At 39.9% G+C, this 62,612-nt stretch overlaps 1 protein-coding gene across 1 annotated transcript; it reads left to right on the top strand.

The window, feature by feature from the left end:
* Window positions 1-3,679: 3,679 nt before the first annotated feature.
* EFNB2 (ephrin B2) lies at window positions 3,680-54,773 on the top strand. Its single transcript, XM_054574381.1, has 5 exons — window positions 3,680-4,330; window positions 26,487-26,770; window positions 48,787-48,879; window positions 49,610-49,723; window positions 51,151-54,773. Exons 1-5 carry the CDS (start codon window positions 4,209-4,211, stop codon window positions 51,537-51,539), a joined length of 1,002 nt encoding a protein of 333 aa, XP_054430356.1. The 5' UTR covers window positions 3,680-4,208; the 3' UTR covers window positions 51,540-54,773.
* The last annotated feature ends 7,839 nt before the right edge of the window (window positions 54,774-62,612 follow it).

The following is a 62,612-nucleotide window of genomic DNA, read 5'->3' as shown; positions in this document are numbered from 1 at the left end:
GGAGTATATAATTGCAGCTGGTTCTAAATGCTGTTGAATATCTTACTGTAAAGTGGGTTAAAGGGGGAGCAGAAATTATTTTAAAGACCCATTTTAGGAGATCCATTATCTAATGGCTGCTGTTTGATACATTTGTTAGAGTAGCATTTAACTTTATTTAGGCAATACAGTATGTCTATATCATCAGTCCAGAAAGTGGAAATGCTGTTTAGAGAATGTAAAGTATTACAGTCCGGTGATAGAGTCAAAACTGCACAGCCTGCTATTGCATGTGTGTCTCCACCACACTACCTAATCCCATTTGGAATGATGACTGGAGTTTGGTTGGTCTTCTAAACCTGTTGATTTGCAAATAAATGAAGGTTTATGCCAGGTGCCCAAGATAGTTGGAGCTCTAACTGTACTCTCCAAATGTGCCACTTTTGCATTAATAATGTAAAAGTAATTATTAATTAAGCTAGAGATTGAAATGACTACTGTAGTGGAAAATAATGGTATTTTGGTTTCATAAGAAATACGTTGTGCGATCTATAAGGTATGAGATGTCGCTAAATTTCCCAAAGGGGAAGAGCTTTTTCTTTTGACAAAGAGCCCTGTGTATAACACTTCTACCAAATTCATAAATAAGTAGATTTAGGAAGCTTCAATGTGTTACCTGAATTTTAGAAGCTGATAGATGGGGTAGGAGTGGCAAAGTTTTAAGAAACAGTTTTATTTTCTACTTGTTTGAAAAGTCTTCCCAGTAAATTGAGCAAAATGTGATCTGCAGATTTCTAAAAACGTTTAAGTGACTTGTTTGAAACAAACTGCATGCAATGCCAGGAAACAATACAGTTTTGGTAGAGACTTAGAGCTACATTGAAAGTTCATGGCTTGAACAACATTTAATCATGCACATAAAATTTCAGAATTTTTTTCAGTAATGTTACATTTAGATAAAGCTTTTGTTTTTTGTTTTTACAGAAGTTATGTTAAAGATGTCTTTTGAAGTACATGTTAGAATTGGTAGATTACTGTGCAAGGAACATATAAGATACCTAAGTTCTAAAGATCAGCACATGACCAGGGATTCACAGGGAGAGAAATAAAGGTAGTAAGGTGGATTTGCTCTCGTTTTATAAGCTAGAATTAAACACTTGCCACCTCATTGGACATTTACCCAAACATATTTATCAATCTTTGTAATTGACAATGAAATTCCCAAATTTTTTTAAAATCTGACTTCTAGAAGCTTCTTTCTGAACTCTAGAAATTGTTTAAAATAACTTTCTGTGCTAAAGTAAAATTTCAGTTATATGCTAGTAAATTACATATTTTCCAAGCCAACAATTTAATTGTAAAATGAAGTCGAAATACAAAGAAATATCAAACTGATGTGGTTCGTTCTTTTTGGATTGGCATGCTTAAAAATTCTTTGTCTTCTGTACATGGTAAAAACATTTGTGGGGGGGCTGGCATGATATATGGTTTGACATGTTGCTTTTGAAGTTACTCAACAGTGGAACATCAGCAACCTGAAGTTGCCACTCCTGGTGATTTTCACATAGTCTACAGCTAATTATTCCATTTTTACTGAAAGTAGATTGATACATATTCACACTCTAAAGCTATACACTAGAAATCTTTTGTGTAGGATTTTATTTTTTGGTCAAATACAGATAGGGAGCAATCTTTACTTGTGCATTTACATTTTTCCCAAGGTAAAATGCTGTGGATGTGAAAATTATCTGATTTACTAAAAATGGAAGTCTGCTTATTTTCAGAAACTGCAAATTTCCTTTATTTCCTCTAGTTTACTAGAAGAGAGGATGTAGGAGCTAAGAGGTCACAACTTGAACTTCACTATGTAAGTTTGATAGTGATATACTCCATTCTTTTAAAAGATCTTTAAACTAGATTTATAATAAATTTTAAATGAATTCCTTAAATGTTTTTAGCTTGTTAAAGACTTTTTTAACCCTTGTGATATGAGTAATACTGCCTGTTCCTTCCTGGTTTTCCAGTCCGGGAATCTGCTGATGACTTGGAATCGGTTTTACTGCCTTCGAGGTTGGTTTTTTTTTTTTTTTTTTTTAAGTATTTCTTACAAGTTGGAGGCTTAAAATTTGCAGCTGAGGAATATAAAGTTTTCTCCCATAAAGATCAACTAGGAATAATACAAATGTATTCACAACCTCGCGTATCCTAAATGTTTTTTGATCTTACACTAAATGTACGTTAATTTATGATTCAAAAAATGAATACTTAATACACCATAAAATCTTCAGAATTACAAACAGTGAAAAAAAATAGTATCTAAACGAGGTAATTTCTTTTAAATTTAGCTTAGCAAATAATTTGGCTAAAAAAATAAAATTGTAGGAACACTGCCCGATTCTTTACGTCTGAATCATTAAATCCTGGAGTAGACCAGGTTTGGAGTTTTTTAAAGTATATTGTGGATATACGGCATACTTATTTTTTTTTCCAGACTGAGTTGTACATTTTTTCAGTCTGAATTGTGCCTTATTTCAGCAGTGTTCTGCTCTTGGTCACTGAAGAGTTTCCTTTGGACTTTATCTGGGTGATTAGATTGGGGGAGGGGAATGGGAGACGAGTCCGGGTGGGTAGTCCATGCGCTCTAGCACGCTGAGATGTCGAGCTGGCCGCCAGTGGGCGCCGTGGGTCCGTGGAAGCAGTCGACAAGGTGGCGCTCCTCCAAGTCGTTCTTTGGAGAGCACTTCGTCAAGAACCCAAAAGAAGAAATTCTACTACCTCTCTGTGTGCTATTTGATAGCGTCACCCCTAACTTCCTGGTCACCTTGGGGAAGGATGAGTGTGTCCCAGAGGCTAACTAAGGATAAGGTCCCGCGGTAGTCTTGGGCATGCTGGTGGCACTTGAAAGAAGTTCTGTCTTCGTGCTAAGCAAGGCACGAAGGATGAGAGGCCGGACGTCAGCACGCCCCAGTACTTCTGCCCTCATTCCCGGGAGTCATTTTACATCTCCCGGCCCCGTTGACGTCTGGTAGCGAAATCAGGTCTCAAACGCCTCACTTAGAGACCTGGTTGGGGCAGCGAAGGGGATGTACGGGCTGTGGGTCTGACTATGCCGAGGGGACATATCATTTAAATAAGACGCACCGGAAAACGCACCGCCTTTTACTCAGCAGGGAAAGTTTGGCCCTCAACGTTGTCCTTCTTTCAAAGTTAGGACACTTGCAGAGCAATAAAGTCGCGTTCTGAGAGCAGAGATAGGTGGCACTGTGATGTCCCCTCTCCCGCTCGGCGTTCCTTTTCAGCTTCTCCGTCCCGCCACGCAGGGGCCTAGCGTCGCACACACAGGCCCCTCTGCTCCGCAGGCTCCCCTCCCGCCGCCGCCGGAGGGCCAAGGGCGGGGCTCACCTGTCAGCCGGCGCCCCGCCTCGCGGTGCCCAATGTCGGACGGCGGCAAATGACCGACGGGCCAGCTGCCCAACCAACGTGCAGTTGCTGTGAGGCGGACCAATAGGCTGAGCCGTACGGGGCGGGGCCCCACGTTTATAGTGCTCTGACAGCGCGCTGGTCGCGCTGACTCTCCTCGGCAGGGACAGCGGCGCCGGCGGGATTGAGTAGCCGCTCGCAGAGCGGGTCCTGGTGCCCTACCCGCACACAAAGGCTCGCGCGCGTCCGGCGCCCGTGGCTGGGACCGATAGCCCCCCTGCCTGCTCTGCAGGCTAGGAGCCGCGAGGAGTGAGGAGGCTCCCGCGCTCCCTGAGACATCCCACACCTCTCCGAGCTCCGGGACATGGAACCGCGTCGACTCGGCGCTCGTGCGCTCGGGCCGCTGCCCGCCCTCCTGGATCTATAGTGCGAGGCGGCCCCGCTCGGGACGCAGCGCCGGCCGCCGGCGCCTAGTCGTCTCTCCGTTTCTGTGTCTCGGTCGCGCGCCCTCCCTGCATCCCCGCGCCCGGCACCCTGGAGCCGCACGGGAGCCAACGGTTCGAGCTGGGTCCGGCGCGGCGACCTGGAGCCTCGAGCCCGCCGCGTCGCCGCGCCCCGCGTGTGCGCTCTCGCCTCTCCCCCTGAGGGCTCCGAGGGGAGCGCCCCTGGGTTCGGCGACCACTGGAGCTGCTCGACGCGCCCCAGAGCTGTCTGTGGTCTCCCCCTTTTCTGCCTGGAGGATTGGGGCTTCCGGCCCGCGTTCCGTCCCTCCGCCGCCCCGAGTGCGCGGAGCTGGAAGCGGGTTGGCCATGGCCGCGAGGAGGGACTCCGTGTGGAAGTACTGCTGGGGAGTTTTGATGGTTTTATGCAGAAGTGCGATTTCCAGATCGATAGTTTTAGAGCCCATCTACTGGAATTCCTCGAACTCCAAGTAAGTGGCATCCGCGATCACCCTCACAACCCCGGGGTCTGCCGTGCCGTGCGTTTTGTACGGGAGGAAGGGTCGGGCCGCGGAACCTCAGAGCTCGTTTCTGAAACCTCGGTATTACGCCCCTCTCTCCCTAGAACCCCGTTCCCCATCCACGCCACATTACACTTTGGTAGAGTCCTCGCTCGGCCTTCCAGCCGGAGCGCCAGTCCGAAGGCGCCCCACCCCCCACCGTCCTCCCCTTCGTGAACTCACCGGCGCTGAAAAGCCCCCTGTGGCTCTGGTGCCAGGTCCGCGAAGGTATCTGATGGCCATACCGAACCCTTACTTCTACAGGATGGAGAACAAGGCCACAAATAGAGCTGGCAGGCGCGTAGGGTCTGGCAGGCTCTGGAGAGAGGCGGGGATGCTGCACCCTGGAGGAGCACGGTCCGGGCCCCGCGGGGGAGCGGGGACGGCGGTCTCGGAGAAGTGTGCGCATCCCGGAGAAGGGAGCCAGTGTCCATGGGCCGTCTGTAGCACCCGGAGCACGCGCGTCTCGGCCGCGCGACGCCTGCCCGAGAGTGCTCGGAGAGCTCGCCTGCTCCTCCGGAGAGCTCTAGGGTCGAGCCCTCTGCTCTCCGCCCGACAGACGGGCCTTGGCCTTTTCCTGGGGATCCGTCTGCTCGTCGGTGTCTCCCTTCGTTTCTAAATCGGTGGTCCCGAACTCTGTGCGGTCCCGATAGCTGACTTGATTGTACGGAAGTTTTCTGCAAAAGCTTAAGGCCCTTAGCTAAAGCCTTCAAGCTTGGGGAACCTTGGACAAGAAGGGATCCTTAGATCCGACTTGCTTTTATCAGAAAGTGCAGCCGGGAGAAAGCCAGGCCTTGTGGAGATTAACTTTCACGTGTGAGCTACCAGAGTACATTTAGAATTTAGGAAAGGCGACCCATCCCTAAATAACCCCTAATTAGTCGTCTGTGCACTCAGTATTGCATATCACCTCCTTTTTGGGATGTACTTTGAATCACATGCAAAAAAATATTTTACAGAATAATGAAATTTTAGTCTTGGGAAACTTGGGAAAACTATGTAGACATTGGCTGGACCCTGGAGATCAGAAGCAAAATCAATGGCCTAATTGAGTAAGTTGGCCATGGATTTTAGGAGTAAAGAGACGGGGGATTGGTTTAGAAATCATATCTTTATTTTAAAAAATTGATATCCACTCCTTTGAAAGTGGTCAATTTCACATTCACCAACACGCTAACCAAGAATCCCAGTTACAAGGGTAAGAAGCATCACAGTTGTAGATCGGATCAAACAAATTTATGCATGATACTAGATGGCACTTCACAACACTTCATATTTTAAAAATTACTTAATGCAGCCTCCTTCCAATTGGCCTCATCTAGTATGGACGTCTTTATTTTTTTATTGCAAGATTTAATGTATTTGCTGAACAATTAAAGTGTCAGTAACATCTTTACCCTGATACCGAATCATGAGACACCAGGTGGTGCCGGAAAGCGCCGGGCTCGGACCTGCTCGCAGCAGCCGGTGCCCGGGCGAGGCGGGCGGGGAGCCGGGCTTGGGGAGCCGTGATGAGGCCAGCCAGTGCTCGCTTTGTGCCTACAGAGGTCACTCTTCCATGCGCAATGCTCGCGGTCCCAGCCCTCTTCCCTCTTCACCGAGGCTGCTTGCTCAACTCCACTTTGCACTTTCACTGACGGACTGTCTTTGGGGGTTTATTTTTTCCCCCATCAGGACTTAATGTTTATATTTAAATCTAGTTTAAATAAATCCCCATTAATACCTCCAGCGTTCAGCTCTGTGTGTATTTTTGCATTATTAACCACTAGTTTGCGTGTTTCTGGGAGGAGCATTTGAAATACCTACTTGGAAAAAAAGGTAGAGAAATAATTATTTCAGTGTAAAGTTTAGACATTAATATTTCTTTTCCTAATGCATATAGGGGTGACTACTCTTTACTGACTGTCCTGCTGATTAGCATTATTATGTTTTTCTCAGCTGTGGCCACAGGTTTAGAGACCTGCTGGAGGCCTACATTTTAGAGAAAGAAGCCTGCCTCCTTGCACTGCTGATGTTGCTGTTGGCGTCATTGCTCCAGTCCTTAAGAGTAGAATTTCTTTTATGGTTCTTGTGATAATGGCTTGCCTGGAGGACTGGGTAATTTGTCCTGGAAAAGGTCTACTTGCCAAAGTATGCAGCTGTGAATGCTAGCTTGAAAGATCAGAAAGATTTCTTCCTGGAGGAATGACTAAAAACCCCTCTGTGAAAGGATCACTTTATTTGGGGGAGGTTGATGATATATTTCCAGGGAAAAGTTTGTCAGTCAATGTGATGTGGCAGGAAGGTAATCAAATGCATTGAAGTTTCAGAGCAGTTCGTATGAACTGAGGAACAATTCATTTGTAATGAAGCAACCATCAGTAATTAGATTTGTTTCATTCAGGGGTCAGCTTTTTTAGCAGGTGGTGGACATAGGGAGAATACAGCAGCTGTTTATATAACAGGGTCCAGAAAATCCTTTATAAATTCACTGTCTCCATAACCACTTTAATCACACTGTCTGCTGCTCCCATCTCTGAGAGTTTTTGCAGTAATTGGAAGTTCGGTATACTGAAACATTAATTCTGTTGGATTATTAACATTGCATCCCTAGGCTCTGATAGAGGTGGGTCAGTTGAAGCCAATATAGGTTGTTTAAGGTTTGTTTTTGGTTTTGGTTTTGGTTTTTTAACCTCAGAATAGCAAATCTGGCTTTCATGTATTTCTAATTAACATTTCAGTAGAACAGCTTTTTCCAAGCATGATGTTTTTCCAAAATAAAATAGTTGTCTGTCTTTCAAAAAAAAATACTGATTTCACTGTAGCATGAGCAAGTGTGTATTGGTATGGTCGTCTAGAATGAATTACACTGACTTCGTTGAAAATTTCAGTTGAGCATTCATTTCTTATGTCTGTGGGTGCTACTTCCTGTGCACCACATACTAGTTAGGTAACAAAGCATTTTGCTTTTCCCATGTCATTTTTCCCCACATAATACTGAATTCCTGATATTGATTGACTTTATAGAAAAGAATGGCCGGATAATATCCAGATAACCTATCATACATGGGCTCCACCACAGTCAGGCTCTGAATAAATACAGACCTGTCAGAGATTGATAAAATAAACTACAATGGATAGTGCTGTTTAAACAGTCCATTCAATACCATATATAAGCCAGCCTGCCTTCCATTGTGTCTGAAATTCTTATTTTTGTAGGTAAACAAATGCACATTCAGCACTGATTGAATAGCCCCTTGAACTATGCTCCACAGTTTGCGTTTGGGTTAATCTTGTCGGTTTTAATATAGAGAGAAAAAAGCACAAAGCACCAGGGGTGGAATTGTTAGTGCTTTCACATCCACATTCCTCACGTTTTGTCAGGATGATAAACTGTAGGTAATGGACTGTCGTTGTTCCACAGGACAACTGAGCCAGAGAGAGCACAAAGATGGAGCTAAAGCTATATCTCACAATATGCTCTGTAGCCGTCTTTCAGGCCAGAAGAGAATTTATTTGGGAATCGTCTGTCTAGGGACTGTACTTTTTAACCTCAGCAATTACAGCTTCAAGCCTCAGAAACGGGAGCTGGAGGTTAAGATGATTTGTTAAGCACTTGGTTCTAAATCTTTCACAAGGCATAGCTGTTGACACTTGTCCAACTGATGCAAAGAAATGCAAATGACTTTGACATTCTTAAATGTTTCTGACTCCTAGGCTAAAAAAGTATGAGAACAGGTGATTTAGGCATCATTTCCAGGTCAGTTTAACACACACGCACGCGTGTGCACGTACACACACACACACACACACACACACACACACACTCCAGGTTGACATGGCTTCCTCATATGGAGTCAGCTGAAATAATAATGCGTAGGTTTTGATTAATTATTTTAAAACCTCTTATCTGTAAATTTACTAAGATAAGCCCTTTAATTGGTGGATCACCACAACACCACCATAATTACCTTCAAATCGACATTGCAAAAGGAGCAACTAAATCTTTGCTACTTGGCCTTCCATTGAAATGCTTCAGGTAGCTCCCAGGAGGTTGGGTATGAACATCTACCTTAGAGCAACATTTCCCAGTGTGTTCTCCTAATAGGAAACTATTTGAGATCCCAGCATGATTACAGTGATGCGTCATAGGAATGGGAGTGGAGGGGGGAAGGAAATACTGTAGCTAGACCCTCATCAAGAAAGGAAAAAATTTTAAGAAAGGTATTTCTTTACAATTTTATGAAAACTTTATTTTTAAACTCTTGCATTGCAAATTAGACAAAAAGAAGCGCTTTTCTAAGAAAAATAATGATTAAAATGGTACTCCTGTCTGCTTAATCTCTACCTTCATTTGCTGCTGACATAAAGAGCCTGTTTTTCAGGTCACTTATCATACATCTACATAGATTTGCTTATGAGCTCACTCTTTGTATAGACGGGTAGAGACTTAAATAGGAGTGTTCAACTGTTTAAAATATTTTGATTAAAATATGCAGAACCCATAGAACTATAAGCTTCTAGTTAGGAATTAGCTCTTTCAGGGAAGAGCCCCCACCCCCCGCCTGCCCCCAACACACACACCATTTTTTAGGGGAGGAATTAGAATGAGGCTGGGAAAGAAATACAAGAAAAGCAGAGAAGGAAGGATAGCGAATAGGACAGTGTTCCGAACAGCTTGGAAAAATTCCTGTGGCTTCATTGTCTCTCTAAAGCCAAATAATACAAAGACGTAAGCAATTCAGCCTTTCTCCCATGATGGAAAATGTAAACCATTGACATGGCTCCCCTGTTTAACTTGTTTAATTCTCATTTTAAATTCAGTACTATACTAGCCGTGTGAACTCTGAAGATTTCTTTAGTAATCCATTTTGTAGTTCCGAATCAAAAACAAAGTGAAAGGGTCTGACACAATTTGCTTTTATTTTTAGGCAAATCAACCCTGGTCATAGTTAATAAGGGGATTACAACTCAGACTAGGTCTTTACAGATGTAATGTAAATCAAGGGCAGAGTATAAAGAAACTGATCCCTTTTGATTGAAGTATGGTAAAAAGGCATAGAGAAACTAGCAGCAGTAATCTGATTGTATGGCAATAAAACCACCATTTTCTGTCTTTCAGATAAAAATAATGTGGTAAATCCATGCAGTTCATAAGATGTAAAGGCAGATAAAGGGTGAAGCCATGGCAACATATAGATTAGCTTGATGTTGGAAATGACACGTCTCTGAAAAGGGTGTAGAAACGAAGGCCCTTGCTCCAGGCTGTTGGCTATTATGTGAGAACCACACAGACTTGGAAACTGGGATTAGAAAGTATGAAAGCCCTACTTGTGGCCTGGGATGGTTAAAGCAGGAAAGAAAAGCTGTTCAGTTCTTGCTCATTGGTGGCAGATAATATGGCAAAGGTAGATTTCATTGACTGCCTTTTTTACAGATTGAGATTGGGGCTGATTAAAATTTCACATCACTGCAGTTGTTAAGGCCTGCAAGATTTTTCTTTTTAACTCCTGGCCTAACAGCGACAGCCGTTCTGTAGGATTAACTGCACTTGGCGGTCCCTGCCTTAATCTATTTGGGCTTCAGGCAGGGACATGCTGGGAAGGAACAGAGACCAGAGGGGGATAGGTAGGGCTGGAGTTATCTGAAAAGAAAACAGAGACCTTTTGATTTCAGCCATCTCTCAGACCGTGAGCCATCTCGCACAGAGCGGGATAAGAAAGGGTAAACACTATTGTCCCTCTCCCTCAACCAGATAGCTCTTCTCTGAGTTTTGTCCTTCCCACCCTGAAAAAAATATATAATAAAATAAATAATGGGAGGAATTTAGTTTTTATTCCAATCAGTAGTAATCCAATATCCCCAAACCAATGGGCTCTCTCTAGGTGATATTTTACTTATAAATGTGAGTCTTAACCTTTGAGTTGAAGGGGATAGGTGCCCCTCATATAAACAAAATGCTTACAAAACCATTAGTGCTGCTCAGTTTAAAGTTAAATACAAAAACAACAAAATTGTCATGCTGTTGAATCTTACTGCCCCTTGTAATGAGCAACCTTGTAAATAAGCTGTACTTTTGTTTTCACCTTCCACACTTTCCATTTTAGTCATTAAGCAAAATAAGCCATTGAAGCCATGATTGAGTTACATGCAGAGTAACATCCGCAATTGGGTCAAACCAAAAAGGAAATATTTGCTTTATTGCCTCCTATTTGGCGTTGAAGAAAAGTTCTAGCAGTTCTTTAGGAGAGTGTGAACTCTTAAGACATTGACAATACTGAAGGCTACAAACACCCCAAGTGTCTTTTGTGATGAAGTGGCTGACTCAAGGGGATTCGGTGCTGTTTTCTTAACAGAAACATGGGGACTAACACATTCTGTGAGTGTCTGAAGATCTTTGTTATTCCTAAATATTCTATTTCAGACCCATTTCATTGATTATTCCTAATTCTCAGACAGCTGACTTGACCATTTGTTTTGGGCTATAGATTTATTGCATTATTGCCTGTTTTACTGGTCTTTATAATGTGGCTGTCATAGATTAAAAATATTTTTTAAATGATTGCACATAGACCTGTCATACCTAGGGCTTACTGCTTTACCTTTCTTTCTAACTTAATTCAGTAATCTATATCAAAAGATCCATTGCACTTGTCTAGATTCATCAGACAGAAGGGACACCCCCTAATTTACAAGCTGGTCACATCCAAGCACCTTGCATTCTACATTTGACAATGATTGCTAATAGCCCATTCAGCTAAAGTATTTGCTTGTTAACAGGGAACAGAGCATGATAAATGTCCAGCAAGCTTGCGGCCTCCTTCAGCTTTTCAGTTGCAAACTGGTGCATATTTATGGCAAGCAGATGACAAAAGAAGAAGCTGGATTACCCTGGCCTTTAGCTTTTATTAGGAAAGGGGTTAAAGTGATTAAAGAAATGATGGTGGAGAGTCCTGCCACTTGCTTACTAACACCGTCATCCAACATTTAGGTTTGTTCTACCTGCTGTGAACATATTTCGGAAGTGTTAAAGGTAAGGATGGTTGATTCTAGCTAACTAGTAAAAAGAATAGGTGATCAATTATGAAATGTTTTCCGTGCCCACTGAATGCCAGGTAAACCTATTTCTGTTGCTCCTGCAGCAAATCAGCAGTGGCTCTTTATTTTCCTTTTCATGTATAAATTCAAACATGTAATTCTAGCTCAAAGCATTTTGTGACAGGTGAGTGCACGCTTACTGACTTCAAATAAAAAACATAGTAAGAGAATGCTCCATTAAAGAAAAACAGGTTATTTCTGCCCTTAGTTACTCTAAACAAAATATAGAGAAAATTGGCAGTAGTGAAGTATTAATAGTTTGCAATTTTCTTTCTTTAAGGCATACTTAGAGAAACGCTCTGACTATTCCCAGTAGTGGGCAGACATTCTGAATGCTGGAATGAACCACTGATGCCCTGCCTTGCTTTGAAAACTTTGCAAGTACTGTATATTCTTCATGCTTTCTACATAAAATTGTTCAATAATCCAGTTCATTTTCTCCATTTAAGTTTGACTGCATATAGTTTTGATTACAGTCCTTGTATCATTCGTCCGAAACTTGCCAGTTAAGTACCTATTGCACCCGAGTCATTACTCTTTTTAATGTACAGATTACTCCTGTATCACCCAGAATAATTATGAGTGCTACCCACATTTTTTGAAACCAGTGTGTCAGTGTGTTTGTGTTGGAGGAAAATGTCCTAGGCTTTGATTTGTTTGGTAGGGGTGTGCGTTGGGGGGTTGGGGAGGGGTACAACTCCCTACCTTCCACCTACCATACTGTAGCCCCCCCAGTCTATACTCCCTGCAGGATACCTTACCCCTGTGCATATCAGAATCTCTGACCTAGAGAGCCAGAGTGTCTGACATGTCTGCTTTCAGCTTCTCTTCAGCCTCTCATGTTCCAGCCTAGGAACCTGAGGCCCAGTGTGTCTCCACCAACAGACGTGATGCTTCTGAATCTGGTCTGACAACATTTACCTGAATAGGAACTGCCCAGTAAGTGAGTGGGGCTGGGCCAATTATGTTCAAGTCCAGCTCAGAATGTATCGACCTGCAGACAATATTAAAAAAATGACAGTTTTCATTTAACTACAAGGACTATATTTGGGGTACATTTTGGATAAGAACAAGCAGTCGTCAGTCCCAAATCCCCCTTTGTCTATGGAAAAATGGATCTTTTATTACAATGGATTGTCTATAAAGTTCACAGTTTACCCTAGATGAGTATCCTCTCTTTATGACATAGTAGATCAAACATAATTTCTTCAAATGTTTTCTCTATAATCCCATAGCACCTCAGTTAAATACCTAGAGCATAGGAAGATCATTATACACTGCACCATCATGATTCATATGCAAGTCTTAATCTTCACCACCACTCTCCCTGTCCCTAAAAGGCAGGGAGAACAACTGTTTTATTTCATCATCTACTAGCTAGCATGGACATCCAGTAAATATTAGTTGAATGAACAGACACAACCCAAATGTATGTTTATAGTTGTCTACTTCGTGTTAACAAATCATCTGCCACTGGAGATCTACCTTTAGACCGGCGGCTCTCGAACGTTAAGGCATCAGAATCACCTGGAGGGCTTGTTAAAACAGGACTGTGGCCCTGCACTCAGATTTCCAGATTCCTGAGGTCTGGGTGGGACTTGGAATTTACATTTCTAACTGCTTTCAGTTGATGCAGATGCTGGTCAGAGATCACACCTTGAGTGGATCAGCCTTTTTTGAAAACTACTCAACATTATGTCATCATCCTCTTAAAGGCTGTTTTGGGATCTCTGAAGAAAAGAAATCTGGGCCTGCTTCACTGCTTTGTGCTCCCATTCTTGCCCCTTTGGAAGCCATAAGGGATCATTGATAGTGGATAATTTATTGATTTATTCAACAAGCATTTATGAACTGTGAGGTCTATTACTAGGCTCTGAGAATACAAAGAAAAACAATCTCTGCCCTCAAAAGATTTAAATCCTAAGAGGAGTAGAGGGAATTGTGGTGGATGCAAAAGCAGCTTGTGCTGTAGTGCATGGGAAATGTGGGCACTTGGAACACAGAGGAAGGGAAAGGTGTTCATTTTGGAGGGGTGTCCAGAAAAACTGCCCAGGGGAGGATTCTAGAAAGTCAGCAGGCACTGGTAAGCAAAATCACGGTAGGTGTCTGAAATAAGCCACTCAAAATAATAACATTTCAGCTAAGGGCACTGTTTGTCTTTAAGGTGTACACCTGCAAACATCTAAAGTATTTTATCTGAGCATAGCTTAAAGACAGAACCCACAAATGAAAAAAATCGGCACTGCGGTATAGCAAACCCAGTGATTTTTCAGCTACCTTATTAATATGAGAATTAGCAGTACCTTACTTGAAAAGGCCTGTGTTGATCATGGAAAGGTCAGACAATATGATTAAGCAGACAGCTGGGCAAAGTGCTATTTTAGTTTAGTTGAGAGTACATGCTTTGGAATCTGGCTGTGTGAGCCAATCCCAGTTCAGTTATTTTTGTGGCTGTATAACTTTGGAAGCATTATCTTCGATGCTTCTCAGTTGTCCTGTCTTTAAAATGGGGACAATTATATAATGGTACTGAATAAAAGTAATAAAATTGTGGTCAGGACTTAAAGAGTTTATTTAGCTATGTGTTTGGCACAGTGGGCCAATAAATGGCAGCTACTGTTAATTAAAATTAATTGAATATCTGTTGTGTGCCTAGTTCTGGTTCAGTTTGCCTTTCACATACAAATGCAAAATAAATAAAAGTAAAATGATGATAAAAATTATAACATGGCACTTTCACCTTTTAAAGTCTCTGATGTTACATTGTAGTTGTTTAGTTGCCAGACTTTTGTGCATTCTTTAAGACTTTTCTACTCTGAGGCACCTTTTTATTTCCTTTGTACTATCGAATTAGATACTCTCTTTTGTGCTTTCTACCCCGATCTAGTGACATTTAAAACTCCAAACCTGCTCTTTGAACTTCTCCACATGGATGGAGAATTCACTTTGTGCATTCTACTTAGGCATAGTAAAAGATGGAGTTGTTGAATCATAACACATATTCAACCTGTAGGGATGGGCAATGTAGCCTTTTTTTTGCATTAATATTAAATGACATTTCTTATTTAGAAACCTACTTACGTGGTGGACATGGTATGTTTTATTTAGCAACATTGTATATAGCACTTACTATGTACCAGCTGCTGTTCTAACAGCTTGAAGAATACTGATGCATTCAACCTTCATAGTAGCCATCTGAGAGTGGTATTTTATGATCCCTGTAATACCAATGGGGAAACTGGGGCACGGATTGGTTAAAGATCTTGTCCAAAGCCCTCCAGCTAATAACTGGTACAGTCTGGGTTTGAACTTGTTTACTCTGGTTCCATAATCCCTCCTAATTTCCTGCCTCTTTTACACTGTTGCACGGAATAAGCAGAAATTGTGTGCTAAATTAAGCATGTGTTTGCTCAAAGTAGCACACACTAGGTGAATAAAAAAAGTTTTCGGTGTAATTTTTTCCCTTTCTTACAGTCTTTCCTCTGTTGGGCATGCCATTATAAATGGATCCTTTAAATCTTTGCTATAACAAGGTTGTACCCAATGGGGACTAGAGAGTTATAAAAGTATAGAATACTAATGCACTTACTGGGTATTATTCCTTTGGTTATTAACATTTTTATTTTTTAAATTTAAATATTTGACTGTTTCTTTGCTGGGAGAAAAAGTCAGATTTTCTAAGGGAGTTGCATTTGGTTAGATGCAGAGCGTGTGTCAAGCTAAGGAGATAGTATGACATCTTTTTTAGAGTCTAGTCACAATTAAATGCCATTTTATTTTGGATTTTGGGAGCTGTGCCAGCTTCCAGCTTGTCAGAGCTGAGAAGACTCAAATCAAGTCCAGGCCTATTTCTACAGCAAACTGGGATTCTGGCTTTTTGCCTGTAGATTCATTCAGTATAGCCCATCTGGCTTTTGATGTTCTGCAAGTTTGGAGCAGTTTATTTCAGGAAGCCGGGCAGCAAATATTGGTGGGCCTGGGGTTCTCTTGACTCCAGAGTGAGCCTCTCCGGATGGCATTTCCCTGGATGGCATTTCCCCAGGACTTATCATCTGCTTACACCTGTAGACCAAGCAGCCAGCTGGAGGTCTCAACCAGATCTTTTTTCCTTTTAGAGGACCCCAGGATCCTCTCATCTCCTCCTGTCCAATTTCCTTATTTTAATTCAGTAGCAGCTTGTTTGAATAACTTAAGAGTATTTAACTTATGGGGTATTTTTGTTTTTTGGTCAAGGCAATTCCAGGCTGTTTATGATGACTGAACAGGAAATATATTGTCCACAAAGTGAGAAGGTATTGCCATTCACATTTTTCTAAGATACACAACTTTGGGGTGATCTGTATGGAAATCAGTAACCCAATTGGTTTTATTCTTTTCACACATTACCAGTGCAGACCTTGCTGTTGTGCAGCCTGCTTTGTTTCTCTTCCCTCTCCTTCCCCCTACTCTCTGGGGTGTTGTCAACTATGAAAGGTACAAGAAAATGTTCCCTGTCCTATGCCCATCACAGTCCCAGCCCTGGCCCTGCTCTGGAGCCAGGGAAGGAGGAAGTATCCAGGAAGCAGCCATTTAGGTGGTTGTAAAGCGATTATGCACAGCCCTATAAATTGTGTGGCTAGACTTACTATGCTTGGCTGGCAAGAAGAATCTTGTCTTATATCAAGAGAGAACTGAAAGAATTTTCTCTTCTTAAACTTACTTATTAAAGTATTTATTCTTTCTTTACACAGACACCTATTGACCATTCATTCTATGCAACATACTGGGAGGGCAGGAGCCCGGGGTCCAGGGTAAATGTGATGGGCTCAGTCCTTGAGTCACACTTCAGCTTGGAGAGCAAGCATCGGACCCCTGTGGTGTGCACACCCTTTCTTTCAGAGCTGTTTGCTCCACCAAAGTTTCATTCGCCCGTAAACCATGGATGAAGTGTTTTTACAAATAAGCAAAATTGAAAAAAAATTGTAAATATGCTGAAGGGAGTGAAAGGGATGGGAGGGGTCATAGAAAAAATACACCCAGATTCCAGATGGGTTGTGATATTGCTGTCTGCTAAAATCTCAGTTCCATTTCTTTGCATTGTTAAAATGCCAGCCCATTCATTGCCTGTATAATTCACACGTGCCTTTCATCTCTGTGATTTTCCCACTCTGGTAGATGATCAAATAGATCTCCACACTTATATCTAAAACAACAGAGAAGCCTCTGGAAATGCACTTTAAATTTCTTTCTTTATGAAAGCCATTTTTCTTTCTGGAGCCTCACCTATAAATAATGAGAGTTCCACCTTCCTTTATAGACTCTTGCTAAAAGCACAGTTTGGAACAAGACCGTACAGGTGCAAATAAATTACAGTTGGGAAAGAAGTGTGCACCGTCTCTTGCTTTTGAGGGTTGTGAAATACTTGTTTCCATAATGGAGACAGCGTGGTCAAGCCGGCATGACAGAGGCTGGCCTTCGTGATTCACTCCCTTGTTCACTTTCCCACCGCACATCACGGCATCCTAGACCTGCTGTTCAGGCACCTTGGTTTCGCTTTAGCTAACTACAAAATGCACAGCATGATTTTTTGTTTGGAAAGTTTTGGGGTAGGGGTTAGTTTAGGTTAACTGGTCTCTGTGAACCTGTGAAAAGAAAACAGTGTCTGTGTTTCACACACTTAAAGACTTAGAGATGAAGATATCTTTTTCAACCTCAGCTTGCTATAGGCTGTCCTTTTGTGAAATGCAGGTTTTTATTCCAGTGAAAATCATTGAATAGATAAAAGTTAATTAACTTATTGTGTTATATTTCTGAAAGAAAGTTTAAACTGTGAAAATATTACCTTCGAGTATTTAAAAATAAAAATTACTTTAGCCACTGGTGCTTTGAGCATTATATCACAAATAAAGGACAAGATTAACATAAAAAGGAGTCAGTTTTCATTCAGTTGTGCAGCATTGCAGGTTGTGAAATTTAATATTATTTAGACTTGTATGGTGATTGTCAAATGACAGAGGGAAATGGATTAAATTTAAATAAAAGTATACACATCAGCGCACACACACTGTGAAATGCAAATTGCGGTCACTGGGTCTTCTAGCTCTGTATTGCAGGTTAGAATTTTATAAGTAAAACTTTTCTTTAGACTAGTTTAATACTTTTGTCAAGTGTACGCATAGATGGAGAGGCACAAATACTGTAGCACCTTGCTCTGAAGAGTTGCTAAACTGGTCTGTGTGCCTATACGCTCACAGTGCATTTGAATTCCTGTGCTTCTCATCTTTCCTTTTCTTGAAAAGATTTTGCTTGCCATTGGTGTGAAGTTTGAAATGCACGCCTCTCCTCTTAGTTTTCAGACTTATAACACTTTAATAGTCCAAAATTGTATAGCCTGCTTTTATGCCCCTTTTCTTTTCCTTGAATAAATCAGGTTCATGTTGCAGATAATATTTGTTTCAGCAGAGTGTGAAAAAAGGGGCACCTGTGAAAACAGGCAGTTGTTCTAGCGCACATACACATTCAAATTAAAGCAGAAAATGTCCATTACTGCCTCCAATTATTACTTTATTTCTTGGAGGTTTGAAGCCACTGAGAAGATAGGGGTGTTGGTGTGCTCCCTGAAAGTTTTAAGGTAATTACTTGTTACTCCAAGCAGTGGGATCTGGTAACCTAATTCTGTATAAACCTGACACCCTATAGTTACACTCCATTATCTCTCTGGTTTCAGAATAAGTTGGAACAAAAACTTGTTCTAATGTTAAAGTGCAAAAGGGGGCAGTAAAGTGCTATCCACAAAAAAAGGAAAATTTTTTTCCCAAGTATTTCTCGTGGCCAATATTGCCTAAGTCTTTTTAGGGTCCTGCTTTTATTTATTCATTTTATTTTATTTTTTTTAAAAAAACTCTCCTTTTGGGGACATTTAGAAAATGCCTCATTAAGCGGTAGCAGCATTCTAGCATTGAATGGAAGTGATGCAATACTGGATATTCTGCATGTTTATGAAATGTACCACTCAATTCACACACTTGTGAATTTGTTGCTCGTCCGGAGTATTTATATTCCCAAGTGTATAGAGTATTTCTGAATGGAATCTTGGGCTTTTATGTTAATGCTATTCTAGTTCCATATAGACATCCAAGGCCCAAGTACATGGTGAAGTTATGGGTCAAGGGCTTGGGCTTATCTAGAGCAATGTGCATCTTTTGTCAGGAGATAACAGGAAAGAACGATACAGCAAAGCAGCAGAGTGCTTTCTTTATTCAGAATAGCAGACTCACTCATGTTATAAACTGGCTGCTCTTCTTTCCTGCAGCCTTTGACATTTAATTAAAGTAAAAATCAAAGTATTTTATGGGAAAAGTGCATATTTTCTAAAATGTGGTAAACTCAGTGTGTACTTAATACAGAACTTTGATTTGTGCATAAACCTATTTTATGACGTGATACGGTTTTTGGTGTGCCCACTGCTAAGGTAAATCTGTTCCTAAAAGTTCCTAAAGCTGGCATTGAGCCCCTAAGATGTTCGCCGATGCCCAGGTTTGGGTAGTTCGGTGATTAAGCATAAATTGTACCTATCCCATACTTTTTAGGTATTTGAATGAACTAGTTGTACATTGCATACTAGCTGTTACTACATTCTGGACTTGGAGAATGATTAGTTAAATAGATGACAGTTCAGACTATTAATATTTTTTAGTAAACCTTTCTAAGGAATTGCATCAAAATTTAACTCTACAGCCTTTAAATATTTTGAATGCTTATTTTTAAAATGAGAGTTATGAAAGATTAAGAATATTATATAGCTTATTCTTTGAAACTGTACAAAAATAATGTACCAATCTGATCATAAATCATGTAGTGTTTATTGTAGAAAATTCTGAAAAACACTGAAAGTTAAAAATTAGAGTATACATCATATATTCTAATGATGTAATTTTGAGATGAAAGGAAAAATAAAAGTAATTGTCCATTAAAAAGATAACATCTCTTTGCTTATGAAATCTGATTTTGCTTGGCAGCTTGCTCCAAAGATAGATCATCCTGTGTGGATCTCCTGTCCCCCCTCGTTTGCATACTGGCAGGATTTACATCAGTCCTGTTACATGAGTACCGGGGTTCTATTTTCAGGTAGATAATGCCTTTCATAAATATGCAGAAATTTTAGATACTTAAATAGATTTTTATGTTCATAACAGTAAATAGAAATGGCTCTGGGTCTGAGTTGACACTTTGAGTCAGAAACACTATTGCCATATCTGGCTGAAGGGGCTTTGCCTGCCCCAGAATTTGTTTCGACATAGAAACTGGTCATTCTTGTCAACATGTTTTTATCCTGATCTCTTTCATCTGTATCAGCTTGATATTTATGCATTTGGTTACACCATATTGACTTCCCCTTGATTATATGGTAGTTTGGGATATTCTTCAATCATTTACCTCCTTGTATTGCTTTTTTTAAACAATACAGATCTTTTGTATTTCATGTGTGTTTTCACAGACTATTATCAGCATCCAGGAGCCACTCGGTGATTTAGCTGTTCTAGGTTACCTACGTATTTTAAACAACCTCAGAAATGTGAAAGAAGTCATTGGATGATTGCCCTGAGGTGACTGTGTCATGATCTCAGGCAATTCAGGAGTGGGTAGGAGAGAAAAGAGAAGCAGGGAAAATGGGGGATCCATAGGGGGTTGGGAAGTGTAGTTGTAGTTCCACTACACAGATATCCCTAAACATCTCAGCTCCTGGCTTCCCAGGGATCCTCTTGTTCCATCGGGCCCTGTTTAGAAGTCAGCCGGGCAATCGTCGCCTCTATCTGATTTATCCAGTGAGACTTGATAATGCAGTACTGGGCAATAGAAGAATCCAAACTCAACATCACAACATGTGATGTTCTGCTCCATCAAAGAAAATTGCATGTCATGATCCCTCAGCTCTTAGTGGCTGGTTTATGCTTTAAGTGCATTATGCTAAGCTTTTTAAACAAGCATGTGTTCCTAGTGTGGATTAAAACATTAAAGAATACTGTATCACATAGTGGCTGTATTATAAAAGTAGTTTCTACAATGATGAATATGAAGCTGAAATGTGTAATTTAGATAATTAGAGATCTAATTTAGATTATTAAATATTAATGTCTAATTTAGGTTATTAGATTGATTCAAAGTATTCTCCATGGAAGTATTACAGTCTGGTTTTCAGAGTTTCTTTTAAAAACTTGGATTAAATTCAATAGGTAATCAGAAGAAAACACATATCTTATATCAAATCATTTCATTTCAGGCTAGTTAACTTTGGAACCCTACTTTGGGTTTCCATTTTATTCCACATTATACTGGCTTATATTTGATTCAAAGTCATCAAATATGTTATCTTGCTTGGGAATAATTCATTGGGAAAAACCATAGAAGTCACCTATGTCTGCTCAGTCCGCCCCACTCTTATAGCATTCCAAGGAAACCCTCCAGTAAAAAGTACAAAGCCACAGCACCAATGTCCACAGGCAGTCCTTGAGCCCCCGGCCCTCTTCATGTGGAGGAAAATTCAGCTTCCCCCTCTCAGGAAAACAGCAAAGTGGCTGTTCTGATCTTGAGTAGCCTAGCTCAGAGAAGAAACTGGCCTGGCAGTGTTCTCTCTCCTATGTAGGACATGAAGCACTGTTGGTCATCTTTGTTTTTTGTTTTGAATTAAAACCAGCATACTTTATTAAATGACACTAACTACTTTTTGTTTGGGATGTAGTTTAATAAAAGCAATCTCATCTGTGTGTTATGAGTTGTAACTATGGGCTTTCCTTCTATGTTCCTTTTGGTTATAAGATGAACATTTTTTCATCACCCAGAAAGAAATCTGTATTTACATCCACTATGGATAGTCAGTTTAGTAATTTAAAATAGGTTAGTTGTCATCACCATAGTTTTTTGTTTTTAACATTTTCTAGGTCAACATAGGATAAGTATATTATCAAATATTACAAAATAGGTGGAGCATAGATGTACTATGTTGTCAGATGTTTTAAATTTCTAAGCAGTCTTTTTTTTTTTAAGATTTTATTTATTTATTTTTAGAGAGGATAAGGGAGGGAGAAAGAGAGGGAGAGAAACATCAACATGTGGTTGCATTTCACGTGCCCCCTGCTGGGGACCTGGCCCCGCAACACAGGCATGTGCCCTAGACTGGGTTTTGATCCGGCGACCGTTTGGTTTTCAGGCTGGCACTCAATCCACTGAGCCACATCAGCCAGGGCAAATCTCTCTAAGCAATCTTGAGATATCAAAATCTAAATATAATGACCTAGCTTCCAAAATAGAACTCTACGTTTACTGTCTTGATTTTGACATTATGGAATACATTGTTTTACATTCAAAAATGGTATTATTAAGAAATTCACCCCATTTCCTTTTCATGTATAGTCTGTGATTCTCATAAATTGTCTGAAGTCCCTCCGTAACATTACATTTCAAACACGAATTCCATATAGTTGGGCAGTTCCTTTTGGTTCTTGGCCTCCTGGAGTTCACCTTCTGGTTTTTGGCCTACTTGGGAGAAAGGCAGGGATACCAGACTGCTGCCTTTGTCAGCCATGGTATCAGGTTCTTTCACCTCAGAAACAGCCTCCGCTTTGGGCATAACTAAGGTGATTGGCATGGAGCTAGACTTTATGTGATGCTCACAAGCTTGTGTGTATATTGATTTTTCTCTTGATTTTCCATAACTTTATGGCTTAGCTATGAAACTTTCAACTTAGAAAAAAATGCATTTCACAAACCAGATTTATGCTTTAATGTAATGCAGTGAGAACTGAAAAGTGTGCAGAGAAAGGGGGCTTTTCCTGGTGTGCCTCATGTTTGGCACACATGTATCCTCATCTGTTTTGTGTGTTAGGTACGTGTACAATAATTAAATGAAGGTAATGAGATGTAAGGTGCTTTGATGAGTGCACAGCAAAGAGTAAGTGCTCAAAAACGGCAGTGTTTTTGTTATTAGTGTTTCTAGAGGTGGTTAACTGCCTTGTATTTTTAATACAAAGGGATTGTAGAAGACCTCTGATACTCATAAATCCTTTCAGAGAGAACAGGTCTGAAATTTTATCTGCATGGCTCCTTGTTCTCCAGAAACACTGTCATGCCTGGGATGATGTCTTCTGGAAATCTCATCTCTGCTGTCAGCAGCGCCCTATTCCCAATTCTAGGTGGTCCTATCTTGAGAATTCCTTCCATGCCTGTAATTGCAAATAGTTTGTGGCACCTAATTTGACTTAACTTTATTTGTGTATATTTTGGCTTCCATTTGTTCTTTCATATTTTTTTCAACTATTACGTTACTTATTGAGCATTTACCATATGTCAGCCCTTGGGCATTCAGTATTGAATCAGACACACATGGGACCTGCTTGTCCACAGGGAACTAAATTGTATATTCCTGATGATCAGGATCTTCTACTTTTTTGTCACTCAGGCTCTGGCATGAAATACATTGCTTCAGTTGTTATACTCACATTACTCTTGTTTGTTCCCATGTTGCCTTAGAAACTGTGAGTTCATGGGAGGGAAGAAAGTGGATTCAGGGGCTCCATTGCACATAGTGGTGAGGTGTGCAAGAAATCTATGATTCATTCAGGTTCAAAGCTCAGCCACACCCTCTTTCCACTAAGAAACTATAATCTCATCAATTAAAGTCTCTGGTATGCTGGCCAGTTTATTTGTATATTATAAAATATATATGTACACTCACACACACTTAAAAAGTAAGCTTCCAAAGCACTCAAGTATGGAGTCTTTTTGTATGGATTTAAATAAAAAAGCAATAATTGTTTTTAATAGTAAATGCATTGTTTTCTTAATTTCTCTGTTTTTTGTTTTTTGTTTTTTTTTACATATTTATTTATTTTTAGAGAGAGAGGAAGGGAGGGAGAGAAACATTAACATGTGAGAGATACATTTATTTGTTGCCTCTCACACGCCCCCAGCTGGGGACCTGGTCCACAACCCAGGCATGTGCCCTGACTGGGAATCGAACCAGGGACCTCCTCAGTTCTCAGGCCGGCACTCAGTCCATTGAGACACACCAGCCAGGGCAGAAGCAATAATTTATTTTTTAAAGAAACTCTTGAAATGATTGCTTTTTCAGGGAAAAAGATAAAATTCTTGCTTTACTTTTTGCTATAATATATTCTGAAAAATGATCTGACTTTTTTCAAAGCATTAGAAATAGTGAGTTTTATTGAGATTTACTTTTCACGAGCATATTAAATAACCTTATTAAAATTTGAGGTTCCTCCCATTCCTTTCCATTTCGATAAGCCACCCCATGGGTTACCCTCCCCATACATCACTCCCCCATCACTACTGTTGCCACTTTTCATGTGATTTGTGCCTTCTGAAAATATGGTCTAGAACATGGAGATCTTTGTAGCACCCCAGCCTGTGTGTTGTAAGTTCTTGACCTCACCCATCAGCACCAGCAAAAGCTGTAACTCAATTGGTGAGTGAAAAGAGAGTCATGAGGAGTTACTTACATGGGTGGGAGGAAATCTCTGATGAGTCTTTGGTTACACAGGAAGAAAATTTATATCATGAAAGAACAGGATCTTGGGAGCATTTCGAATGGAGAAAGAGCTTAGTGAGCCAAACTTTAGACATAGGGTGTGATGTGGGAGGGTTCTAAGATATGCAGAGGTGATATACAGCGTGTGTGTGTGTTGTGGTGGAGGTGGGGGTAGATCTGATGCATTTTTAAAAAATAATTGACTGTGTAGACAAGAAAATGTGTCCATCTGGCTGCTAAGGATCCTGATATCTAAAGTATGGGCAAGCCCCTGTGGTCCATGTAAAAGCTGATGAGTGTAAAGCTCAGAACTTTGAGGGAAGGCAGGTACAGGCATCCAGGCTGCAGAACTTGGTTGTGATTTAGGAATAGTTTTAACAACAGCTTACATGTGCTGATCACTCTGTGCCAGCTGCTAAAAGAGGAGATTTAGGGTAGGAAATATTTGGACTAGAGTGGAAACCCTTGGCAGAAACTGGCTTCTGGTTTTTGGATGCAGTGAAGATTTTTTCCAAGAAGGTTAAGGAATAAAACTGAAAAAAACGATGTGTCAGGCAGGTGAGATAGTGCTCACCATATTTCACTTGTTCTGACTGCTGGGCATCCTGCCACCACTTCTTAACCACAGGGACACATCAGAATCACTGTGGGGGACAGGGGTAAAGTCCGAAAAGCCTCATCCACAGACATCCTGATTCAGTCCTTCAGCACCTCCACCAGAACCCAGAGTCTTTGTGTTATTCGCAGAGAAGACAGGTTTGCCAAGAGACTGTGCTGGCACTCAGGAGGCGGACGGAGTGCCCAGGGAGTCAGTCCTTCAGCTCCCAGGAGTTCAATATTCAAAGTGCCTCCTCAGAAAACTATAGAAATGATCAAAAAGGTCAAAGAGAGAGTCTTACAACTCTTACTAAGTGGTGGTCCTCATTTGTTAAAAGTTGTAGAGAAATTCAAGTATGTATATGTTTGTATGAAATTCATCATTGTTATAAAAATAGTCATTTTGAGACTTTATTAGGTGATTTTTGTCCTTCCTTCATCCCTCCATCCCTCCCTCCTTCGTGTCCTCTCTCCTTTCCTTCCTTTCATTCTTTTTCTTTATGTTAATGAGTAAATGTCGTTCATCCTGGCTTAAAAAGCTCAGTAAAAAATAGGTGGTGGGGGGGACTACTCTCTCTCTGGGATTGTAAAACAGTGTTCCCAAGGAAGTTGACAAACCACTGTCTGCAACATGCATTTTTCCTGCCGTGAGGAGTATTGATTGTTAATATAAATCTGTAATGTAATTTCTGTTATGTTCTGTGATGCTTCATAACCAACCTCATGCCATTTTCAGAAAATTAATACCATTCATTAGCATAAATCATAACCTGTTTCTTCAGTACGTATTTGAAATGAAATTGGGGTGCCTCATCGTCCTGGCTCTCTCTCGGTGAATTACGACCCATTAATTGTCATGGCTGGTGGGCTTCCCGATTAAATAAAGGATTGGATTGGAAAGATTCAGGCATGATGCTTTGTTCTCAGGCTTTAATATTTTAATGAGCTTGAAGGCTTGGCTGCTTCCAGAGGAGAGAGCTGGGATTTCTAAGTGTTAGCATTTGTAGAAGGATGTTCATTAGAAAGGTCTTGTTTCAGTTTCTCAGAGAAACTCCCCATTAAAAAAGATCTTTCAGCAGCATGGCTAGCAAGGAGGAGGAAGGGGAGGGGAAAGGCTTTTAGCTGTAAGCCTTAAGGGGATATTGTATCAGTTGTCGTAGTTCTAAAGATTTGCTTCTAAGAAATAATTGGAGCAAATATATGTCAAGAGAAGGGGAAAAGGGTTGGTGGAGCAAGGACAGTAGTCGCTGTCCTTGCCAGTCAGGGACTCTGCATCTTGCAGCTGAATCAATACTACAACTAATTATTTCTAGTTATCTTTTATGGGTTTGTAAGACATTTCTTTTGTTCAGTGTAATAAAAAACCCATTGTTTGATCAGTGACTAATTACGGTAAGTAATTTGAAACATTCTTGATGAAACTTGTCTGTTAATTAACATCAACAGCCAATGGAAACTAACAAGACAACAAAGTATTAGTGCACCCACTGTTCCTGGCATTAATGCCATCTCTCTGTGGTATGCCCAATAAACGAAGGCTGCCAATGGTTAAAAAATAACAAACAGGTGGGAAGGTCTGACTCACCAGGAGGCAAAGTTATTGTAAAGTTACACAAAAGAGCACTGAACTGTTCTAAGTGAGGGGGTAGTAAAGAAATGTCGGCAGGTTGACTGGTCTTTTTGCATGAAGTAAGGAGAACGGTTCTTTCTTTTTTCTTTTCTTTACAGTTTAATTCCTAAAAACATCCCATGCTGATCTGAACTAAGATACTTTGATTAAAGAAGTATGGATTTAGCAATTTGTAGTTTGGAATTATTTTTGTCATCTGGCTGTATTTTGATTATTAATACTTTTATCAATTCAATGTTTTTTTTTTTTAATGCTTTTAGATTTCTACCTGGACAAGGACTGGTACTATACCCACAGATAGGAGACAAATTGGATATTATTTGCCCCAAAGTGGACTCTAAAACTGTTGGCCAATATGAATATTATAAAGTTTATATGGTTGATAAAGACCAAGCAGACAGATGTACTATTAAGAAGGAAAACACGCCTCTCCTCAACTGTGCCAAACCAGACCAAGATGTAAAATTCACTATCAAGTTTCAAGAGTTCAGCCCTAACCTCTGGGGTCTAGAATTTCAGAAGAACAAAGATTATTACATTATATGTAAGTATAATTCTATTTACTTATTTTGTAGAAATTAAGATAAGCTAAATAGGTTTGTATCAGTTTTTGCTTCCTTAACATTATTATTGTGGCAAACATTTGGTGAATCTTTGCTGAAAATTGTCTATTTTTTTTAGGAAACCTTAGCTGAATGTGGGACCCTGTACCGATACTACTCATTAAATATAAATACCTAAAGAGAAAAAAAACCTCCTAGAGTTTTTATAGTATTGAAATAAATATGTGTGTGTATACACACATACACAAATGCACACACACACGCACACACACACAGCACCTCTGCTGACAAAACTATTTTTAAGAACCATTGGTGAAATTTAGTGGGTAAATATTGTACTATGACTTTTCTCTTCATCCATTCATCCATCTGTCATTCACTCATTCATTTAGTGTTTACTCTGTGCCAGAAACTGTGCCTAAGCACTAGGGATTCGATGGTAACAAGATGGTGTAATAGAATCATGAAGGCATCAATGAGATAGACCTTACAGGTTCGAGGATGAGCATTACAGACAAGCCACAATTATACATGGGATGTCAAATGTGAAGAATGTGACAAAACTTGGGGTTGCTTAACTGTTTTTAAAAAGTCTGTCAGTAATTTAATACATTGCTTCAGAAACAGATACTATGTATCCTTTGAGTTATATCTGAACTGCTGTCCTCTTATGAGGCTATGAAGGCATATGATACACTCCCTGGAGCACACGCCAACTAAGTGCAAATCACATCCCAGCACAAAGCCAAAGTTAGTCCAAGTTTTTTTTACTGCAGTCTCAGTGACTGAGACAACTATTTGCATCACTAAGGCAAAGAAGTAGTATTTTCTTAATTTCTTTAATTTAAAATTTTGCTCATTGCTGGGTTGGAGTCTCCACTTCATGTTTCCATAGACTTCAGTTCCTTAGGGAAGAGAGGACTGCTGTCCATTGGCTGCACCCACACATCTCTTGGCGGCCAGGTTAAAACCCTGCTTTCTCAACTTCCTAACTGCCCTTTTTTTAGAGCTTAGAATCAATAATTCACTGAATAGTGATTTAGTGCTCAATAACATACTATTTTTTACTACATTAGTAATTGAAACAAAAGTGGTCATAACCATCTAATTATCTTGTACTTTGCTGCAAACCTGAAATGCCCCAGACTGAGAACCTATTTTTAAATCAATTTGATAAACAGAGAGTGGCTGCACAACAATAAGTAACAAAGAAAAAGGGAGAGTGTTAAACTATATAGTTAAAGAAATAATTATCATACAATGAAAATAAAGCATTCTGATGAAAAAAGTAGATGGAGTAGCAGTGTACAAAATAATAGAGAAATCTTTGAAAATACAAAATAATTATTAGGTAAAATAAATGGAAACCTTAAATTTTTGGAAGCCTAGCAGTTTACTTTTTTTTAGACATTTTAAGTAAGATTTTTTACCAAGGACACTCATATTTAGCATCCCATTTGTTGGGAACTGAAAGTTACCCTCAGTAAGAATGTTAATTCCCCAGTAGGATGGAGATATAAAGAACATGGGGTGGGGGCAGGGTACCTGAAAAGCATGTGCCCTAGAGTATCAAATATTCCTATGGTGTTAAATATATGGCACTGGAACTGTACCTGCACCCCAAGTCCACTTATTGGCTCTTCCATGCAGATCAGCCGACAGACCCAGGTTCTCCTCTATGTATTTCAGTTTATGATTTCATAAGGACGGCTTTGTAAATTCTGTAAATTCCCACAGAGTGCAAGTTGGATTTCAGCAAACCTTATGCATTTAGCCTTTAGTCTGAAGTAATATGCAGGAAATGCAAATAAACATTATTTAGCAACATCTTTTTGTTTAATGTAGTGAGCATTTAATAATGGATGACTTGTTATCAACATACGATAGGTTTGTATTTAGAAGCACAGTTTAATTTGTAATTCATTATGATAGTCATCTATACAATAATGACATCTCTTCTTTTTCTTTTCCTAAAAACTCATATTAGGTTCATTAGCAGGTAGCTAAGCTCTGTTGATGTACAGAACTCTCCTTAGAGTTATGATTTACAGTACAAAAGTATGTGGTATCCTGGGATAAAAGAATTGTTCTTAAAATAGAGTTGAGGGTTTCAAGTTTGAAACAATGAGAGGCTGTTTGAATGCTGCCGTTGGTTGGGCGATTGTCACAGGGCTGGGTAAAGAGCCCAAAGCTCAGAAGTATGTCACAAAGTCCATGCAGACTCTCCCCAGTGAGTTAAAAGACCAAGTCACAGACATAGGAAGATGTTTCAGAAGTTGGGAAAATGCAGAAGCCAATTTCTCACCGGGCCTAAAGGAAAGCTCATGGATACGCACCTTTCCCTGGAAAGGAAATGAATGATGAGAAGGACAAATTTTAAACTAGTTTAAAAAGTTGATGTTCACTTTCTTTGCATCTTCAAGAATTCCAAGGCACCAAAACAATTAAGAGATTTTAAAAAGTGACTACTTTCTACATCAAACAATCCTTCCCTCCCTCCACCCTCTTCCCCCCGCCCCGCACACAATCACATTCTACTTAAAATAGTACTGTATTAGGTAGCATAACGAAAAGTACTAAAATTTACAAGTATATTCCTAATACTTCAAGTCATCAATCATTTTGAGACAGTTAACAATACCGGTGTTTTGAGTTGCTACAATATATATACTATATGAGCTTAATTCCAAATTTTAATATTTACTTAGTAAGCACCTTCATAATTAAGAGTATCCATATGAAAATCATCAGTATTGCGTGCTGGTTTCTTTCCATTGGGATAAGAAGGAAACTGATAGTTTGAAGTAGTGCTTCATTACCTTAGAGGGAAACAGTCCAAATTGCTACTGGACTGGACTGGACTGGATGGGACTGGACTGGTGTGGGGTCATTCCCTAGATGAGCTGCTTCCAGGAGCACCAGGCCCAGAGATTTGGGTTCTAGTCCTGCTCTCTGAGCTTAACAAGAAAGTCACTTTATTTCTTTTAATTTTAATTTTTTCTCTAGAAACTGCTGTTTTGTTCTGGCTAATGATGGAAGTCTCCAGTTCCTAAACATTTTATGATTGGATGTGCACATCCAACATAGTATCTCTTTGTTAGTGTGGCTTTATTCCAATTGAAATGGACAGAAGCTGCTGTAAATTGTTTAAAGAAATTTAATTTGATTTGTAGTGTTAACAGATTTAAAACAGGCATCATACTTTTGAGTTTCAGAAGTAAATATTAATTTTTTAATTGGAAGTATATTTTTAAACCTACTGAGTATCCACTTATGACATGACAAAATGCTATGAATCCTCATTAGTTCTCCTTATATATGGTTATTTGCTTTGGCATGTGGCAAAATTATATAAATATATAATTTTCTTAATGTTTAGAATTGACTTTTTCAAGTGACCTATTTCAGTAATTAGCAATGGGCCTAATTTGCATAATGAAATCTCCTAATCTCAAATGATCCAAAGGTGGGAATGTTAAGATCATTTAGTCTGAAATAGCCCTATTTTATTCTTAATTACCTTAAAAATATAGTGAGCATTTTACATAATCTATAGTTATTTTTATTATGTCCTTAAGGTTTAAAAAGAATTTATGAAATAACCATTCTAAAGTTCCCTGTTATCAAAGGATGTTCTGTCTTAGTAAACACTTCAGTTACTATTAGTAAAACATTCATAACTGTGTTCTCAGCCTTCGTATTTGTGTCATAAAGTTTTCTTGTGGATGCTTTCTGTGCTTGGTTTACATTTCTTTTTAGAGGTGATAGAACTGAATGAGTCAACAACTTTGGTGCGTTGGTCCGTTGCAACATCCAACCTTATGAAGAAGGTTCTGTGGGTTGGTAACCAACCTTAGCATAAAGTCTTGCAAAATAGCTACAAAGAGGTTTTTTTATCACACTATAAAAATGGAGTTAGAGATAGATGAGAATGAATGCCATTGTGTTAATACCTTTTCAGGGAACAGTGGCCATGACCCAGTTGTTAGACAAAGAACATGGCATGCTCAGAGCACCTCCCAATTTAACTTACGTGGTTTTTATGTTATTTTACTTCAGATCCGTAGCCAGGGCATGGATTTGTGGAAAACAATCTAAAGGTTGGCATTTCTAATGATTGTTTTTATTAAAAGTTACTCTATAAAATATGCCTTGCCATGTTCACAGTCATCCTTCCAAAAGCCATCCCTCATTTTCCGTGCCTTGAGACACTCTTCCTTGAGAAACACCGAATGAGTTAGAAGAGTCACCATTCTTAGCCCTTCTTTGGCTTAATTCTCCAAAGCAAAAATTTTTTTAATCAGGGTATATACAATTGGAAGGCTGCACAGTCAGCTATGCTATTTTTAGGCATAGACTCCACTGCTGAGCAAAATTACAAAATAAATTAAAACACTTGCTCACAAAAGTAATGAAACACTTTTTAAAAAATCAAAACAGAAGAACAGACTTCATTTCTGTATTTTTGTTGAATATGGCTATATATTTATTTGTTTTTCTTCTGTTTTTTTCCTTCTTTTTTGTTTTTGATATATTTATATCTGGGGAGTAGAATGGCAAGTAGCACTAAAATATACCGAATGTACTGTATTTTTCCTAGCAAAATAGTTACGGGAGCTTTCAAGTGCCCTTTTACATTTAGATTTCTTTTAAAATATATAAGAATGGGTGGCCTCTGTGAAGTAATTATATGCTTTAGTTTATGAATTATTTATATGACAATTGTAGCAAAAGCTACATTCCCTCAAGTTTAGTGATATGGCTACATCATCCTGTCACTTATATCCTCTGACTTTGGGGTAAGGATTGATGTTTGAAACCTTGCATGTAATTACTGAATTCAAGCATTTAAACACATTTTTATTTTTAACCTACAACTGTCATCTTTGTGTTAGAATGTTGATCAGAATCTTGGTGTTTGGGGGATAGATACACCCACCACTTAAAACTGCAGATTAACAGAGTGGTTGAGAGACTGGAGGCGGACAGGCCTGGGTTCGGGAATGCCCCTTAGCAAGTAACTTAACCAATCTCTGCCTCAACTGTTCATCTTTAAATTGGGGGTGATAACAGTGCCTGCCTTCTTGGGATGATGTGCGTTTAAATGGGGAAATATGTGTTAAGTGCTTACCTCCGTGGCTGGCACCAGCTGAGTACTACTACGAGTATCTTTGGAGTGGGGTAAGATATATGAGATAATATACAAGACAAACCTGTGCTTTCCTTCAAGCTAGGGGTGGGGAAGATGGGCTCATAAAGTATCATTAAACCCTGACCCATGTAGCTCGGTTGGACATCATCCTGCAAGGCAGAATCGCCAGCCAATTCAATTCCCAGTCAAGGCACATGCCTGGGTTGAGAGTTAGGTCCGTGGTTGAGGTGTGTACAAGCGGCGACTGGTCAATGTTTCTCTCTCACATCAATGTTTCTCTCCTTCTGCCCCCCCTTTTCCTATCTCTAAAAATAAATAAATAAAATCTTTAAAAGAAAGTATCATTTATTTGAAAACTATCCATAAAATAAAACTTCAGAAAGTTTACAAGTTTCAGTAATGCTGTATCAATTAATTATAAGATCTTCCCTCTTTGTCTTTTTGGAGTGTTATGAAAGTTCTTTAGTCCTTGGGCTTTGCTTACCAGGAAACATGAGTTTATGTACCTTTTGGTTGGTGGACTTGCCCAAACACGTTAGCATATCCTCTGTAAGACCAGAGGACATGGACCAATAAGAGTCTTCCAAATGCATTTTCCTCACTTTCCATTTAACCAATTTTGCCAGGCTTTTTCTTAGTTCCCTAATACACAAAGAAAATGCTATGTTTTTACTGATAATTTTAGCAGCATCCTAATGTAATATAAATATTCTTCTAGAGGAAAAATATGTGTCAGAACTGCCTTGTCACCAAGACTAGCTGGGAAAGTACACGATTTCATCAATGTCATAATTAGAAGTGTCATTCCTAATTTTTTTTTAACAAAATGTGAAATCCTTTTCTGACTGTATTGAAGGCTCTCTCAGAGTATATCAGCAAGACTACTTGTTCAATTTAAGATGAATAGAGCTTCAGTTCGTTGCACTTAAGGAGTAAAGCCTTGGCTTCTGTTTAACTGGAGATTGTGCTGAGAAACTTCTGGCTCATGGGCCTGAAGGAGTCATAGCCTCTGGGATACTTAGTTAAGGTCACTCAGGTTTTAGGAGGAGAAAGCTATTTAGGGTGAGATTGTTCATGTTCCATGGTGTCACCTGGGCAGTAGTGATAGTTTATCTCATTTAGAGGTAGACAGAGTCCTGTAAGCACTATTCCTAATTCCCAAAATAACCAATGAAAGAATAAGATGACTCTGATTCTCAAAGTGATGGGAAAAACCAACACCTCATATGCAAAATAAGAGCCAAAGCAAGAGAGGTGAGAAATGAAGGCAAGTACTTAGGAAAAAAAGAAATTATTTAGAAATTGCTAAGAATAAAACTGCTTTTACTATTTCATAAAATACATCTTGATATCTCTAGCACCTGTATTTATAGCTTTTTAAAAGTTCACTTAGACTTTTAAATAATTGAACAATACTGGAGGCTTAGTACAAGCATGACAGAGAACAAGTTTCTTAATAGCCTTTAAATATTCATCATGAAGATCAAAATTTAAAGCAAAATACAGCACTTTAGGAAATGGCCAAGAAGCATAGGCAGACACAAAAGATTACTTTGGAAAAACTTATTTATGTTGTTCCTGAGTCATGCATTTGTTCCTAACATTATGAAGTCTCAGGCTGGGTTGGGTGTTTGATCACTCAGGGATAAGTGTTATAGCCTCACATATTTTGTGTCACTTTGGAGTCTTGAAACACAGATAACAGAGACATTTTTATCACTGAGAGAAAACTGAAACTTTGAAAGTTGAGTTGTTTAGGACAGTTCACACAGCCATGAAATGTCAGAGTCAAAACTCAAGCCACGGTTGTCAGACCCTTAGATTAATGCCACTAGTTTATGACAGTGCCTCCTGAGTGACTAGGCATATAAATGCATACACAGTGAAAAGAAAGATAGTATTTGTATATATCACATCACACACATAGTTACAGGGAAGAGTGTGTGTATACATATTCATAACACATCCACAGCTATAGCAAAGAACCCCATATGATAGGGATGGATACCTAATGAACTCTATGCTTATATGAAGCATGTTCTGCCTGATGCCCTGTCCTATGTTATGTAAATAGCTTCAGTAATAACTCACTTCAATCATATGTCCCAAAGTTGAACGAAGAACCTCCTACAGAGCAGTAGGAAAGGAGAAAGGCCCACTGGGACAAGGTGATTGTAATAGCAATTTGTCAGATATTCCAATTTTTTTTTTAGGTCTATCAATCACTTCCACTTCTTCAGTAACACTATGCTACTTTTTTTTAATGTTACCAAGCAGTTTAAGGCCTTCAATAAAAAGTTTCTAAATAGTAAAATTACAAGACTAAAAATCTCTCAAGTAGAGGGATTAAGAGACTAAAAATTTCCTTAGCCAAGTACAGGTGCTGTAGTTTGGATGAATGGCTGGATGGATGGATGGGTGGATTGATTGGCAAAACCTCTGGAAGTCACATAATTGATCACTTCACAGAGGAGCCCAGCTGGGCGTTGCTAAAAGACAGATGTGCTTAGCAAATGGCTTTTTGCATTAGTGAGGTAGCCTAGTTTCATTGTTCCTGATATTAAACCAGGAGATGAAGATATTCTTTTATTAAAGCAAACATGTGGAAAATTGCTCTGGAGCCTTAGAGGAGATGACATGTTCCCCTGAATGAAATAAGGTTCATGTATAGGGCAAATTCAGACAGGGCCCTTTATTGGGGTTACCACTGGTGTCTCGATGGTCAAAGCAAATAACATCATGTCCATCTAAACTATTATGCCATGAGAGTGGCATATTTTCTCATCTGCAGTGTTGTATTCTAAACTGTCAGCAAACATTAATTCAGTCACTGGTGAAGTTCTACCACCCAGAGCTGAACTCTGCCTCAGATGGATGTTTTCCACTTCAGTGCTGCGGTCTCGCAATTACTGGGTCATTAATATCATTGCATGTGATTAGTGACAGTAGAATGAGCAAGAGGTTTGTGAGATGTGCACCCCCTCCTCACTATGAACTTTTTACTCTGACCCTTTGCTATCTAGACATTTCCATGCCACCACAAAGATATTTTAATAATTAAGACTATTAGAAACTCAGGACTGAGCAGTGGATTGTGGAATAGAAATAAGCATTCACTCAAACACATGCTTCATGTTTCAGAATATTTTCATTAGATATTATCACTCTCTTTTGACTGGTAAGTGTTATTTTTAAAAATCTGAATACTTAAATTAAGCTAATGTAGCAATAGGGAATTATGTTTTATCTTTAGAGCCCTCACATCATTCTTATTGTTTTTTGTTTGGTTTTTTTTTAATGTGAGTGTGGTTATTATATTGGAATGATCACCTGGGCACCTATTTTTAAAATATAATTCCTTTTTTAGTAGGTTTTGGCCCATGTTAAAGGTTGACTCTCATATATAAAGATAATTATTCTTTTACTGTTAATTATCACATGCACATAATGTTAGTTTTATCTGAATCACTGTGGTGATAAGATAAACCCCCTTAAAGCATGTTAGATGAAAAGCTCTTTTAATGGACTCATGTTGATTATTTTTTAACCTAATGAGAGATTCTACCTGCATAAAATCATTATAATTTTTAGCAGTAAAATCTTAGACTTAGCAAGGGATGATTTTTTAACAGAAGTTATTTAAAATAAAGACAATAGGGTATTGCAAGCATTATTTTGAGGGGAAATAAAGCAGACCACTCAGAAATAATTTCATGTATTTAATCATGCCTCTAGTTAAAAAAAAAAATAGAGGGGGTATGGAGGACAGGTAATTTATTGCCAAGACTGCTTGCTCTTTCTCAGAAAAGTGTTAGTGCACTGATTTGAGTGTGTATTTTTTTCAGTGATATATGCCAAATAGATGTGTACACACTTACATTCATATACACATGCTCACATTCACTACTTCTCATCTTTTTCATTTGGATTGTATGTAATCAGTGACTTTTTGGGACTACTATATCACAGATACCTATGTCTCTTAGCATCTTCAATGATTACTTGAATTTTTGTATACAGTTTTTAATGGTTAAAAGGTTTTATGAGTAAGCTATGGCCGAATTTCTTCTAGATGTAGTATTTATTACTTCATATTGTTACTATTCTCTTAATGGGTTGACTCTCAATGTCCAAGTCTCATATGAGGTATGAGGTATAATACTCAGTTCTACATAGTATCTTTTCTCCTATCTACATAGTATTCTATCTCCTGTCTTCCCAAAAAAGTAATGTAAAATGGTGAAGTAATAATGTCATTAAATCTTTTAGTGGACACACAAAGACAGTTTACTAAATTGTTTTAAGGTTTTTACATTTTTTAAAAACTCCTTTTTTTTCCTAATGATGAACATTTGAAATTGTGGAAATAAAATTATATTTTTTTATTAAGAACATCCATTTATGCTAGAGACCTGGTACTTTTCTTCATACTTAAATGCTAAAATACAAGGGGGAAAATCTAAATTGTGACTTCATTTTTAAGTTCATTTTTCCAAATCGTCTGTCTAGCGGAAAAACGTAATTAATTGTGTTGTGTGGAAGTCACTGAGGGTAAGCCAGTTATTTCTTCTTAATGCCTGATTTACTGCTTTAAAATTTCAAAACACAACCATAGTGATATGGTTTTAATTAAAATGAGTCTTTCTATCACACTGTAACATTGCTCCCTTGGGTGAGAAACACACACATCCTACATCACTAGTAGCTTATGCTGTGTTTTAACTGTGAACTATTTTCCACACACTAAAATCTGTTAATCAAATGCTGATGAGAGCTGTCTCATCAAGTAGAGAATTTTAATAAAAGCTTTTGTGGATATATATTTATTTTTGAAAATATTCTTCGTTGTATTTTTCCTCTGTGAGGTCATTTAAGAAGTATTTATCAAACTTTTACTTTAAGATAAGGCATTATAGGATGAAATGTCATGTTATTTGAAAGAATACTGAACTTTTTTTTATATTATGCCAAGCAAAAATAACAGGGTCCTTAGAAAGTCATGATGGTGTAGTCTTTATTTCTTTCACTGTAAATCCACAAAGAAAACACATAAAGAGGAAGAAGTTAGAAGTGAATTTTTTTTCTTCCTTTTGGCACATTATACAGATATTTCTGTTTCAGAAGATTTTACTAATTTAAAAAAAGGCATTTGTTTTTTGGCATACAGTGAACATTATCATTTCCATGTTAGATTGTTTTCTTTTAAGGCAGTATCTGAGAGGAGAACCAAGATACCCAAGGCATTAAACTCAGTTCATTTGAGTTATAAAAATTGAATCTCTGTTTTTGTAGTACATATTTTGAATTTGCATCACACATTTGAATTTGAACTGATGTCAGGGTGTTAAGTAGACAGAGATTAGTGTCCTGGGTTGTATGTTTGCATCAAGTGATTATATTTTTTGTCAGCCTCCTTGTTTTCAACTCACATATCTCATTTCTATTTTTTCCCCTTCAGACACTCAAAGAGTTTTTAGCCCTGTTAAAGGAAGACAGTAACCTAATTCGTATGTCATGTTTATTTTAATGTCCTAGCTTTTCTTTCCATATTTCCCACTTGATTCTGCTTCTTTTAGTTCCCAAGTTTGCCAGGTAATAGCATTCTGGTTCTTCAAAAGACTATGTTGAACTTAAGGAGACTAATGTGTAGGAAGACTGGCCTAAGAAATAAAATTAGCAGAGCCAGCATATGATGACATGGTAGAAAAGGGTAGTACAAATAGGATATTGAGAATCTTCATAAAATGTTGTTTGTTTCATAATCAAATAAGAGTGAATATATCAAGTGCAGCTTTATATAAAGACAAGGTTTTCATTCTTGCTAGAAAATGAAACTGTGATTTTCCTGACCCTGTATGATTATCTGCCTCTTTTTGGTAGATTTCTTTGGTTGATATTATTAAAAATATTTGCTTTTGAGTGTCCATTAACCATCCCCCCAAAAGCATCCCAGCCCCATCCCAGTAAGCTACATTTTAAAATAGTTTGAAATGTCCAAATTATTAGTATATGTTGATGATTCATCCTTTCCATTATAACCTAAGAATTTTCCTTCATAGTGAAGCTATGACTCTGTAGAATTTTTTTGTGCTCCCTTCATCCCTACCCTTTTTATTAATGTGACCCATGTGTCATTACCAACCCAGCAGTTGACTTTTCCATCTGATTGGCACAACGTTACTGATATGATAGGCTAAAAAACAGCCAAGGTCCAGTGCAGCAGCTTAGCTCTCTGGGGTACAGGGCAATAGCAATCAAATGAAGGCATGTTTAAATGTAAATTACTTCTTCTGCCTAGGCACAATCTAAAAAACATAACCAGAAATATTCTTGCCCTTTTAGTGTTTTACTCCCTGGTTCTCTAGTTTCTGCTCAGATAACCGGTATACTATTCCCAGGGAGTAAGAACTGCAGATAAGTTCATGTCCAAATTAGTGGGAAACCACAGATGTTGGCTGTGTAGTTTTAAAATGTGAAGAGGACTTTCAAGCAGCGTGAACTCAGGGTTCCTTTTTGCTGAGCAATGATCTCTACTCACTGAAAATCATGCCCTGGGGAAACAGGATAGTGATTTCAGTATACTCACTATATGCAATTAGATCCCTGAAGCAAAAGATTTTAAAAGCACGCTATAAAATGCCCATGTATTTTTATTAAACCTATTTTCTAACTAGATGGAGGAACTTTTCTAGTAATTTTTAATTTTATAAAGTATTTTTCCCTGGGCCAAGGGGGAAAAAAGGGCACAAAGCTTAGGTATAACAATGTTATTTTTCTGTCTCTAAATGATTAAGTGCAATTTAATCCATTTAGTAATACTGATTATGGTAGGATTAGATAATGCTGGTAGAGAGAGACAACATAAAGTGAGGTAACAGTTTACTTTTACTCTTTCTTTATGTTAAAAATTCCCAATACATTCCAATCAACAATAAAAATAATTGCAAAATTGTCTCCTGAAATGGAAATAGGTTGTGTTCCCAAGCATTAGCAATTTCTTACTGTTTTCAAAGTCAGCCACTAAACCTTTTAAAGTTTCTTGGTGACTGGCTATTGCAGGAGAAATCAGAATATTAAGTGTTATGGCTTTATTTCAGCATTCTCTGCCAGTAGAGAGGCACAATCAGGACAGGATGCTTGGCTCTGCAATTTCTCAAGGTGGAGGCAGGGAGACCTCTAGAATTAAAACCACACACCCTATACTCTCAGATAAGGAGGTAGTATCGAAGAGAGAGGTTAATTTTTACTGTGGGATCCAATATAAAATAAGTTGAAGTTACTCTGAGTTATTTTATGCTTGCTATAAAGTTTACCTGCTAAAGTTTCAGTTGGTATTACTATCTTGTTCAGATCATTCCTAACTTAGGGAAAAAAAATTTTCATGTCATAATATTGAATTGTCTTTTAACGTTTAACCCCTTTTCAAATAGCCAAGTATTTGGGTGCTGTTTTAACATGAGTAATACATTTTTTAGTATCTTCCAGTAAGCTTTGCAACTTCAAAGTTGACTTAGAGGGGAAAGAAGCAGGGTGCAGGAATGTAGGAGAAAAATTGTCCTCACGATATTCTGCCTCTTGGCTAGCTCTCCCCATTCACCCCTACCGTCCCCCTTCTTCACACCTTCCGCCAAATCAGCAATAGCTTCAGTTAAGACCTCTGTAAAGATAGCATCTGTGGATTTCCCTCCGTGCAACACCAGGGCTGTGGGGCCGTGCTGGACATGGCTCCTCCAACCCCATGATGGAAGGCTGGCCAGAAGGAGAGTGTGTTGCTTTGGAAATGGATTGTGATTCCTTCCTTATCTCCTTTTGGGAGCGGCTTCTTGTCCTGTGTGACTGCTTCTTGACCTTTTCCCTCTGCAGGTACACACTGAGGTAATGTAGTTTAGAGTCACGTGCAAGACACGTGCCCCCTTTGTCTGGGACCCCTTAAAACAAGTCTCTGACTCGGGGAGATGCAGCCCTGCCTCGCTGATTTGCCGCCGTCGGTGCTCCCTGTAATGTGAGTAATAAAGGCTATCTATGTCTGCTCCTTCCAGTCCTCCTTGGGGTTTTGTCAGCTTATCTGACAAGATTGGCGCATTCATGGTGGTATGGCCGTTAGACAGCTTATCCGAATGAGCAGTTGAGGTTCTCGGAATCAACCTCCTGTGTTAAAAATGGCGTACTCCTTGGCAGGATTTGGATACCCCAAAAACTCCCTAAGTTGAGTTGGCTGTGGGCAACATTATGCTGAGTGGGAGGGTGCTGGGGGGAATCCTGGGCTGGCTAGCAAATTCTATGTGGTACAAGGTGGCAAGCCTTTTTGGTACATGGGGACTGCCAGGGGATTGGGGCAGTGCCCCTGAAACTTCCTATGGCTTCCTACAAGCCTTGCAGCGTGTGGGAGAGCCATGCACCATAGGGAAAAAGGAAGGCCTCTGCCATGTTGCTGCTGCTGTGGGCTGGTTAATGTGGGTAGCACTATGGAGGGTAACAGAGAAACAGAGGCAGAGGTGTGTGCTGTGCGTTTAGAAGAGGGACTGAAACAAGACAGGAACATGTGTCTAAGGAGGATGCCCTAGGCCAGACAGTTAGAACAGACTAGTGTGCAATTACAGGACCTAGCATGATGTTTTGCCAGGCTACAGGGACAGCAACTAGCACCCGCCCATATACAAGCGATCATGGCACAGTCTGACTGGAATCCTCCAAAGTGGGATCCTACTGCTGAAAGTGAAAGTAACTCAGATGAAGAAATCATAGTAGGTGAGAGTGGGGAGACCATGGAGACAGAAGAAGGGAAACTTATGGCTCATCCAATTATGACTCAGAAGATTAAGGACCAACAGCCACGGGCGCCACAGGGTGCTCCAATGACGCCTTGCCAGCAGACCTTGTACAACTATGGTGCACCCCTATACCCCTGCCAAGCAAGTAGAGCTGGCTGCTAAGTTCAGACAGAAAGGGCCCAAATCCATCATGGGGTGGCTGTTGCAACTGTGATATATAGGGGCTGATGGCATTTTGCTTATGGGAGGTGACTTAAAATGTCTTCTTGTCACCACCCATCCCTCTTTGAGACAGAGTATTCACAGGGCCAGAGCCCAAGCCAGTGATACAGCTACCCTCCTTATGTGGCTAATGGCTGGCTGCAGGACGGTATGGCCTAACAAGGGGGATCTACCATCCTCTAACACTTGCTGGAACAATTTACTAGAACTGCAGCAAATCACCTGGGAGCTGGGCATGCGACGAGCCATCTATAACCCACAGTCCAATGGGCCAGGTATGGAAAGATTTACTGTGGGAATGAGGGACTGGGTTGTACAAACGGCACCCCTGGCTTACTTCAGCACCCTGATACCTATTTTGTCCATCAAGGTGGGCAATTTTGTATAAGAAGTGGCATAGGCAGTTGCTGACCTAGGGGAAGTAGAGCTACTGAGATTAAATAAAGGAATAAGACAGGTTAAGAAGAAAGGACAAGGAGTGAAAAAAGGGAGAGAATCTAACTGAAACCTAAGCAGAAAGGTCCAGTGAAAGTAACCTGCAAACAGTTATGGGATGATCTGGTAAAGACTGGAGTAGATAAAGATAAGATAGACATGAAGCCTAACTGCGTTCTTGTATGCCTGTGGCAACAACTGAAACCTGAGCAACAGTTCGAGCCTATAACAACATCTACTGTCCGAACATTGGAATGGATACTGTCAACTGGAATAGTCTGGTCGGTGCCCCCATAGCTGCCACCCTGCTTGGCTGACTTTATCGCCACCTCACTTGTGGAGTTGCCTCTGGCCCATGCAGGGGACGATCCATGGGGAGAGGTCATTGCATGGGGGGTGGCCAAAAGACCCACTTACAGGGACCCAGTGGGGACTGGAGGCCACATGTAGAACTTGATATTTACTGGTTCCCCAAAGAATGTACAAAGAGTGTTGGCTTTAGTTGATACTGGTGTCAAATACTCTCTTATTTATGGTAACTCAGAGAGATTTAGGGAGGCCCATAACTGCCATTGATGGCTATGGAGGACAGTCCATTTGGGTACAGGCTATAACACTGGCTCTTGGCATAGGGTGTTTACCACCATGTCCCATTAGGTGTGTGTTTCCATTATCCCTGAGTATATCTTAGGAATTGACATTCTAGCTGGTGTGCCCCTACAGACCACCATGGGGGTGTTTCACTTCAGAATATGGATTGTGAGGCTGTTTTGAGGGGGCATGCCAGACATCCCCCTGTGTTATTTCCCACTTGTAGAATGGTGGCCAGCAAAGAATACCACCTTCCAGGTGGCCTTAAGGAGATTGGGGAGACCATAGAAGAATTGTCTAAGGTGAACATCATCAGACCAGCCCACAGCCCCTACAACCCACCTGTGTGGCCTGTCCAAAAGCAGGATGGACCTTGGTGCATTACTGTAGATTACAGAGAACTAAATAAGGTAATTCCCTCTTCCTTTGCAGGTGTACCTAACATAACTAGCCTCCTAGACCAGCTTAGCCATGAGCTCGGCACATACCAGTATGTATTAGATTTAGCTAATGCCTTTTTCTCTACTGATATTAATCTTGAAAGCCAGAACCAATTTGCCTTTACCTGAGAAGGCCACCAGTGGACATATTTACTGTTCTGCCTCATAGTTACCTCCACAGCCCTACTATTTGCCACAGCCTTGTGTCTGAAGTCCTAGCGGCATGGACTGTACCATCTTCTGTGAAATTTTACGATTGCACTGATCATATTATGCTGAACTCTGATTCTCTTACAGAGTTAGAGCATGCCACTCCTCAGCTCTTGGCTCACCGCCAGGGTCAAGGATGGGCAGTCAATTCCAACAAAATCCAGGGACCTGGATTGTCTGCCAAATTCTTGGGTATTGTTTGGTCGGGTAAGGCAAAGGTGATGCCTGCTGCCATTATAGATAAGATTCAGGCTTTCCCCATCCTGCAAAAGCCAAAGCAACTCAGGAATTTTTAGGTTTGTTGGGGTACTGGAGGGTTTTTATACCATACTTAGCTCAACTAGTGTACCCTCTTTATCACCTCACCCACAAAGAATCCACCTAAGGTTGGGGGGAAGAGCATGACAAGGCCTTTGAGGCTGCTAACCAAGCAGGGAAGATAGTACTGGGTGTCATAGAATAATCTCAGGAGTGTGATTTAGATGCCCACATCACCCTTTAGGGCTAGGCCTGGGGCCTCTGGCAATGGCAAGGGCCACCAAGGTGCCAATTGGCTTCTGGAAGCCAGGTCTGTAAGTGGGTGGAGGCTCAATGCAGCCCAATAGAGCAACAAGTCAATGCTGTTTACCAAGCTCTCCTCGTAAACATTACCGGAACAACTGAGGTTCAAGTACATACTGCCCATCACTGGGTGGGTACAGGACATTGTAAATCGACCTAAGAGCTCAGCAGCACAGACGGCCACTCTGACTAAATGGAGTACATATCCAAAAAAGAAGCAAACTGGCGACAAGCCCTCTGAGCCAAGAATTGCAATAGCTCCTGGGCCTGGTTACTTACCAAGATGTGGGCACAGAGGTCCCTGCTCCTCTTCTTATGCCTGGGCCTACTATTAAAGAAGGACAAGCCCCTGTGCCTGAGAATGGCTCCTGCCAGGGCCAACCACCCCCTGCTCTAACCGGAGGGTGGTGGCCTACCACCCCAGCACAGACAGCATATGGATAAAAGATGGCTTCGGACAAAGAAGTCAGTGGGCTGAGTTGAGAGCTGTCTGGATAGTCATAACCTGAGAACCTGGGACACTGACCATCTGCACAAATAGCTGGGAAGTATACAGAGGACTGACCCTATGGCTGCCCTGTTGGCAGCAAGATGATTGTCAAGTGGCTCAAAAGCCCCTGTAGGGGCAGAACTTAAGGAAAGACATTTATGAACATAGTCTGGAAAAGGTAATAATGCTTTACCGTGTCAGTAGACACCAACCTCTTTGCAGCCCTGGCAATGCTAAGACCAGCGGCTTGGCACATATCCGCTGGCTGGAAAAGGCTCCAGCAGAAGACACAGCTGAGTGGCTCCAACAAAAGGTGCACCATGCAGGACAGAAGACTTTATTGGAAGTGGTGAAAGCTTGGGGCGTACCACTTCATTACTCCAATATAGTCACAGCCTGTCTGCAATGCACTACCTGTGCAGAGAAGCACCCTCCCTGGCTGCACCAAGATACAGGGGACCTGCGACAGGGGAACACCACACTGATAGGTCAACTACATTGGTCCCCTACCCCTGTCTGAATGCTCACTCTATGCCTTGACATGCATGGACATGACTACTGGCTTGTTGTGAGTATACCCAGGCAAGCAGGCCACACAGCAAGCCACCACCTGAGGCCTAAAGCAGCTGTGTGCTGCCTATGGGACCCCAGATGTCATTGGAAGTGACCAAGGCACCCATTTCTTCGGACATCAAATACAAGAAGGGGCAGACACCCTCAATATAAATTGGAGATTCTGTCTACCATGCAAGCCCACTGGAACTGGACTCATTGAAAGGTACAACAGCCTTTTGAAAGATGCCCTGAAGACTGAATCTAGCTCATCTCAGAGGTGGACAACCCACCTTTCTGACTGCCCATGAACCTTGAACGAACAGCCTAGGGTAGGACAAACATTCCCCATCAATCTCCTCACTAGACCTTGGGTGGCACCTATCCACCTGCAATTAAGTACATGAGAGCCTCTGCTATGCTCTGGACTGGGACAACAAAATATCACCCTTAGACTCTTCTTTGGAAACCCTTTTCTACAGTGGGCTGATATGCTAGCAGCCATCAGCAGTGATTCTTATCGTTGGGTCTGCACTGAATTTCCTACTGCTGCCTCTGCCAGCCTACCATGGTAGATCTACCCTGCAAACCAGACATGTTGGGACTGGCCACAAGGCTGGAAAGCTTCTGACCCCCTCTTCGAGCAGATGCGTGAAAATGTTTTTTCAGGCCAGGTGCACCAAGCCATGGCTTTCATATGCAAGTTTGGGATTGTGTGGCGTAGAGGTTCAACAGCCCATGCCCATATGTATTGAATGCAGAAATGGTATTATAAATGAGACTATTAAGCTCACGGGAAGGATGCCGGCAGCCCTATGCAAGAAGATAATGGTAATGACTGATACAGACCACTGGCGACAGTACTAGAGGGGCACAGGCTTATCCTGTTCCATGAGGAGCCCTGTGGGCCTGTGGCCGATATGGTTGGCCTTATGTCCCATTTAATTGAACCGGATGTTGCACCCAGGGAGAACCATATATCCCAGGGTGAGTGTTAAATACTTTTCCAAGTGTCCCTCGAAATTAGGACTGATTATGGGCATGTTATTGAGTTAAGAGCTCTGACTGGTGCTTCTACCCCCCAGCCATTTTTGTGCCTCCTGCTGGTACTGTTCTAATCCATGAAGCCATTAAGGTCCAACAAATCACACTGCAATAGCCCTTAACCATACCAGGTATGGTATAGCCCTGGTTTCTGATGAGGCAACTCAAATGACGAAAGTTGTGCTGCAGAATAGACTGGCATATGACTTACTGACTGCTGCCCAAGGGGGCACCTGTGCCATTCTGCACACTGAGTGTTATATATATATATATATATATACATGCACACCTGATAGTTCTCACAATGTATCTCAAGCCTTAACGGCTCTAGGAGCTGAGTTTAATCATATATTGGCCGTAGCCTATGGCCTCTTTACAGCTTGGTGGAATTCTCCAGGTTCCTGGGGGCATTCCCTTCTCCTAGGTCTTTTTGGGTTTTACCTTACATTGTTGCTCTTGGGATGTAACCTTTACTGTATTTTTGGTAAATGGATGCAGTGTGCCAACATGCTCACCACACAGGTCCCCTATCAGAAGAATACAATACCAAGAACATGAAGTGGAAGAACAGTGTTGGGGTGGAGTGTGGGGCCGTGCTGGACATGGCTCCTCCAACCCCGTAATGGAAGGCTGGCCAGAAGGAAAGTGTGTTGCTTTGGAAATGGATTGTAATTCCTTCCTTATCTCCTTTTGGGAGCGGCTTCTTGTCCTTTGTGACTACTTCTTGACCTTTTCCCTCTGTACATACACACTGAGGTAATGTAGTTTAGAATCACATGCGAGACACATGCCCCCTTTCTCTGGGGCCCCTTAAAACAAGTCCCTGACTCAAGGAGATGAAGCCCTGCATTGCCGGTTTGCCACCGTCAGCGCTCCCTGTAATGTGAGTAGTAAAGGCTATCTATGTCTGCTCCTTCCAGTCCTCTTTGGGGTTGTCAGCTTATCTGAATGAGCAGTCAAGGTCCCCCAGCCTGACCTCCTGCGTTACACGGGCTTAAAGGCCTTTTTCTACCCAAGGAATAAACAAAATTTAACTTTTTAAAGATGTAATACAGTTTCATTCTCATAGCTTTCCTCCTACTATCTTATAGTCAGTGGATGATAAATTATAGATTTCAATTTCATTTGAATGCTTGAGTTCTTTATATTTGGGGGTTATTCAGACATCATTTTGGGCAAACCACAGGGAGCTCTGCACAAAGGATTGACTTTCAAATAAAATCAAAAGAAAAAGTCACTCAAAAATTATGGGCATATCTTGTTCTTCCAGATTGACAAAGTAGTAGTAGTCAGTAATTTCTACTTCTGAAGATACTGTTTTTAATTATATTTGTTAGTGATTCTTCTCTTCCCTGCCTTGTCAAACTCTTTCTGCTCTTCATTTACATTTTTTAAGACCTAAATTTTGTATCTTTTTTCCCTCAAGATTAAAATAAATCTATATTTTCCCCCCATTCTTTTTTCTGTGCATTGTCCTTCAGCTCCTTTTTGTATCATTTGCCAGCTTAGTGTTAAACAAGAAAAAGTTAATCATTTAACTTTGAGTTTGGGTATTTTTGCATATGGGTGCATTTGTGTGAATATGAATTGAAAACATTAATACTTCACTTGCTCTAAGTAAACTAAATCTTTGAAACCAGCAGCCAAAGAAAAAAAAGACATCAATCTTCTAGTTTTTTCTGTATAAAAACATTTTAACTTTTGAGAAAGATCAAATGAGAAAACACTAAATAATTAAGTAAAGATTATACTGCTACTCTATAATTATCTAGAAGTAGCATCTGTTCATTGATATCTATACTGTTCTAACTCTTTAAGAGAAAAGGTTACTTTGAAATTTAGGCACATACTTAGAGGAGGGAGGGAAAGGGGAAAGAGTAGAATAAAAAATGGGGGGGATGATTTATTTAAATTCACATTTTTTTAGTTTTTAAGTATTTGTTTTAGCTTATCTGCCAAACATTTTATCAACAATCTGCAAGAGGCTACTATCTACTTTCTACCCTCCAAAATTATTATGGCAACTTTTGCCCAGTTTCCCAAGAGAAACTCAGTGTCAGCAATAGCAGGGGAGTGAGATATGATTGTGAGACTGAGAACTTTAAGGAAATACTCAGATAAGCAAAGAGATATTTATACACAGAAGAGGTAGCCATTGTTTTCAAGGAGAACAGTGAAAGTAGAAGTCAGTAACTCAAGAATACAAAGACAAGTAAATAAGTGTCTTATTTTCCAGCTCATTTAGTTATCCATGATATGCATATTTTTATCCACACGTCCAGGATTTGTTTACTGGCCCACCATTTGGAAAACAAACAGCCCATTAAAAAAATGCCGTTGGGGTTTATTTTTACCAAAACGTCTGTCCCTTTTTCAGTGTCCTTAAAAGTATAATGTTAGTAGACAAGAATTTGATAATCAAAGTAGAGAACAATTTACATTGCAGAAAGGTATTATGAAACACTTCTGTTCCTTGCCCCTTGAACTTTGGAGGAATAAAAATGTCTAGCACCTTCTTTCCTCTTCTGGAACTTGACCTGTAATTTAAATCCTGTTCCTCAGCGAAGTACCTGCCAGCCTATCTTTTTACAGCTTTAGTTACAAAGCAACTCAGAGAACTCACTGTCCTAAAAGGACAGAACAATAACGTGTTTAAATGGAGTAGAGCATAGACTGTTTAAAAAAGAAATGCTGAAAGTGGTCAGATGTTCTGTCCTTTCTCTTTCTGTCCCTCTTGAAGTGAAAAGGGAATGAGGCAAGTGGCCCCTAGAATCCTTGCCTTATATCCTGATTTGCCACAGGACCCTAACGGAGCAGTGGGATGTATATGACCCCCCCTCTGCCCATCCAGAGTTGTTCTAAAACAGGAACTTGGTTGAAAAGTTAGACCAAGGTTGATGTTGGTAAGAATAACACACATGTTCTTTCTGGATGACTACAGAATGAGGAAGACAAACTTTAGAATTTGAAAAACTGAATTCCAATATACTTCTTAAACTCGAGGAAGGCTGGGAAAGAAGAAAAGGGGTATGGGAGTCTCTCTTTTAGTGTTTACAGAACTTGGATGCTTGACAAACAGAGCACATCAAGCTAATTGTTCTTGAAGCAGGAAATCTGTAGTAGAGGAAGCAGGTGTTGTATGATGATTACCACATTTTGAAATTACCGTATTAACTACTTTGCTCTTTTGAGTTTGACCCCAAAAGAGTCAGTAAACTTTTTGGAAGATGCTGTCTCTTTTATCTGTATACTCTTACTAAATCAGTTGATTATGATGGAAGAAGAAAGTACTTAAGCAAATTTGAAACTAGATAGCATACATGTGGCAGTGTTGACAGTATCCATTTTTCTTTCTTTCTTTTTTTTTTATTTTTGACTTTCAGCATCCCATACCTTCAGAAAACTTGTAACTAAGAGTGATTCTTATTTTTCAAATTGTTTTCAGACATTTCATGTTCATGTAAAGTTGGCTTATTGATTTCCTGATTTTTCTTTATTTTTTTGTTTTGTCCATTTTATTTTTAATCAGCTACATCAAATGGGTCTTTGGAGGGCCTGGATAACCAGGAGGGAGGGGTGTGCCAGACAAGAGCCATGAAGATCCTCATGAAAGTTGGACAAGGTAAAGACCATCTGCTGCTTCATGAAGCCACTATAATCTGGTTGAGCCCCCCAGCTAGTGTGGCACCAGTATTGCTAAACACTCACCTTCACTCATTCTTCAGTTTAGTTTTGAAAGCAAACCTTTCTCTGCTCCTTGAGCCACTGAGATTTCCTCAAGTCATTGTAACAAACTTCTTTTACTGGAGATAAAAATTGAGGTCAGCCAGGTAGAATGTCTATTGCCATGTATGTGTATATATATATATATTTTTTTTTTTTCTTCTTAAAAGCAAAACACCTCTATGGTTCAAAATTAAAATATCCAGAATGAAAACTAAGTTTCTGTATTTTTGCCCATTTCTGCATCTTGACTACAGATACTTTTGTTTATAGAGCCTTTTCATTTATAGATAACCTATTGTGCAGAAAAAAATTATTATTCTAATTAGAAATTGGGATAGTAGTCAATCAACTTGCTCAGTTAAATTGAAATGTCATCTGCAATGCTCTGCCTGCCAAATGCAAGAATCCCTATAGTTTCCACAGATGGCCTTACAATCTAAAACTCTGAAATAACTAGTATAACTGTTTTGTTTTAAAAGGAACATAATATTCTTGCATCTCATAGTACTTTGCATAGAGAATCTTATGTTCACTGCTATTCATGCCTCTTGAGATATATATCCAGATCCTAAAGCTAGATTTCATCAGATGTCTATTCTGTAAGTAATCATTTGTTTTTCATATAGATGCAAGTTCTGCTGGGTCAACCAGGCATAATGATCCAACAAGACGTCCAGAACTAGAAGCTGGTACAAATGGAAGAAGTTCAACAACAAGTCCCTTTGTCAAGCCAAATCCAGGTATAGCCGCATGACCTGTATGTGTAGGTCTGTGTGCACCATACATTTACTATCTCAAGAGCTAGAGCAGAGTCGAAGTACGTGTACACCAGTAGGATTAAATTGTAGTTACTGAAGTCAGGAATCCTTGCTCTCAGTTAGCTGTTATTAATTACTAAGTAAGAACAAATAATTCATTCCCACAAAAGTCCTACATTCAAGAAAGTGGAATTCATCAGATGTAAGTGCCAATTATTAGCACGACCTTCTCAGAACAAAGTTACTTCCATTGGCTGATGCTTTTTCGTGCTGGTTGCAATACTAGCTTAAAGCCAATGTTAATGTATATATAATTAATGTTCTAATCCTTCATCTAATTATATCTAATCCACAAAGCGTCTCACTGATCCTCTTCTACATTTTAGATGGTAACATCTTAAAATATTACGTAATGTCATGTTTTTTAGGTAGTTATTGTAGAAAAACTGTTTTTACATTTTCAAGGTAGTATAAATATTAAACAGATTCCTGGCAAAAATTGAAGATACCAGACAAAACTGGCTGTTATTTAACTTCATTTTCTTAACAGTCTTTGAACAAATAGTTATGTGTTTGTTACCATGCTAATGAATTTTTTATATGGTAGTTTTTGAGCAGACATCAGCAGTTTTGTATTAGGGACATGTATGCCTGGTTGTTAGTCATGTGAATTTAGCATTTGTAGCAATATTCTGTCTCTTTCCAAGTGTCAAGGAAGGAAGTTGTTATTTCTAACTTTCAGTGATAAGATGTGTCAAATTCTTGTGACAAACTGATAAATGGATAATATAATGGTGCCAGGCAGTTTTTTAATGCCTAACATTTGGGTTGGCAGTCTGTTCAGAATGAGAGTTTCTGCTGCCTTCCAAATATATTTTAAGTGTAAATCAAATAATACAAACGAGTTTCGAGTTGAACATTCTCCTAGGCTCCATCACTCCCTGGTGCTCCTTGCTACTTTGCAGGTAGGCAGGGCTTGTCTGGAGAAGACAGGGGGTTTGGATTCCCAGGAAGCCATGTTTCTAGCTTGGGCAGCAAACACCGACAACCTAGACAATTGGCCACTTCCTTTTTCGCCCTGCTGTGGCCGCAGGCTGGCTGACATGGGTTAAGACTTGAAGCAAGATCAAAGGCTAACTGTCACAGCCTCTCCATGTGGTATGATAAGGAAACGATGGGATTTGGGAGCAGCATGGAAATCCAACCTACAGTCACATCTCCTTTTACATTAATGGCTGACTTCTGCCTCTTACATTTAGCTATTAAACAAGGTAATGGGTTTGTCAAAGTCTAGCTGCCAGTTAAATCTTTGGCCTTGCTTGATTTTCATGTCTTTCAAGGGCCCTAAAAGCAGCTTGTCAGCACTCGGGGGCATGATAACTGTTCTGGTTCTTTCTCAACCCGCGCAGGTTCTAGCACAGACGGCAACAGCGCCGGACATTCTGGGAACAATATCCTCGGTTCCGAAGTGGCCTTATTTGCAGGGATTGCTTCAGGATGTATCATCTTCATCATCATCATCATCACGCTGGTGGTCCTCTTGCTGAAATACCGGAGAAGACACAGGAAGCACTCGCCGCAGCACACGGCCACGCTGTCCCTTAGCACATTGGCCACGCCCAAGCGCAGCGGCAACAACAATGGCTCGGAGCCCAGTGACATTATCATCCCATTGAGGACTGCAGACAGTGTCTTCTGTCCCCACTATGAGAAGGTCAGCGGGGATTATGGGCACCCCGTGTATATAGTCCAGGAGATGCCTCCCCAGAGCCCAGCAAACATTTACTACAAGGTCTGAGACTTGGCAGTGCCTTCGCTTTCCCGGAGGAAACTTACTGTTCCGCTGCCACCAGCCCATGGAGGGTTGGATGACCCCTGTGTCTCAAGTGGACTGAAGCACAGCGGGGGAGAGGGAACACCCCTTCTCGGAAGAGCCCCGTTGAGTTGGACAGCTTACCTAGTCAGTAGTGTTTCGGCCGTGGTGAATACAGATGCTCACCGACAGCTGGAAGACTTGTGTAGAAGATGCCCGTTAGGACTGTGGCGCTTGCCTCACACCTCTCATCCTCGAAGCCATGTGCCGCAGTCACTCAGGCCTACACAGAAGCCAAGGGAAGACAGAGTGGTTGGTGGACCAGAGAGCCTTGAGCATCCAGGGTAGGTGTCCTGGGATGCCACGCTTGGAAATGCCGTCTTCTGCCTCGGGTGTGCTCCTCAATTGTCGCACAGACCTCTGGCTAAGTGGGGCTTGTGAAGAGCCTTCGCTTTTAGTCCTCACTGTTGCACACTCCTGTTATCCAGGGCTCTGCCATACTTCACATGAGATTTCCTCTGATACCACGTTCTGCATCACTAATGGAACATTAATGTTTGGGGTCCCCTGCTCCAACCATTTGCAACAACAGCTACAATTGAATGGGTAATAATATAACACATTTATAGAAGTTGTGTTTGCTAAGAAGGAGCCTTCCTGCCAGACACTAGGCTGCCAGGGAGGAAGATTAGGAGTTGGTGGAAGGGAGTGGGCTGGGAGAAACGGCCGTCTTGCAAACACATGTCAACGCTGCTGCCTCTGAAACAGAAAGTTGGGGAATGGGGGGAAAAAAAAACAATTAGGTAGCACAGCATTTTAGTTTCACTAAGATTTTAAGAGGCAGGTAGAAGACGTGACAACACACACACAATGGCTTGGGTGCATTTGAAGGAATTCACTCTTATCAAATAGCAACATGCAGGGAAAATATAGTCCCTCTTCAATGGGTGGGACCAAGGGGCATTGATGGTAGAGGAGCAGGCTTGGAGAGGGAAGGAAGAAAGCAGGCCGCTGGTGGGAGATCCCGCAGGACTGCTGTGGTACTGGCAATAAGATGTACAGCTTTGGAGCTGTAGGGAAGTCAGTCTGCTTTGGATGATGTTTAAAGCAGACTCAGCTGCTATACTTATCACATTTTATTAAACACAGGGAAAGCATTTAGGAGAATAGCAGAGAGCCAAATCTGACCTAGAAGTTTAAAAGCCAAAGGTCAAACAGGCTGTAATTTCATCATCATTGACATCATTAAATAATTCTCATATATAAAAGGTAGGTCAGATTCCCCTGTCCCCTAATGCCCCTTCCCCGCCCCTCCTCCCCAGTTGAGCCTTACGACACTTTGGTTTATGGTGGTGCTGTCCAGGCTGCGGGGACCGCGGTGCAGGTACTGAGCGAGGCCGCGCACAGGTGCTCTGTGTCAAGGTGAAGCACATATGGCAAACCTCTTAGAGTCCTTAAAACTGAAATAAATTATGATGTCAAGGGGGAGAAGGAGGGTAGGACGTATTTATAATAGGTATATAGAACACAAGGGATATAAAGTGAAAGATTTTTACTAATATATATTTTAAGATTGCACACAACATACACCAGAAGATGTGAAATTCATTTGTGGCAGTTAAGTGGTCCCAATGCTCAGTGCTTTAAAAAAGAAAAAAATTGGACAGCTTCTTCTGGGAAAAACAACATCGCTCCAAAAATAACAATAATGAGAGTAAATACAAAAATAACCAAGTCCTCTGAAGGCATCTCACGTAACTGTAGACTAGGAAACGCAAGTCCCAAATACCAGGAAATCGATGTTACTGCATCATATATTTAACAATGACAAGATGTTCCGGCATTTATTTTCTGCATTGTGTTTTCCCTTGCCTTATGGCTGAAGTGTTCACTAGAATCCACTGGGTCACATTGAGGAGGGTTCAGCTCAAAGTTTGATTTAAGCTCCCTCCTCCCGTCCCCTCTCCCCAGCCCCTCTCTTTTGGGAAACAAAATGAGTAAACAGGAAACCTACTTTTTATGTGCTATGCAAAATAGACATCTTTAACATAGTCCTGTTACTATGGTAACACTTTGCTTTCTGAATTGGGAGGAAAAAAATGTAGCAACAGCATTTTAAGGTTCTTGAACCTCCAGTGAAGACCTGCAAAAATGAGTTGCAACAGAAATTATTCTTCTCTACTTCCTGAACCTGAAAATGATGTTGGTCCAAAGTGTGTGTGTGTATGTATGAGTGGGTGTGTGGTATACATGTGTACATATATGTATAATATATATCTGCAATATATATTATATATATCTATATCATATTTCTGTGGAAGGTTGCCATGGTGACCAGCCACAGTACATATGTAATTCTTTCCATCACCCCAACCTTCTCCTTTATGTGCATTCATACAAGAATTTCTTGTAAGCCATCTAAAATTACCTTTAGGATGGGGGAGAGGAGCAAGAAGGGGAAAAATGGGAAATAGTCTGATTTTAATGAAATCAAATGTGTGTATCATTGGTTGGCTACATTTTGATTATATGCTAAACTGTGAAAAATCAGATGAATTGATGAAGAGTTACCTGAGACCAATTGAAAAGTGTTCTGTGCGTCTGTTTTGTGTCTGGTGCAGAATATGACAATCTACCAACTGTCCCTTTATTTGAAGTTGGTTCAGCTTTGGAAAGTTACTGTAAATGCCTTGCTTGTATTATCATCCGTAGTCACCTGACTTTGGAATTTGCACCATAATGTTTAAGTGAAGATGCTGTAAATAAGTTCAGATTTTACTGTATATGGATTTGGGGTGTTACAGTAGCCTTATTCACCTTTTTAATAAAAATACACATGCAAACAAGACAGAAATGGTTTTTCTTACCCAGATTGTGTACATAGAGCAATGTTGGTTTTTTATAAAGTCTAAGCAAGATGTTTTGTATAAAATCTGAATTTTGCAATGTATTTAGCTACAGCTTGTTAAACGGCAGTGTCATTCCCCTTTGCACTGTAATGAGGAAAAAAGTGGTATAAAAGGTTGCCAAATTGCTGCATATTTGTGCCGTAATTATGTACCATGAATATTTATTTAAAATTTCGTTGTCCAATTTGTAAGTAACACAGTATTATGCTTGAGTTATAAATATTTTTTCTTTCTTTGTTTTATTTTAATAGCCTGTCATAGGTTTTCAGTCTGCTTTAGTTCCACATTGCAGTTAGCCCCCAGAAAATGAAATCCGTGAAGTCATATTCCACGTCTGTTTCAAATTGAATTTGTTCTTAAAAAAATAAAATATTTTTTTCCTATGGAAAAAGTGCTTTCAAAGTATTTTCCTTTTCTTCTTTTTTCTTTTCATTTTTCTTTTCTTTTTTTTTTGTTTATTTTAATTTTCCTTCTACCCCATTTATTATGACAGTTGTCTGGGGCCTTCTGCCTCTGGACATTTCTGTGCCTGTTTTTCAAACAAATCAGGATATGCACATAATGGGAGTGCTAATCCTTCAAAGGGCCATGAACCCATTGATTTCACCATAAAACGATTGAACTCACACAAGTATTGTTTTATAATAAAGTTTTATAAAGTCCTAATCATCCTGAATAGAAAATGGCTCTGGTTTCACCTGGATTGCACAGTCTGAATAGTAAACCTACAAAGTGAGCTGTGAGAAGAAAGGGAGGGAAACACACTTTTGTTATCTCAATGCTTAATCCAGATTGATCTAGTTTCCATTCAGACAAAGCAGTTTGCTATCAACAGCTTCATTTTTCTTCTCAGACTAATCCCAGAGGAAGGAAAAAGTCAAATGTTCTTTGTAAAATTATAACATTGATAAAAGTGTGCTTTGCTTTGTGATACTGGGTAGAGGCCAGCAATGATTTTAACCACATTTTCAATGCAGGCCTTCTGGGGAGGGTGCTCAACGTGACCAGGGTGAACAGGCGCTCCGACAGTCAGAAGAGCTTTCCCCTGCTCTGGTGGTGTATAGACTGAACACCAGACTCACCCCCTTCAGGGAGGTCATCATCACCAGCAGGATCTGAGAGTGGCACTGGAGCCATGGCAGAAGACACTATGGTAGGAACAAGTGCTCAGATTTCTAGCAACATTTTTTCAGGTTAACCCTTATCAAAGCAGTGAGGTGTTTTAGGGAGGATGAGAAAGGCCAGTGATGAAATGATCCAGAAAATTTTCCAGGCCCAACTAACTTGCCCCAGTTAATAGTGCTAGTAAGTGTAGAATTTATAGGTTTCAAAAGCTCTCCCCAGAGGATTCTCTTGAAAGGCTGGTTTTAGAAGCAGGGGTCTTGCCACATCTACCTAGCACAATACTTGGACCAAAGAAATGCTTGTCACATGCTTTCCTTCCTAAAACACACGAATTCCAGTGGCCAACAATTTTAATTGATGCTAGAATAGCAGTTCCATTTTCAGCATTTTATTCTGCTGCCTCTAACTACCCTCCATTGCAAATCTGAGGTTAGGGGCACAATTTATAGCCAAGTCGCTAAGCTGAATGTTCCACTCTATATACTAAGATCACCAGTGATTAGTTTGGGTAAAAACAAAACAAAACAAAACAAAAAAGAAGTACTGCATTTTCAACATTTACTTTGTGGCCTCTCACCATTTAAATGACCAAATACACCATGTCATTGTTCCCACTTTGTTTTTGAAACCACATTTTCCAAATCAAGTAAGCCAAACTTAACAAAGAGGACAAAGTGGGCCCAGTTGTTGTTCTTTTCATCTAGTGAGGAGTCTCACACAGAGACACTTCTTGGAGAGGTTGTATAATCAGACGCTCTGAGAGGTGAACCTGCTGTTGTAACGGCACTGCACTGCATCACTGAGTGCCGTCTGGCCAGCTGGCCGCTCTTCAGAACAACTCTTTCTGTTGTCAGTTCCCTTTTTGGTAAAACAGTTGCCCATTCAAACACTGTAATAAAGGTTCACGATGGACATGAGGAAAAAAAAATATCAACCACTGGATTGTGCAGCTTACTGTCAGCCTCTGCACCCAACCTCTAGAAGAATCAGAAAAAGCTAAAAAGCAAAATCCAAAGGAGTAACACTCAGTTTCCTAATGCATGTAGAAAAGAATGGTAACTCTACTTTTTGGTTGAATAGCAAATAGGTAGCCTGGTGGCTGAAAAGGAGACAGAAGTTCTATGTAGTACAAGGATGCTAACTTGGGTGTTCTGCTTTTGTTTTTGTTTTCCAAGAATTTGTGATTATGTTTGTGATATTTATAGTCTAGACATACTTGAAGGCAAATTTTCAGTGTTGTAATGGAAAAGAGTATTTTCTACCCTTCATTTAAGTACAGAAGAATTGATTGGGGGATATTAAAATACTATATTTATTTGTAATAAAATATAGCACATCAAGTAGATGAAACATTTTTTAGTGATTAAACTGTGCACCAAAAGCTAAAGACACATTCATTCACTACAAAATTTTTATACTGTGATAAGTTGATTAATAGAACCTCCTAAAAACAATTCTTTGAATGAAGGTAATTATATTTTTTTAAAAAAAAAACCAACCCTCTCATAAAAACCTCCTCATACATAACTACAAAGCATTAGTTGATAAAATCTGTTAAATGTGAGACCTAGCTCCCAGTTCTATTTCTGCTGCCGTTGCTCTGTGACCTTTCAGCAAACATCCCTTCATGTTTTGTGCCTCATCAGTCTTACCTGTAAAGTGAGAGGGTGGGACACCAATACATTAAGATCACCTTTAACTTTTTCCAGGATTTGAAGCAAAGCCATCAGCATTTTCTGCTGTACAAAAGTATCTTAATGCAAGCTTCTATTTATCCTGGCATTCTGCAGGCAAACCTCTGAAGACCACTCGACTTGGTTACAGTTAACCCTCACCCCTTTGGCTGCATTTGACCATTCATCTACGGCTTCTCTGTCACAAACACATACCAGGGCTCAGAGCTCTGTTCTTGGTTCTCTGCCATTCCTAGGATCAAAATTCAGAAAATCCAATAACCAACTTATTTATATTGATTAAACAGAGAGCTGTGCTGTTTTGTACATAATTGTTAAGTGAATCTCTTTTCTTTACTTAAAAAACATTTTCAGTTCCCTGCAAACAGACCTCCATCTTCTATTTAAATATTTCGTAAGGGCTCACCATGGGCCAGGAGCCATGTTAGGTGTTGGTGGTGGTCTCTTCCACCAGTTAACTTAGTTCACCTTCACTTTGTCTTCCTTGCAGACTTGAGCTTAATTTACTCACTTAATAGTTAATTCTTTTCATGCTGGTTTCTGGAACACATCCTTATTATTTATACCTCCTTTATTATTTATGTCTCTAATTTTGTTTTTGGTGGTAAAGAATGGTATAATTGAAAAACCTCTTTTAGTCGATAATAGTGTTGTTATTTCCTAAGTGCCATTCATGCTTAACAATGAGATTTGAGTTTGTGCACATTTTTGAGTTTGTTTTTAAAGCTATGGTGACTATCTTTGAAAGTCCAAGAAGAGCAGGGGAGATAAATGTCATCAAAGAAAATTGTGTATAATCAATTGAAGCCGAGCACAACAAGATTCCTCTTCAGGTATACCATTTTTGTACAGTGGTTTCCTTAACACAACATTAAGAGATCCCCCCCAAAATGTGGTATAAATTAATGTCTAACTCTAGGATCCAATGAATAAAGAAAGGGGGGCAAAAGGGCTATGGGAATGGTTCAAGGCTCATCTTTCATTCCAGCCTGTAAGTATTTGGCCTCTTAGTTCTTTATCATCTGGGTAATCTGCATATTACTCAGATGTAAGAGATTTCTGTAAACATAACTCAAAACTTCTTTCTTTTGCATGTTTAAGTTAGCATAGTTTGGATTCCTGTCCACTCTTTGGCTGACCTGTCATTTGACTTAGAGGAAGAGCATACAACCCATGGCACTGGGGACACCTCTGTCTGGAGCTGCTGGCGCCCCTGCCTTGACCTTAGGCACACGGCATAGCTATTCCCCCACTGAGGTCAGCCTTTCCAATGTTGATTCTGTGAGATACTCAAGGAGATTTCCTCGGGTTTAACTTGGTTACATGCATCTCATTCTGAAGTGTAGCTTATAAAACACGATACATCCAAAAATTTTATCTCTGTGGTTTACCAGCCACGAACACATACAGATGAGTAGAGAGCAATGATGTAGAGGCAGAAATAATGTCTTCAGCCATTCTCAGCTAGAGACCTTTCATTAGACTGGTCCACAATGCTAACAACCAGCCCACCCAAACAGACTCATGCTTATCTACAAGTCTAGAAGTTTCTGTATGTTGAACACACACATACACACACACACACACGTGGACACTTATTTGTTCACTTAACCAACATGCATCTATTTAATACTTCACATATGCCAGGCAGTGTAGTGTCCTAGGTACTGGAACGATAGGAAAAACAGAATTCCTCCTATTAGGGAGTTCAGTCAGCAATTTAAAAACTTTCATGAATAACAATTAGGCAACTCAGACACATTTATAAGAAGTAATAATGATAATAACCACTCTTATTTCTGGAGTATCTTTTTTTAAAGTATTTATTAGGAGTCTTGTTTACATCCATCCATATCTTCTTTTACTGTGGGTTGAATTTTTTCCCTTTTAAATCTTTCATTACATATATGCCAACTGCTGGTTAGATGCTAAATTTAGTATGACTGTTCTTCAGAACATCCTAGGAGTTTGCCTTAAGTGCCTGCCTCTGGCCTTAAAGGGCAAATCAAAATGTTTCCAATTGGTTTGGAGCCCACATTACAATGTGTATGTGTATTTGAAAGACTGTTTCTTGGCTATAATTGGTAGTTTTCTTGTAGCTAGTTCTGAGGAAAGCACTGCAGAGAGCTTTATGTCTGCTAACAGTAGTTAGCACTGAGCTCAAAAACAGCAGGAAAAAAAATAAAGTCTGAGCATCTGGACGTTTGCCAGAGTGACCTGCAAATTACAGGCAGCATAAGCATTTCGGAAGAGCAGAGGCAGCGCTCCTCCTGCAGAAATCCAGGCCTCTGCCTTTTAACTTCCCTCCTGGTAAAAAAAAAAAAGATAAGGGGCTTCTACCACATCCCTTAAATATTTCAGATAAAAATAATGACTGTGTTAATCTCACTTTAACTTAAATGAATTTATTTCTCCATACTGTTGGCCAACTGTCAGTAAAAGCCTGGAACACACCATTTTCCAGGAGCACAAGTGTCAGAGGTCCAGACTGCAGGTAGCAATCACACACAGGTTTATAAAAAATGTCTCCCGGACGTGGCAGAAGCACTATTCCCCATTCCCAAAGAGGAAGTTATGGCTTACTTTGGCAAACAAGGAAAAGCACACCTTGGTGGTTCTTTCTCTCAAGCTCCTTTGCCACACGCCACAGGGACAGGGTTTGGCTACAGAGAATTGCCAAATGTGGGAACCATCAGAGTTTGTGTATAATGCAATGAGCAGGACTCATTAACTTTTGTGTGCAGTGATCATTAAAGACACAAGGAGAGGCAGCTGTCAAGTGGAATGGCAGCATATCTTGCCCCCTAAAGAATGACCTGGAGGGACATAGTTTCTTCTTGAGTCACCACCACCTCAAGGACATGGAGAGAATAAATTAAAGTCATCTGGCTTTTCATCCCCCTGTGCATTGTTTTTAAGAGTCTCATTTATGCTAACTAGAAGAACAGATTCCAGGAGAGTGTTTGAAATATGCTACAGAATGTTTTAAACGGCATTACCAGCCAAGCAGGTACTGTGATTACGACAGTGATTAAGCAGTTTAAATAGTCTGGTTGTGCTTAATAAGGTTGCCCTAACCTTTTATAGGCCCGGATAGAAATGTTTTTAGAGAACTCGTTCTACTACAGACCATCATCAGCAATGCTTTTTGTGATGTGTCTTGAATTCAGATTTTGATGTCTGTTTTTGAGATTTTAATGTGGCTACTGCTGAACTCCATTCATATCAAACCTGAAGTAAAAAGACAGACGATCTGAGAAGCTATCTGTTTTATGGTGGGATGCTTTTTATCATTTAGTTTCATTTTATTTTCCTTAGCTCTTTACTTTGAAAATTTTCAGGTATACAGAAAAGTTTAAAGACCAGGACAATGAACTCCCATGTACATCTACACTGTGGATTCAACAATTGACATTTTGTGCATACATGAGTGCTATGTGTTTATATACACATGCACACACACAGACACACAACTTTGGCTGAAGCACTTAAAAGTAGCTGTTTACCTCATGAAACTTTCTTCCCATATTTTAGCATCTATGGAAAAAGAATACCCCTTAAATAAGCATAATACCATTATAAATCTTGAGAAAATTAATGAGAATGTTATAATCTACTAGTCTGTTAAATGTATCTTTTTAGCTTTTAAAATTTTGGATAAAATAGTACTATAGCTGCACTGGTAGAAAATTATAACTTGCCTTTCCCAATCCCTCCTCCATCCCTCAAAATAACCGTCATAAATAGAACCTTGTTTATTGGATCAGAAAAATATTGTATGCATATACTTGCATATAAATGCATGTTTATTTTAAAATGATCTTTATAGAGATTATATACTTTGTTCTATGTTGTGCTTTTTTAGTAAATAATGCAGCTTGGAAATCTTTCCTTATTGGTACCTTCAGATTTATGTAAAAAACAAAAACACACATAATACACAACAGTTTATTTAAATCATCACCCACTGGCAAAATTTGCTTTTTAAGCTTCTACACACAAACTTCATGAACATGTCATGGTTAGTGGCAGAGAGAGAGGAGCTCCTCAGATAATTTGCATACTCCCTTATTTCTCCTAGCCTCACTTGCAATTAAGTGAAGGGCAAAGGGCTAGAATGGGAATGATGTGTGAAGCATAAGAGAGAAGATATAAGATCCCCATACTCCCGTCTTTCCTGTTGTTGTGACTAAAGATGTCACAAGTTCCAAAGTCTGGTCAGCCTTGCTCCTCAAGTGACTGTGTGGAGCAGGGCCTCCTGCCAGCAGACCTGTATAACTATGAGAAATCAAACTGACATGTTAAACCAGAAAATTTTGGGCATTGTTTGTTACCACAGCATGTGCCACCTCTCTTATCTTGTACATGGTTAACCCCTTGAGCTACTTTTCCAAGCATATCCTTAAGGTAAATTCCTAGTGGTGGAATTACTGTACTAAAGGGAATGCAGATTGGAAATTTTTGTAGCTATTGACAGATTGCCTTCCAATTTCCTTTTTTTTTTTCTGGTTTAAATATATTTCCAGTTTGTTTACATTTTTACTCTGTGATAGGCTGTAAAACCTACAAGAGGCAAGTGGATGAAAAAATGTTATACTAGCAGGAGCTTTTTGTTTTCACCTGTGTTGTATTTAAAGAACCAACTCTTTAAGTAGCAATTGTTAACACATTATATATCACTTTGATGCCAAGTTCTGGGAACGAGTAAGTCACATGCGTAAATATGTATCAATGTTCATTAGTGTATTCTCTTCTAATACAGGACCCAGTGTGTCCAGAATCTGTTCTCTTGAGCTGTGAACCTGAGATCATAATGTAGAGACATATATTTTTGTTTTTGTAGAGAAGACACTCAAGTATAAGCCACTTAGTCACAGACAGTTATCTTGCTAATGCAAATCACAGTGGTATCCAGGGGCCAGCAGAAATTTCATCTAGTAAGAGTTAGGCAATAATTCATGAATTTCATGTACTTTGTTACTTCTGCCTCTGTTCTTACTATATATGCATGTGGACTAGGATGGGGAAATAGTACAGAATGTGTTAATAGTTATTTATAAACATCAGGAGACATGAGCTTTTTTTAGTTCACCTCGTGTTTACCGAGTGTCTCCCATAAAGACTCCCCAATTTGCCAAAAATTATGCTTGTAGCTTTGCAGAACTAGAAAATGCCTAAGATAAAACTTGTTGAAGTAGCCATCACAGCCTTATACTTTAGTCTTGGTTTTCAGGAGGAGCATATCCCTTTGGGTAAATAAATTTTGTATATTAAGAAAATAGAAGTTTAGGAAAATAAAGAATTTTTCTAAAAATTATGGATCTCTAACT

The sequence above is a fragment of the Pteronotus mesoamericanus genome, unplaced genomic scaffold (genome assembly GCF_021234165.1).
Source record: "Pteronotus mesoamericanus isolate MK-2021 breed Mesoamerican mustached bat unplaced genomic scaffold, CSHL_Meso_final contig_26, whole genome shotgun sequence".
Taxonomy (NCBI): Eukaryota; Metazoa; Chordata; class Mammalia; order Chiroptera; family Mormoopidae; genus Pteronotus; species Pteronotus mesoamericanus.
Note: the sequence above shows the minus strand (reverse complement) of the source record. Positions and strands in the feature narration are given on the sequence as shown.

Excerpts from the sequence above, each read along its gene's own strand:
- EFNB2 (XM_054574381.1), top strand. The coding sequence starts at position 4,209 with ATGGCCGCGAGGAGGGACTCCGTGTGGAAGTACTGCTGGGGAGTTTTG. Across the intron at positions 26,771-48,786 it reads CAAAGATTATTACATTATAT|CTACATCAAATGGGTCTTTG; the intron begins GTAAGTATAATT and ends ATTTTTAATCAG. Across the intron at positions 49,724-51,150 it reads CTTTGTCAAGCCAAATCCAG|GTTCTAGCACAGACGGCAAC; the intron begins GTATAGCCGCAT and ends CAACCCGCGCAG.